General features: G+C 39.4%; 5 protein-coding genes across 6 annotated transcripts in view; 3 read left to right on the forward strand and 2 right to left on the reverse strand.

Annotated features, from left to right (window-relative positions):
• LOC146458369 (tetratricopeptide repeat protein 28-like) overlaps positions 1-526 on the forward strand; it is a 4,434-nt gene extending 3,908 nt beyond the window's left edge. The window contains exon 2 of the mRNA XM_085090788.1: positions 1-526. This exon is cut by the window's left edge and continues 276 nt beyond it. The gene's annotated coding sequence lies outside the window, so the exon portion shown is untranslated.
• A 5,270-nt stretch (positions 527-5,796) lies between these two features.
• LOC146458370 (polycystin-1-like protein 2) lies at positions 5,797-46,257 on the forward strand. The gene is made up of 27 exons (XM_085090787.1): positions 5,797-6,266; positions 6,408-6,447; positions 12,116-12,478; positions 13,101-13,424; positions 13,996-14,159; positions 15,453-15,669; positions 16,494-16,870; positions 17,558-17,732; positions 18,710-18,968; positions 20,667-21,749; positions 22,192-22,563; positions 24,313-24,607; positions 25,983-26,165; positions 28,885-29,010; positions 30,165-30,327; positions 31,366-31,445; positions 32,633-32,890; positions 33,768-34,358; positions 35,650-35,865; positions 36,364-36,735; positions 37,070-37,342; positions 38,476-38,818; positions 39,207-39,433; positions 40,358-40,717; positions 41,965-42,133; positions 42,569-42,791; positions 44,050-46,257. Exons 1-27 carry the CDS (start codon positions 6,213-6,215, stop codon positions 45,308-45,310), a joined length of 8,568 nt encoding a protein of 2,855 aa, XP_084946913.1. The 5' UTR covers positions 5,797-6,212; the 3' UTR covers positions 45,311-46,257.
• Positions 46,258-46,588: 331 nt separating this feature from the next.
• Positions 46,589-52,914, reverse strand: LOC146458371 (palmitoyltransferase ZDHHC4-like). The gene is made up of 5 exons (XM_085090790.1): positions 52,710-52,914; positions 52,516-52,610; positions 51,084-51,376; positions 48,224-48,468; positions 46,589-47,437 (listed from the first exon to the last, which is right to left on the reverse strand). The coding sequence occupies exons 1-5, from the start codon at positions 52,836-52,838 to the stop codon at positions 47,072-47,074; spliced, it is 1,128 nt and encodes a 375-aa protein (XP_084946916.1). The 5' UTR covers positions 52,839-52,914; the 3' UTR covers positions 46,589-47,071.
• Positions 52,915-53,034: 120 nt separating this feature from the next.
• Positions 53,035-55,860, forward strand: LOC146458372 (meiosis expressed gene 1 protein homolog). Its single transcript, XM_085090795.1, has 4 exons — positions 53,035-53,176; positions 53,525-53,632; positions 54,319-54,386; positions 55,299-55,860. The coding sequence occupies exons 2-4, from the start codon at positions 53,536-53,538 to the stop codon at positions 55,422-55,424; spliced, it is 291 nt and encodes a 96-aa protein (XP_084946921.1). The 5' UTR covers positions 53,035-53,176; positions 53,525-53,535; the 3' UTR covers positions 55,425-55,860.
• Positions 55,861-57,742: 1,882 nt separating this feature from the next.
• LOC146458373 (uncharacterized) lies at positions 57,743-60,384 on the reverse strand. 2 transcript variants are annotated; one of them, XM_085090782.1, is made up of 3 exons: positions 60,289-60,384; positions 58,639-58,719; positions 57,743-58,273 (listed from the first exon to the last, which is right to left on the reverse strand). In XM_085090782.1, exons 2-3 carry the CDS (start codon positions 58,706-58,708, stop codon positions 57,858-57,860), a joined length of 486 nt encoding a protein of 161 aa, XP_084946908.1. In that variant the 5' UTR covers positions 58,709-58,719; positions 60,289-60,384; the 3' UTR covers positions 57,743-57,857. The 2 variants fall into 2 exon arrangements, with proteins under 2 accessions (XP_084946908.1, XP_084946907.1); XM_085090781.1 differs by lacking the exon at positions 60,289-60,384 and adding an exon at positions 60,183-60,219.
• Between the last annotated feature and the right edge of the window lie 5,569 nt (positions 60,385-65,953).

Consider the following 65,953-nt stretch of genomic DNA (forward strand, 5'->3'; position numbering starts at 1 on the left):
TAAAAGGAAGAGGTGATATGGAACCATATTTACTCAACGGGAGATCCTGGACGTTTGGAAATAAACAGTTTACTGTTTCGGAAGAATGCCTCTTTTTTAACAAAGTTCTAAACTTACGAGGAGGTTACAACGAAAATGACAATACAGCTCAACGGAAAAATTAAATCCTTGCTCGAACTTAATTTTTCTGTAGTTTTGTTCAACTTTTCTTGAACAAAAAAATCTGTAACTTCATATAGTGCATTCGCTCTTGTAAGATTTAGCACGAATGATAAATACAACCATTTTATGACTTCAAATTTTTCCTAGGAATCACTTAAGTGCACTCATTATGCTGTAAAGTTTAAATTTCAACAGTTGCAAAGAAAGTCACATCCTTACCTTCCAGTCAAGTTGTAGGATAAAAATTCAAACATTGTTATTTTGCATCGGAAAGCACGCACTATCTGTAAATGAAACTGTACAAATGAAAGCTATCAAATTTGATGTTTTTGTGTTGGCTTAACTAGTGAATCAAGGGCATACAGGAGGAGTTTTACTCAGTTTACTGATTTTAAAGAACAGACTTCTTGTTCGGCATATTCGTTGTGGTCATAATGGATCTACATCACTGTTCTATAGAGAAGTCCAGTCTCTTCTACTGGTCGCCTGTAGCCAATCAATCACTTCATTTCTTTTTATGTTTATCCAACTATCCCCACGGTTGGGTTGTTCTGAGAGACGGATGCGTTTGCATATCCGTGGTGGCGGAAGTGTCCTAACAAAGTTTTTTTTTTCCACGCGTCAGCCAACGGATCGTATACCAACGTTCTATAGAATGCGTTCAATTTTTAGTAAATACATATATTACAATCTATCGTTGGGAAAGAAAACTGCACTATGGAACTAGCCAAAACTATGATATAAAACTCTGCGGTCGGCGCTTCGATGAAAAGTTTTAAAACTTTGGCCTGCTGACGAACATTACCACGTGCCCCTGTGCCAGTCACAGTAAATGAACCAATCACGGACCAGCATTTGAGGCGACATTACCGCTTCGTAACGAATGCGATCAAAAGATTCCCATTATATTTTCTGCGTCCTGATTCACTTGAGCACGATATCAATTAATGTGAGAATCGTATACTAAAAGTACAGACGGCCTGGGATTCAGTTTATTCCAAAACACCTTTATATCGGGGCAACCTGTGCCGTTTTCAACGTCTTACATGGTTGGTCGAGTAAACAAAACAACTGCAGGTTATCAGCGTCCAGTGAAAATAGGGCTTTTAAAGGGTGCAGATCTACTGCTTTATTCACCGTGATTTATACACTCATCCAATGACACCATTACAAACGGTTTCGGAAAAGATCCTAGCGTCTTATTTTTTATATTCAAAAATGTGAATTCCTTCCTTCTTGATAGCCATAAAATATATATCTTACCCGTTATTGCCTGCACTATTAACAACGAGCATTTGTTTAGACAAGAAAATTTGAAATTTAGCTGAATGTCGCTAAAATTTTCTCCACGAATATACAAATTTCATAGTCCTCGTCCCTGTGCGATCTCACCCTCACCCTCACTTTCATCCCAATACTATTGAGAAAATTCGCGTGCGTCCCACCTAGAATTAACACCTTCGGTTCCTACGCAGGGCGAACTTGAAACGACTTTCCTACGCATTACGTCTAAATCTACATTCGACTTCGAGCCAAACATTTTCCCTTCCGTATCTTAAACTCAATCAATAATGTAAATATTAAGGAGTTAGAACATTCTCGAAAAACCAATAACTGTTGGAAACGCAAAATACTTTTTGGCCTGTTATATTGTGTCTTTGCTCAACTTATCAGTTTAAAAGTTTTGAAATACGGTAACAAGTTTATGTTAATGTTTTTCCTGCGTCCGTGATGTTTGTAATTGTCGGCAAAACTTTGCCTTAATGAAATCTGTCAAAATATTGAGAAATGATTTCGTCAACATCACGTACGGCCGCGGGTGAAAAAACAATCGATCAGATCAAAAGCAGACCCTTTGAAAATTTCAGTTTTTTGATAGAAAAGTCTCCATCGTTGTTCCAACTTTTGAGAAGCATATGAAAATAAGTTCTTCCGCTGAACTTTGCTGTTATACATACTGTCATACTTTGCTGTCATTTTTCAAGTGTTCGCAAACTGAAAGTTTAGTAATGACGGCCGGCTCTTAACTGGTGCATATATATTCTTGACAGTAGGGAGTTTTAGCAACGACAACGGCGACGACAACGTGAACGTCAAAAAAGCAATGGGCTTAAAAACCAAAACAACAACTCTTCACGTGTATTACACTTTTGATACATTTCTTTGCCGTCACTGCACGACTAAGACATGAAATTTCCAGATTGGGCGTTTTATGGAGGACGTAAACACACACGACGACGAATTTATCTTTGTCTTTCTAAACTTGGGCGCGGTCTCCAAGAATTCATTTCCCGGAAATTCACCAACATTCGACATTTAAAGCGATTTGGAATAATAGCGACAAAGACAAGTTCATGGAACGTGTTGTCAGTTTTTTTCTCCAAAATTTTGTTTCGTTGCCCGCCTACGCAACAGTCGTACTAGAAGCAAACTGAGAAAAAAAATACAGAAACACCTGGTTCTTGGAATGAAATTTTGCTTCTAGAAAGACTATCGCTTGCTCGAAATATGAAAATAGTAAAATTTATGAACTTTTCCGCAACTATTACCTTAAATACTTTCACGTGTAGGCTAAAAATTGAAAAGGAAAATCCAAAAATTGATTTCCTGAAGTATTGAAAATAAATGAAAAAGGAACATAAAAAAGTTTGCTCAATAGCTTTCATCCTAATTCTAAATGAATTTAGGATTTCATCCAGCGACTTAATCCTTTAAGTCAGTACACTATCCCTGCTCCCCGGTATGTCAGTACTGATTATCGAAGGGCTCGTCCTTTTGCGACTATTCCGGGAAAAGACGGTATTCACAAGTTCTTCTGGGGCTCCTTGTGTTTGCGGAATGAATAGAGTAATATTCCGTTCATTCTACCCCTGATAACAGAATGAAGGGAACTGGCAGTTTACTTAGAATAGAGAGGTTTTTCAATTGAGTGTCGAAAGTAATTTCGCGTTTGCTTTGGTTTTGCATTACTACTATCTGTGATTGGTTAACAAAACTCGCGTTACTTTCTCAACCAATAGGAATCCAAGCCAAAACCAATCGTGTTTTCGCCGCACGCGTTTTCCCGCGCTTGGCGCCGGTTACACGTATTTGCTTCCAATTCTGATTGGCTCGTTGTGTTGTTTACATCTGTTGCGATTGGCCAGAGTAATTACTTCGGTTTTGGTTTTACGACACTCAATTGGAAACCGGTCTAAGCGGAATTGCCTTTTTTTGGGAAGGTTTACAGGTTAATAGGAATAGGTGAAATTGCGTTCTTCTGTGAACTGATTTTTTGTGTATTCTGTTATTTCATAACCAGAATAAAAATCGCCAGAATTACCCTAACAGAATACGCCCTGAGCCGTCATCAACCCTCGACGAGATGTTGATCAAACCGGTAACCACTAGTCAGTTTCCGGTCGGTCCAAAAATGGGCAAAGACCGCGGTTACGTAATGACTTAATGCCCTCATCACTCAACTACCTGTATAAAGTAAGGGCTCGTTTTCTCGGGACATCATATTCTTTGTATTCTGGAAAGGAATACGCTGAAGCATCTATGTTGTATCTGTTGCGCGGACCAGTAACGAAAAATATCCAACTGATTGGCGAAAGTAAAAGAATCGAATTCTCAGATAATGTTTTAGAAGGAGAATATTTAATTTTTCGAGTTATTCTGCCTTAAGGCCCGTTTAAACGGTTTCAATAATTGCACAACATTCGTTCAACAAAAGGTGAACGGATGTTGGAAAAATGTTGAATGAACGGAGTGTTCAAACGGTTTCAAGGCCATTCAACATTTTCAAGAACAAAGGAAATGTTGAATCGATGATAAATGAAAGTTTAAACCAACATAAATTTGATTCAAAACACTTTCAACAAGCTCAACATTTTCTTGCGGCTTTCAACTATGTTAAACGACCTATTCAAACGCCCCCGACATTTGGTTCAACAACTGTGTTGAACACATGTTACAGCAAATGTTGAAACAGTTTAAACGAGCCTTTACGACTACTGTTCGCTTTTAGGAAAATCTGGAATAGGCTAAAGTTATCGTGCAATTTCACACATGTTACTGTGATTGTTGAAAAGTTTGCCGTTAACGTATTGTGTGTTTTCAGAGCGCTCGGTTTTGAAAAAAATCGTGTTCTTTTATTTGGAGGATGACAGGTGATCGCAAGTCGTTTGACAAAAAGAAAACACTTGCCGTTTGTAGGTTGCATAAGGGGAAATGAGAGAAAAAAAATAAAGAAACATTAGCTTGTCATTGACAAATGTATGCATTACGTTATAAGCCCATTCATTACGATTTCCCCCATGTCTTCATTACCGACTAATTACCGTTAAACTTAACTGCTTTTATATTTGTTGGCTATTCAAAGGGCAAACTCAACTGCTCTCGATTAGTTTTTTTCTGAGACAGATAAAATGAAAAAGCGCTAACTAGCACTTTGACTTCCGCAATTAGTATTCGTCGGCGTTTTGACGGGTGAGAAAGTTAACCAATGAGAGAGGGCGAGGTAATATCAGTATTTATTCCACCGTGTTGTTTTGTCTTGTTTTATTCTTAGAGATGAGCCCGGGGCGAAAGTTATGCTTAGCTTGAAGACACGATTCGATTCCCTCGGTCAACGTAAATTTACTACCAGAACGTATCAGTACACATCGACATCCATTTGAGACAAAACGGATCCCAATTAAAATAAAAACTACATTTTCTCATCTTCAAAGCCATGTTACTTTGCGATTGTTTTTAACATCCACTTTGAAAGCAACTGTTTTCAGTGGTAATTTGAAATGACGTCATTTTGGTTGCTATAGTAGCACTAGGCTCGTGCAAACTTTACGATTTAATTACTGATAATACTGAAGTAATCTGATCTGGTTGAAACAAAAAAAGACATTTTGTCTCTGCCATAGGGCTTATTCGGGTTATCGTATAAAAGTTAGGAAAATGTCCTTATTCCCGAGTGATTTGTTATCTGCAAAAACGCATTGTCCTCTCCGCGTCAACGTGATATTGTAAATTGAACATGTACAATCAATATTGAAGCGAAAATTGATCGTAGTAGCGACTTTGTACTTAAACAAAAGACACATTTCGCAATGGAAAGAGCGGGCAAGTTTTCCTACCCTGCGAAAATAGAAATTTACATTTAAAAGAAGAGTCCTTTATAGTATACCAGCAATAACTTCATACAAACGAACAATGCCGAAAAACTTCGAAGCGTAAGATATAAGACTGAATGTAAATCCACTAAGATTTGACTTAAACTTAGAATTAAATGTTTTTCACAAACGCAAAATTCGATCGTTTTTGCAAGCGAGTAGTTGCTATTTGTGTGTCCATGCGAAGCTTGATCGAAAAACATTTCGAAGGTTTCTTCCTGTACTTTTTTTATTTCCCTCTCCGTGCTGTAGTCGTGACCGAGAGTCAAAATTGTTTGCGTTGGATAACATGAAGGTTTATATTTCGCTGTTGAATACACGGGTAAACAACAGACACCAAAAGGTTAAAATAGCGAAATACAATTGAAGACCCAAGATATTGCAATAATTTTTGGTTCGCGCGCGTTGTAAAGAAAAAAGAAAGAAAGAAAAAACAATAGAGATTCGAACTAACGGAAACTGAGAAAATGAGTGAGCTGTCAATGGCAAGGTAAAGTCAAAGCTCTGGCAGTAACTGTCGTTGTTAGAGAAAAAAATTAAGCACTGGAGCAGGAGTTGTCACCTTACACCATGGCAAAATTCGATCGGCCAATGAGGTGAGGATAATCTCAAGACGTTTCGACGGTTAATATACACATCCCCAGATAGGTGGCTCATTTTATGCAAATTCATTAAAATTATATTGTTTTCCTTTTATTGCAAACATCCAAACGTCAAAATGTCACCAAGACAGCTGGTGGAAGTGGTTGTTGTGTGTCGCATGTCAAAAGAGACGGAAGATCCTCAAATCCTTTGCATTATTTTGCCATGAGAATTAACCACCGGAATTGCTCCCAAAAACCGACCTATTTTCCAAGATTTAATCTTCCATGTCTGCAGCTGTAAATTAAAGGTCCTGGCATGGTTGGAACTATTTTCCACGAGCGCAAAATGCTGTGGTCCCTTTTGTTAACGGTAAGTGCAATTTGGTTTATCCGTGTTGAGATAAAAGCGAGAAACCGCACTTAAGCAGGACTTAAGGAAATGCCGTTTTTCGTTCATAATTTTCCCCTTATTTATGAAAAGACTGTTTTTGTGCTCTATTTCTTTTAACAGTTCTTTGTTCTGCTACTTGAAAGCCGCCAAGGAAATGCTGGTAAGTTCTTAACATTAATATTTTTATGTCGCGTTTGAAAATTGCTACAGACACATTTTACTCCGTTTAACAATTAGAATACGAATTTCTTCGCTCGTTTGTTGAGGGTGAATATTCGGTACTTTAAGGCTGCCCTTATTTCCTGCTATACTATCTTACTATGCACTGAAATGTACGGGCAAAATAGGAAAATTCGATGCGATACACTGGAAAAGAATTGCCTTGGTCGGTCCGTGATATTATTGACACAGCCGGCCTGTACCGATAGAAAAGTCTCTCGCACGATCAGATATAGTATTTCTCAGATGAAGTTTCTACCAAAAAGATAACAAAAGATTATTTTGAAATTTTAAGAGCCGAATAAGCAACGGTATTTTCGTGAAAAGGGAAATTTCCAGAGGAAAATGTTGGTTTTCTCCGGTGTTTACCGTTTGGTGCTTAATTTTTATCCTGCGATTAGTAATTTTCGCGGCAAAGGCTCATTCAGTTTTAAATGGAATTGTCCTTCCATAATCAGTCCCTCACAGTTTGTACGATTCACTTTGTTGTTCGCTATAAACATACCTACATAGATTGAAGCAATGGTGACTAATAAGACTAGCTTTTAGCAGCCTAACGGTGCAAAGTCTTAATTACCGTAGGCCACAAGTTAACCACGGTCCAATTTGCATCTTTTTCGAAGGCTGCGCGTCGCTCTCGAATAATTCTTGCTTAAAGTACACTATTTGAGATTCGTGAATTCAGAAAAGTACTTCAATTTTGACCTTAAAATTATCTGGCCGGATGTCCTTTAATCGATTTTAACGCAAGTTTCGAGAAATTTTGTCCTACAACGAACACAACAAACAATTCCCACATAGCGGCGGTTTTTGTCTCCCTCGGGCTAGCAGCTTTCAGAATTGGTTACTACTCTTGGAGAGAAGCCATTTATCACTCCAGCGAGTAATTTCTAATCAACACTACTGAGCTTTTATTTCTTTTTTAGTCATGCCGTTAACTAACTTTATAAATTTGTAATTCGCATTTCCATAATAAAAAGAACGAGACTCTGACAGCAAATTTCAATCGACCCGAGTAGTTTCCCGATCGACCTGCAGGTAGCCTTAGTCTGATTCAGAATCATTAATTTTTTAAGGTTCAACAAAATCGACGCCGTCGCCTACAAAGTACCCATAACGATTTTTTTTTATTTTTTCATATAAATGTTAACATGACCCAGGGAACTTCTGCGAAAAAATGTTGCGATTCGAACAAAACACGAATTTTTTTATGATTTTTTAAAAACTCCACATTTTCAGCCACTAATCTTTAAAAGAAGCGAAGTTTTCAGGGAATATAATGCACGAACCTTCTTCTATGCTATTTCGTGTTGGTTTTCATTAGCGCTGCTTTTATGATACAAGTTCATTTCTGATCCAGACTATTTCAGCTTGTAAAATCCGTCGCTTTCAATTATCAATGTTTCTACATCTACACTGGTCATTATCGCTTTTATTTTGTTATTTTCCGGATGAAGTCGTAACTACTATCTCCGTAAAATCGGAGAAAGAAACTCATTAAACTGGCTATACGCGTAACACCAACATAATATAAACTTTTTTTGAGATTGCCTGATAAAAGCGATATGTATCTATGTTATACATTGAATTTTTGACTTAAACGTACTGAACAAGTGTGTGGTGATATTAAGCTTCGGTAGTTTCCTCAACGTCTTTGATTCTGACAAGATTTTAATTTTTGCCGTTTTTGCGTGTGAATAAAACATCACATGGAAGCACGTAAAGTGTCTTTTCGTTGAAGAGTTCTGATGTAAAATCTGCCAATTTCGTGTCCGTCAGTTTTGTTATACTTTCCTGGCTATGTTGCCACGCACATTGTCAAATGTAATTAAAACGAATAATTTTTGGTTTCTTTGTAAAGTTACCAACTAAAAAAATATGCACTCCTTTAAACGCTCTGAATTATCAGCATCGCCAAAACGTACCAAACGCTTTGTTTTGTTGTGCGGGTTGAAATTAATATCGCCACCATCTTTTTGAAAGAACGTACTTTTAACTAACAAATTATCATTTGGCCATTTCCGTTTCAAAATCTGCTACTCTTTAATTGTGCGAAATTTGAACGAGCCAACAACAAATACACCGAGAATTTAACTCCATCAAGATCGGTGTCATAACGTCAGAGTAGTGCATTTAACTTGAAAAAAACGTCCGGGTGTAAAATAAAAGCTTCCTTGTTGCAAAAACGTCGTTGACTTCATTCGCTGGTTTTCTCGAGCGTCATTTTAATTAAGGTGAAAACAAGCAAGGAAACTTAAGTAAACACCATTGTAGACAACTTGTATTTTATGTAATTTATGTTCGTTGTTTATCTTTGTAACTCGATGACACATTTTGTACTGACAAACGACGCGATTGGCTGAAATAGAGTGACATGCATAATAGAATAATAGAACGTATATCTACGCGCATTGGCACGAGACTTTGGAAGAGCGTTGCGCCTACTTAATCGCAGAAGTAAGGAATCAACAATCAACACTCACTTCATTTTATCCGATTCTCCGTTTCGTCAGCATTTTTGGTTTCTGTTTCGCTCTAATTCTATATTTTCTATGTGACCTAAATGAATATGCTTCACAAAATTACCCCTTCCCCCCTCTCCCCCGCGCTCCTTCACGAAAAAAATAATTATAATAATACTAATGACAGCAACAAAACAGGTGAAAATAGGAAAGAAATAACAGCAGAAAATTACCTGGGGCAGCAAAATAATTTGCTGGTTTTGTTGTAAATTTTCGCAATCGAACTTCAGGTTCTCCCCATTTCTTCCCTCTTGCAGAAATCAGGTTTTGCCGACTTGCTATATCGATCGCGCATTGTCTCACCTTTTAATGCTAAAATTCCTATTTTATTCCAACTACGAAGAGAAAGTACAAGGTTTTTACCTACTTTGCGAACGTTTGAGTCTACAATACACCTCTATCTTTGTTTAGATTAGGGAAAAAACAGTGCGCTAAAATACGGCGACAAATGCCCTTATTCGAACAATCCTTACCGAATGTTCTCTGCTAGTTTTTCAAGTACGGTTTAATATCGACAGTTAATTGACAACAAAACTATTATTTCACGCCCTTTTTTATGTCGGAAAAAGGTTGTGTGAGCAGCTGGTTGGCGATTGGTTTAGGGTGCGGAATAAAACAGTTGTTTTATTTGGTAGAAAGTGGTTCGGGGTATGGTGGCTTCGACATGTGATTGGGCGAAATAAACAAGTGAATAAAAAAGGGAGATAAAAAAAAGAAAAATGGAAGGAAAGAAGAAAGGAAAGAAAGAAATAAAGAAAGAATGAAAGAGAAAATAACTTAAAAGGAAGGAAGGAAGGAAGGCACAAAGGAAGTGAAGGAAGGAAGGACGAAAGAACGAAAGGAGGAAAAAAACGACGAAAGAAAGAAGGAATGAAAGAGAGAAAGAGAAAATAACTTAAAAGGAAGGAAGGCAGAAATGAAGTTAAGGAAGGAAGGAAGGACGAAAGAACGAAAGAAGGAAAAAAATACGAAAGAAAGAAGGAAGGAAAGAGAGAAAGAGAAAAGAACTTAAAAGAAAGGAAGGAAGGAAGGCAGAAAGGAAGTAAAGGAAGGAAGGAAGGACGGAAGAACGAAAGAAGGAAGGAAAAAAAAAGGCGAAAGAAAGAAGAAAGGAAAGAAAGAGAGAAATTTTTACATAAATTAGTGGATCGCATTGACGGTTAAAACGGAACAACATGAGCAATGGTGCGCAGTTTTCACCCCCGCGCTCGCCTCCTGTTGGCCTCCGCTTGCCTGAAAACGTAAAAAAGTAACGCCTGTTCTTCATGCTATTTTATTTGAACCAACCATTGTAAATTGCGATCAGGCTATATTTTCGTTTTGTTTGGTAAACCATTTTGCGAGCGACCAAATAAAAGAAAGATTAGTTGATTGATTGGTTGTCTATTGACGGTTTGCCATTCGTTCTCTGCCGGTTGAGGAAGCTTGAGTGTGATAATTTGGAAGTGAAAAATGGATTTTATTCATTTGAAATACTGTCATAGATTTCCAAACATCCGTAGAGCCAGCAGGCAGGAATTCGTTTCGTTCGAAAAAAAATTAAATCACATATAATATTAATATTTTATCTGTAAGCCTTAGAAGTTCATGCAAAAATGATTAATGTATTTAATATCACAATTTGTGATGAATGTTTTCATTACAAAATCCGACAGCTCATGCAGACGTTCTTATGAATATGAAAAACATTATTATAGAAAGTGACAACCTTAAATTAAAATCCGACGCTATTGCAAATTTCCTTGTCACAAAAGCATCTGTCTAAACCAGGGGGAATCTAATATTTGTCTTAGCCTTTTGTTTGGAAAAAAAGGAACGAAAATAAAAATGTACGTGTCAATAGATTCATCATGTCCTTCATCTTGGAAAGTAGATCGCGTAGTCCCTTACCCCCTCCCCCATACCATCAACACCTGGCCTTTACGGGTGCAAAATTATTATTAATCATAAACTATACCCCTGAGAATTTGGCAATCCGACATTGTGGCGCTAAGTGAAGCAAGACTAATTTATGTTTATCTTGTTGGCTAGTGGTAAATAGAGCTACACAAAATTGTCGACGATCTAAAAGGGTTGTACTGTTTTAGCGGTGAGCGCGTCGAACTTCTTGATTCTTCAGACGGGAAACTTCTGCTTCTCGCTCTCCTCATAGGTGTAAAAACGTTAACCGCGATCAAACATTAAAAAAAATAAGAAACGTCCACGTTGAGTTAAAGATTACAGTTCTACTTTGAGAGCTCAAAGCTAATACGTTTTTTTGTGGATCTGAGTTTACAGAATCATTTTATGGCTTCCTAGACTGAAAAGTTTCAATTTTTTTTAAAGAAGTATATAAAGACTGATCGACACTGCGAGACTATGGTCACTATTTCAATGCGTGGTTTTGTTGTATTTAGGTCAAAATATTTAAGAATAAAAATCAACGATAAAAGTTTTGAATGACGTTTCGATGACTCCCTCATCATTTTCAAATTCTAAAAAGTCAGATTGTTTAAAGTTCTTCATATATTAAGAATGCGTGTGAAGTCTCATTGCAAAATAGCTCATATATTGCACGAAGAACCTTTTTTCTAACATGAAATTGTTGTTAAAACACTGCGGAGAAAATATTAAGGGATTCCTCCGAGAAAGAACAAACTCAGTATAATCAGTTTTTAGCGACTTCTCTAAAATACACAGGAAGAACTTGGTTGCAACCTATCTCCATCCTAACCATCTGCAGTCAATGATGACTGATACTAGGTTCTGTGCACTAGTAGGGTTATAGACCCATTCGGCTAACCCAATGTTGTACCCATTTCAGATCCCCCGGGGTTAAGATTCTTTGTTTATTGCATTTGCATTATAATGTAGCATTCACATTTAAATGATATGGAAATACTTAGAACAAAACAGTTTATTCCCAAAGGATTTGAATTGGGTACAACATTGCGTTAGCCGAATAGGTCTATTGTTAACAGAACTGAAACATTATTTTGACGATTCCATCATTTCAAATATATTTTTTGGCTTTTCAAAGTAACACAAAAATAGGTCGCTGCCCCATTTACAATGTTGTTTGATAAGGTAATTCATGTTTCATCGCAGGATGGTACCTCGGCTGCTTCAACGAAAACCGTGCGGAAAGATCATTCAACATTTCCGCAGGAGACTACATTGTGTCCGATACTTCCGCTCAGGAATGTACTTCCGCCTGTGCTTATTTGAACCAATCGTATGCAGCCACAGAGGGCGAGTTGTGCTTTTGTAGCAATGGCCCTTATGATAAATATGGCCCTGCCTCGAGTGATAGTCTTTGTGACTTAGTATGTTCGGATCCCGGTCCATGTAATGACACATCACACATCCGGGTATTTTCTACCCAGGATGCCATTGGCGGGCTAGAAATACAAGTTCCAAAGGTTGGCTGGTTATTAAGAGAAGTCAATTTTAGCGTTATTCTTGGAAAAGGTAAGGGAAAATTGCTCACAGATTTCGTTGCTGACTTTACTTTAGTTTTTCTTGCTTTCTTTACCTCGTTTCACTCGAACAAGTTCAACTTGTAAAGAATATCTTATCACCTTAATAAACTTGTTCACTCTGACAACAAATTAACGTTAAATTGTTGGAAATAATGTCTAAATTCTAAATTTTAGTTTGAAACATAGAAATATCATCAAGTGTGCTAAAAATTAGCCGATATTTATCGCCTATTTTTGCTTTTAAATTTCCTGCGCGCCGTCATCCTGGATTTTATGACGTCATACGGTTGCCAGTAAGCTGGAGTTTTTTTCTGTGAAACAATTGAGTACCGTATAACGTCACGAAATCCAACATGGTGGTGCTCGTGAAATTTAAAAGCGAAAATAGGCGATAATCAAATCCTCTCTTGTTCGAGACAAAAAAATTTTCACAGTCCATTTTTCCAACGAAATTTGAAATTAGATTGTATTTTTAACAATGTAACGCTAATTTAGTTCAAGAGTGGAGGTTTCCTTTAAGTTATGAAACAGAAAAGTTATAAAAAATGTATCTAGGAAAACTTGCTTGAGTGCTTCAGATCTAACTACGATTTTGAATTATTGAATTTCAGGAGATATCAACACTTCATACACATATGACTTTGGCGATAACTCTTACGCCCTCACCACGTGTTCAAATATCACGCACGTGTACACACGCGTGGGATACTTCCACGTGAAAGTGTCTGCGAGGAACAACATGTCTGGTCCAATAATGGCTTCCGTGTGGGTTTTCATTCAAAGCTCCACCGGTATGGTTACCCTGGATTATCCACAGGGGATTGTTGGAACTGAAAACGAGACGCAAATTCATTTGAGTGTTAGTCAGGGCACCTGGATGAAGGCAGCGTGGACGACATTTCCAGCTACTGAGAAGAAAGAATTTAACTTATCTGGTGAGTGACTGCCCCGTGTTACAAAATAGGAACCTTGAGGACGGTGCCTACTTTTGTAACTGCGCATATGTTCTTCGCATCTCGAGATACTCTGGTTTCCTATGGATGGGGAGACCAATACAGGGATATTTTTGCACGGTTTTAAACTATGCGGTGAATGCAGAGCTTAGCAAGTACTCTTGGTATTTAAAAAGAAAATTGGGGGTAACCATATTTTTCAGAGATAAGAAAGCTTCAATTTGGGTAAAAACGCAACACATTGCTTTGTATTTTATATCTTTTTAGAATAATTGTTGCTTAATTATCTCTAATAAATGCCCCGCTTCCCCCAATTCCAGTAGCCCATACTAAGATCTGCTTTTCCCGCATAGTCATAAACTGTGCAAAACTACTTCTGTATTAGAAGGCACCGTCCTTAAAGCAACCTCGACGGCAACAAGCCGATAAGATAGAAAACTCGTAAAAAGCAAGAGAGATTCTTGGCTACTCGAAACTTGTTGCTCATGTTTTCGTTCCCTCAAACTTCAAAACCATACCGTCCCGTGACTTTTTATTCGCGTTTTTCTTTCAGACGCCACAGTGCATGGCATAGGATCATCAGCTACACTTGCAAACATCACCAGCTCTCCGGAAACAGACGGAGCTTATGTGATTCCCACTGCCATGATAAGAAAAAATGGATACATTCTGGCTTGGGAATTCTTCGCTTCTAAAGTTGGCCCTATCCGCATACAGGTGAGATTGTCAGGCACAATTCATACAGCACACCTCGGTCTCCTCAACGTGATTCACGCTTCGTAAAATTGTTGAAATTCTGCCCAATAGCCCCACCAAGAAGTAATTCACTTTACTTTGAGAGCTCAATGGCCGACCTAGACGTCGAACAAGGCGCAAACTTGATTCTGATCTGTAAATTGATTGTGGTCTTTCGACGCGACGAAAACGTGCCGAATAAATTAGGCTTACGGAACAAAGGAGAACGAGAAAACACCCATCACTCTCCCTCCTTCCTAACCCTCCCCCCCCCCCCCTTCATCTCCCGGTCTGTTTATCTGTCTTATTCTGTGTCTCTTCTCCGTCTCTGTATGTCTCTCTCAATCAAGTTGAACCACCAGTTCTAATGCACTCTGATCGAATGCCATTTGTTCGTTCAACGTAAACTTTGAATCGCACAAATATTTCACCAGGCTGGTGGTACTCTGGCTCTTAATTCAATGTCGACTCGTGTGCATTGAATGTCTCTCAGTCATATACTCTGAATGACTGTCACGTTTTCAATAACTCTGATGTCGCACATTATCTCAAATGTGCCTTCAATAACTCTCGTGCCACTAACTCTCACTATACTGACCCCTATACTCTCTCACTGACTCTCATGCCCTCTCCTCAGCTCTCACTCGCTCCCCCCTCTTACTCTCATACACTCTGATTGGCTCCCATCACTCTTTCTCACTCCCATGTATTGAAGCTTATGTAAAACAAACGTAATTAAGGCAGTGTAGCACAGTAACTTAAAGGAACAGTGCCACCTATTTTTTGCGTCTCTTTGAATAGCCAAAAAACATATTTGTATGGATGTAAACGTCAAAATAATGGTTCAGATTTGTTAAAAATAACCCTGCTAGTGCACACAAACTAATATCACTCATCATTGCCTGCAGATGGCTGGGATGGAAATGGATTGCAACTTGAAAAAATTGGCCAGTTTTTGCAAGTTCCTCCTATGTATCTTCGAAAAATGGCTAAAAACATGTTATAGTTTATTTTTGCCCAGAGGATTCATTTGTATTCATATTTCCCCCCCCCCCCACTGCGGCTCAAAAAGCAATATTATTTCATGTTAGAGAAGAGGTTCTTAGTCAAATATTTGAGCAGTTTTAACAACACACAGCAAAATCTCCGTGACAATGCCCCTTTAAAATTTAACAACAAGAATAGTACAGTGTCAACGTAACGAAAACAACATTGAACTGCAATTTGATTTCTGATTGAATTATAAATCCTTCATCATTCACGTTTTTGTTTCAGGTTTACCGTCCCAGCTGCTCATCAGTGAACGATAAATTTTGTCCAAAAAATTACTCCTGTATACCGAAGGCTGATACTTGTTTCAGTCCCGGATTATTTACGTGTCCGAATAACGACATCTGTGTAGCATCTGGGCGCTGCTTGTCTACTTGTCAAAAGGAGAGCGTTTCATTCCCGTCAGGTTCTACTCCTTCAGCGGACTACACCATTGTTTCAGGTATGTGACATCATCATCATCATCATCATCATCATCATCATCATCATCATCATCATCATCATCATCATCATCATTATCACCATCATCATCATCATCATCTCTTATACACGAGTCGCATCGTTACTCCGAATGATCTTCTTAGAAGCAGTGTGTAAAAAAACATACACTAACCACAGATGAGACAACATTCAGGATAATAAGTGTAATTTCACACCATTCCTTTGACCATCTAGAAAACGAGATGGATTGGGAGGAGAGCCCTTCTTTAGGGCCTTAAAAGCTTCAAGCACTCGCAAAATTTAGCTTCTGGTTGAACTGCTTAACTGATATAGGAGATATTCGCCGTTCAATATAAAAAGTAGGGTTTGAGCTCTATGCCAGCCATTTTCCCGTCCAAAATATCTAGGGATATGCTCGAGGGGCATCAGAAAGACTCTGAGGCCCCAGGGACTTACAATATCCATCGTGGTATTTTGAGAACTTGAATATCTCGATGGCCTTTGGTGTTTTATTCGGGTCTTGCATCTGTCTGACAGAACTAGGTGGAATACCTCTGTGGACTGCAAATTATGATTTCAGCGATTATTTACAGGTAGACAAAGTCGGAAAAAGTTTCAGTTATATCCTCAACTCTTATAACCCCATTTCCGAGTTGCTTTGGACCTCATTGTGAAAGCGAGGCTTCGTGCTTAGTTTCATTATGAAAATTAGGTTTCATTCATATGCAAACAAAACTAATATTCACCTGAAAAGCTTTGTGCGAGGCTCAAAGCAACTCAGGAATGGCCTATTTAGGTAGCTAATTAGTGTTTTATTGTTTTCAGAAACTCTGATCAGCATCCCTACAGTTGGAAAAAACTTGATTCCTCTAAAACCCGAGAAAGCCATAGAAGTGGAATCCGGTGACGTCATAGGTTGGGTGGGCAACAGTTCTTCCGGAGAAATCGCGTTCGAACAAACGATGAACGAACCATCGTTCTTTTATCCGAGCTCAAATTACAGTATAACTATCGGAGCATCGCTACCTGCCTCAGGAGACGTCCGCCGGCAAGAGATCAAGCATGTGCTGAGGGCTCATGTGTCCCAGCCCTCCTTGGCAGCGGTGAATATCAATTTTACTAAAGCAGGACTTTACAAAGTGACAGCTACGGTCGTTAATGCAGCTGAATCTGAACTGAAGACTTGTGAAGTGTCCGTACAGGTATGAATTAAATGGGAAACGTCATGGGGTTTTTACCTCTTTGTTTAAGACCTTCGTATAGCTACAAAATAGTTCTAGAACGAGAGGAAAGAGATAAACTCAATTCTTGAAAGGAACAACTCGTGATCTGTTCTAGCGCATTTTGGAAACAAAAATGTGAGATCTTGGAAAACGTTAGCGTAACATTTTTCAAATTTCAATCCATTCCAACCTACACTGTCTCTGGTCAGAGGTACCAATCACCAATTTTACCGTACTGGGATGAAAATTTATAACAAAACTAGACAATATTTTGTTTTGTTTCTGTTGAAAGACAAACATTTTTGGGTTTTAAAATGACATCAAATTCGCGGGATACTTCCCCTTTAAAACCCCATTTCTCAGTCTGAATTAGAGTCCTGCGTAATGTTCTCAATTTGGGTGCGGACCAACCCATAATAGGCCCGCTTTACCGAGATCTCGGGCCATGCCTCTTTTCATGGTTGTTGTGTTTATATGGGCAGATGAACTGGCCCGTTTACCAAGGTGCCAGTGTCAACTGTTGGGAAGTCGGCAAGACGGACAATTCAAACGAACGATCTGAAAATGATCGTTGTGCGTATGCGAATTTCGCTGAACAAAAATTGTAAGATGACCAGCCCCAGCTAAGATGGCGGATTGATATTCCAATGATATATTATTTTTCAGGAAAGCATCGAAAATCTAACGATAACATCGCCATCAACGAACAATAGTTATCCGACAGGGGAGAAGATTCTGTTAGAGAGTTCAACAGACAAAGGCAGCAACATCAGCTACACATGGCAGGCAAATAACGTAACATACAACTTGGAAACTCCTGAAGTAGTCTTCAGCCACAGCGGTGAGAATACAACTAAAGCAATAAAATAGTACTAAACCTACGAGTTTTGGATCCTGGAGATATTGCCACAAAAATATGGAACGAGCTAACAAATGATATTAGAATTAAAGACAGCAGTAATGAAGCGAAGAACAAAATCCGATCGCTTACGATTTGACTATTATCGGAATTTTTTTTCATCCGCGTCTTAGTTCTTAGCTTTTACAGTTTTCATACCGTGAATTGTTGTTCATTGTTTAGTTTCTAATTTTTAGTATATACTTGGCAGAGGATTACCTGTAAACTAGCTGATATAGCTAAGGGTAAATCCCTCGTTAAATAAATAAAAGTATCGAAGACCACTGGGATTCTGTAATAGTGGGTTATGTAGAGAGGGGAAAAACAGAAAACTGGAAAAGTTCCTCTCAGGGATCATGCTAGGATGAGAGAGACCCAACCACAATCTCAATTCTGTCACATTCATTCAAGTATCCGTTGGTCAACATCATGCGCGACTATTCTTTTGGAATACGAATATTTAACGCGTACAAATTGGAAGAATTAGTAAAAATTGAACACTTAAAGGTATGATTTTATTTTTTTTATTCAAACTAACGAAATTATGGAGATTTACCGTTATTTGTTTGAATGTTTCATGAGACAGTATAGATAGCATTGTATAGCATAGCATATCATATCATATCATATCATATCATATCATAACGTAACGTTAAGTAATGTTACTTGATTTAACGTAACGTAACGTAACGTAACAATAAAAAATAATTTTCATGCTGCTTTAACATAACCTAAATTAACATAACGTAACGTAACGTGTCATGACGAAACGTAAAAGAAACATAACGAACCACATGTAGCATAACATAATAGAGAAAACAAAAGACAAAACTAAAAAATTGTATCGGTCTCAGACGAGGCTACGAAAATAATGTTGAAACAAAAACAACAAACAACGATAGTTGATATGTATCTTGCAGGTTTCCATCCCATTTCCGTTCGCGCCCGCAATAACATCAGTTCAGCAGATGCTTCTTCCAACATAAGGGTACTCCACCCAGTGTCACTAGCATGGCTAGAGGAACCGCCTGCCACAGTTGACGTAGGCGCTAAATGGAATTTCTCTGTCATTATTAACGGAACAAATGTGACTGTGAGCGCCTCCTTTGATGACGGATATATTGAGAAGACGCTTCACAATTGTGACCAAACCAATGCAGTGATAACTTTCGACCACACGTGAGTACTACTTTTGCCTTGTTTCCTCTGCACATTTAATGACAATTATTTCCAAAGGAAATGAATGGCTCTATGTTTAGTGTGACATGTTTGATCATTTATTTCACAACTTTCGGTTTGGGCAATCCTGCCATACGGGGCTTCATTTTTCTTTTATGACTTATACGAATGGGGCCGAGTCCATTTGCCTCACCTTTGCTTCCCCTTTCAACTTTTTTCCTCGGAGCAGTTGTTTGTCTTAAGACATCTTTCACATTATATTCATGAACATGTTGAGAACTGCAAAATAAGCTATAGTTTAGAGTTATACCTAATATACACAAGGAGTGAGACATTTTTGAACTTTTAAATTTTTACGTTTAAAGGCCATTTATCTCAAAGCCATAACTTTTCTCATTTATAATTATATCAGTTATGAAATACACTTACGAGTGGCTTTAAAATGGTATATCATACATGGACGTTGAGTTTGTAGTCCTGAATCTGGACAAAATGTCTTTTTGCGTCATGGCTTAAAGGGTTAAAAGTGATGCCAAAATCAACCATGACTTTCTTACACCCATTTTCTTGCTCTTGGCACCTACAATATATAATTTATTTGGGGTCTAATTGGCTCATGTCCAATCTCGTACCCAGAGTCTTCAGGCTTTTTGGTCAGCGGGGCAACGCCGGGAAGACTCTGGGGACATCGAAAAAATTCCATTTTTTTGATTGGCTGTTCCGAAACGGTTTCCATTGTTTTACCGCAGAAATCCTGCGGTAATAAAATTCGATGTCCCCAGAGTCTTCCCGGCGTTGCCCCGCTGACCAAAAAGCCTGAAGACTCTGGGTACGAGATTGGCTCATGTCATCACCTGCGTCTCAGTATTAATTGGTCAGAAAGATTCCTTTGCAAAACCAAAGATCGAAACTCAATTGAAAATCATTCTAAAGTAAAAAATATGTATATATATATATATATATATATATATATTGGGTTTTATAGCTGAAATCTGCCACAGGTGCTGTCTTTTACGAAAAAAAAGCGGAAAGATGAAAGCTCTGAACTGGGCGTTATCATATTTATTATTCTTCAAATATGTTTTAGTTCAAGATTTGCCAAACTCAGTCTTAAACGTAAAATCCAACTGACTTTGCTCAATTGTAAACCCTAGAGTTAATTATTTATAGTAGACTTGACTGTAACCGCCGTTGGAAGGTCCCTAATCCACAAGCCGGCAAAAAGTCTTGGTGGGACACCCAAGAAAACTCTGCACTTAGATCTCACTCTCTCTCCCCTCCCCTAATGCAATGTCGTGTTTCACGGCTGTCAAGCATTGTCAAGTCTTAGCTTTTACATAAAGATTTTATCTTGTTATTTTAAGCGACCATTCTTTAGCTTAATTTTTACTGTTTTTATATAAACCATTGCATCATTGTAACTTTTAGATTTACCATCGTTTTGACGTATAATGTTGTAAATTAATTATTCTTGTCACTGAAAAACCCCTTTTCAGGGAGTGTCATTAAAGTTTGTATTGTATTGTATTGTATGTCATGCGTGTCCCACAGCATTGTAGCTCCTATCAGTCATAACAGAGATTCCGAATTAATGAGGGGTCAGTCGGCACTGTAGGAGTTGACTATATCGCAAAAATTAACTTAACAGCACTCAGAAATCCTCGAGGCTGACCAATTTGTGTTTTTCTCTTTATATAGCTACTCCTGTGGCGGAAAAAAGCAACTTATTGTGGAAGCAAAGAACGACATTCCAGGGTCATCTACAGAAAAATTCGAGGTGACGGCTAAGAGCGAGATTGGCCCGATAGATATACGACTTCGCCCCGCAAGAACTGATAGTGGTGTACTGAAAGTAAGCACAAAACAAAACTTTGAAATCACTGTGTCGACTGTCAAAAAACAAAAAGTAACTTACACATTTAAGTTTAGCGATGACTTCACGTCAGAACCTAAGTGGGCTGCGGATGGCGACACAAAAATAACTTACAGCTATGAGAAGGCGACGGACTACAACGTTACCATTAATATTACTCTAAATGCCACAGGATATTCAGAAGAACATTTCGTGCGCGTTATCGCTATAACATGTGGGCCGGCAGCTTTGTTTTTCCCTGACAGCTATACCAAGACCGACCCTCAAGTCATAACGAGAGAGGGGACGTTTCGCTTAGACACAAACAGTGTGCGTGAAAAAGAGGGCTGCAGTCAGTGGGAACCTCGATATCAATGGAATATTTATCAAGGAAACCAGCGGATGCAATTGCTAGCTGTTTCAAAAGATCTCCCATCTCTTGTGATACAGCCCAGGCTTTTGGAGGCAGGAAACTACTCTGTGTCGCTTAACGTAACCTTTAATGACTCACAGGCTGAGGAACAATACCATTTTCAAACGTATCTTCGGGTGGAAAAGTCTCGTCTATTTGCAGTGTTAAGTGGAAACAGTTTCCGTGAAGTGGACTCTAAGAACTCGACGTCTCTTGAGCTGACTCTCAGTGCATCAGGATCTTACGATCCAGACGATCGCGACAACCAAAAACCGCTAAACTTCAGATGGGAGTGCAAATTTGATCAAAATTGGAAGGATGCAGTGGCTGATGAGGTTTGCAATTCGACAAGCTTTGTCGCACTTCATGATCCAAGGGATACCTTAAAGTACCCTTTTAACAAGTTCCGTGAAAATGTCACGTACACGTTTCGCGTGACGGTGAGCAAGGACACGCGATCTGCACAAGCCACACAAAGTGTGAAGTTGGTACCCAACATTCCATCGTTGAAAATAAGGTAAGAGAAAAGGGCACCTTTATCAGGGTTATACCAAATCACTAGCAAAGCTACCGCTAAGAACCCAGGGCTGGGTTGTTCGAAAGCCGATTAACGCCAATCCACGATTAAAAGTCTACCGAGGTTTTCGTCTCCCTCATTAAAAATGATTTTAAAGGCTCATTTTAAGCTAATGGTATAGAAAAGTCTAAGGTAAAACTTAGGGACAAAAATATTTTTGACGAATCCTTATGGATTAGTAAATATACTCGAATCAAAGTTCACGTTAACCCAGGATTAGCTTAATCGGGCCTTAAACAACTGGGCCCAGGAGTTAAAATAGTTGACCACCAAGATTTACAGGATGCTAGCACCAATCAACTGATGCTAATTTTCCATTTTATGGAGTTTTTTCACAACAATATTTTTCAATCCATTATTAAACCTTACTGACCTTGTGCAGGCCCTTGAAGCCCTGTGGTGAACCACCCCCTCCGAGTTGCCAAGACTGCCGAGACAAATTCAACCCACAGGAGCGGCTGACGCTGCTGGGAAGCTGTCTAAACTGCGAGGGGCCTGATAATCAACTGACACAACAAACCTGGAAATTACTCAACGAGAATGGAACGGAAGATGTGCATCTATCGGGAAACGACAGCGTGACAGATTCAGATCTGGGATGGAACAGCATTAACCTGGTTTTGAAAGATCGTGTGCTGAAGGAAGGTGCGACCTATTATGCGCAACTAACAGGCACGCGTGGAAACAGGCAGTCTACCGTACAGTTTCTCATAAGAACCAGAACGCCCCCACAGTCTGGAACCTGCAGAGTCCTGTAAGTACAAGAAAAGTAAAAGTATTTCTATTAATTCAGCGTTCTCTCCTTCGCTGTGATGTTACATCAAATCCGCAAACCTTAATTTTGGTTTTACAGGAACAAGTAAGAGCAACAACAGAAACAAAAATAACAACAACACTAGATTAGCGGCAACAACAATGAAAGCAACAGAAAAAACAACAAACATCTTTAACGGCAATAGTCATTACCAAAAGAAACATCAAAGCTGAACAGCGACAAAAACAACACTGGGACCAACTTTAACAGCGACAACTATCGATCATCATCATCATCATCATCATCATCAATCAATCAATCAATCAATATGTTTAATGTGGTCTGTACGCTCAGCTAAAAAAGCTAGTTTACAGGTACGCCACGGAAAAAAAAAAAGAAAAAAGAAATTATAAGAGCCTTTTGAAGGCATATAAATTTGAATAAATTAAGGTTAAGAACTAGCTAATATTAAAATATAAGAATTTAACAATGTTGTCACCAAGTAAAAATGGACAAAAAAAATGTGATCATTAAAAGCAGAAAACATCAGTCAAGGATAGATCCTACATCGCATTCAGAGTCCCGTGAGATCTAATGCTATTAAATTGTTTTTAAAAGTAGCGTATGTTTGTATCTGTCGAGACTCGTCCGGTATAGCGTCCCACAATTTCGATGCAGCGTATCTCCGATCTCATGCCGAAAGTTGTTGATTTTACTTTTGGAACATCCAGTATTGTGGTGCCCCTAAGGTTATAAATGAAGCACCTTACTGTGCTCATCATCATCATTATCGTCATCATCATAATTATCATAATCATCATCATTATCATCATCATCATCATCATCATTATCAATATCACTATAAACAACAGAAACAACATCAACAACAACAGCACGGCAACAAAATCCACAAGAACAACAGCCGAGTAACTTCTCAGGAAATTTTTTTCCTTCGTCACTGATTCGCGATTTCAAAACGGCAATGTTTTGTGACATTAAACGTTTGAAAAATTGGTTGATTTTTTGAAAGTTACTGATGAAAAATAAGGGACATTTAATTTTCGCATTCAAGCTAAAGTTGGACAGTGATATTTACCTTCATTTGTTGGTTGGCAGTTTACGATGTCATTGTGTTGTCAGAACATTTCAGTAGAGACGGAAAAGCATATGACGATGGTTGGCTTTCGCTTAAAGCCCCGGGTAAATGATTAAACATTTCTACCCAGCATCGTGTTGGACGATTATGATTAAACTGTTTAGTCACCTCTCTCAACATTGGATTTAAATAGTATTCCATGTTTGATATAGATCTAACATTTTCAACCAACATTTTGCGCCACAAACAAATGTTTTATCATTGAGCAGGCTCTGCCCAGCAAACGCCTCGCGAAGAAAGAAAAGCAACTAATTACAAACGAAATTTGTGTGACGTCACAACTACCAGAATTTCAGCGGTAAAGCGCAAAAAGAGTAATGTGGGCTCACTTTGTCCGAGTTTGCAGTTAAGCCAACGAACGTTTCGTGTGACAAACACGACGTTGGACAAAAGGTTTGATCGTTAAACCGGGGCTTAATAAAATCTTTTGCTTTCTGACAATAGCAGTAACCATGTTTTTATAAAGTAAATATCGCTCTTTCTAGATGTTGAAAGAAAATTAGAATTTAGTCATTTCCAACGATTTAGCGAAAATTTGTTGTAAGAGCAGAATTAACCTTTAACGTTTCTGTTTACCGTTTTTTCCTTTCCAGCCCCAGATCTGGTGTCGCTCTTGACACGTTCTTCGACATGAGGTGTAACGACTGGGTGACCGACAATCACCCCATCACCTACTCCTTTTTTTACAAAGTAAAAATCGACGATCTGGCGAAGATAAACACGCTCTCTACCGAGTCGGAGCCCAGTCAGATGTGGTATTATGGCCAAAGACAAACTTCATCCAGCAGGTTTCCCCTGGGAGACAAAGAGAATGGCTTTGTTCTCCGTCTCTCTGTTCAAATTTGTGACAAGTGCAATTGCTGTACCGAGTTTCCTCTAAACGCCACGGTAAAGTGAAAATCAAGTCAGTTGTTCTTTTAATTATTTACTGTTAGAATATTTGAAAGGTCACGGGGACGCAACGGTTTGTTTCGGTAAAATATCTGCTCATATCTACCCGGAACGACATCACCAGCCTCCGACATTCGGATAAAATTCACTTACGGAAGATGGCGACTGGTACATATACCCATAATTCATAGCGTACGTGAACCCAAAAACGTTCATATAAACGCACAGAAAAGTTCTAAAAACTTCAAACCTGGCATTCACAACGTTGTCAGTACAGGGACGAATTTCGCGAAAATATGGCTTTCTACGTGTCTACTGGCTACAAGGTATTGTGGTAAAATGTACATCCACCATCTTTTACCGTGCGGTGGATAGTGACGAGTGTTTTCTTTAGTGAAAGGTAACCTCAAACTTTACCAACGCTGAAAAACTAATTCCTTTCGGTTTCGGAGGAACAAATGCGTCGTAAGGAGATAAAAAAGGCAGCTAGCATTTTCGAAAAGCTACCAGCAGTTCGAAAATTCTATGAATAAAATTCCGTTGTGCAAAGGAAATAGAAAACGTGTCTTTGCGGTTCGATAGAAGTAATGTGAACACACGAAGAAATTCCTTACAACTGTAAACTACAGTGTGGACACACGACTATGGATCCTGATTCCGGTAGGGCACATACTTATAGATCTTGCATAGGGTAGCAACCCTCCCCCGTGATTTCTGGACAAAACGATTACTTCTAAAACATACTTTTCCCAGTTTTAGCCGTTGATAAAACAATTAGCCGTTGATAGAACAACTCTCAACTGACTGTTCAATTTGGTTGAGGTTCTTTGTTTAAAAAGACAATATTCTCTTGTTGCATCAACCACACGATATAAATAACAGAATTTTGTCTACTATTAACTGTTATTATACCTGAAATATTCTAATGTAACGTAGATTAGGTTAGTTCAGTAAGTAAACACGCGACCCCACAAGCTAACAGCTTTGAATACCATCGTGTTTAAATAAAGATTATGAATGTATGTATGTATGTATGTATGTATGTATGTATGTATGTATGTATGTATGTATGTATGTATGTATGCATGTATGTATGTTGATAGGTTGATATATTCTCACAACCTGCCTTGTAACCTAACTTATTTTAAGTGCCTTCTAACTTAATTTAATTTTTTCTTTCTCTTGTTCTGTAAATATTGCTTGTAACCACTGTCCGCCTCGATTAACTCTTGCTAACTGCAGGCAGGGCACATTTCTCGTAAGATTTATGTCAAGAATCAATAAACTGAACTGATTTGAACTAATGACAATGATTTAACCCTGTTGGGAGAAATTAGTTGTAAAATCATTCTTGTCATCTCTTCATTCTCAGGTGAAGCCTAGAAATTTGACTTCAGCCAACTATAATGAACTCCAGAAAAACATCACTGAAGAATTAAACAACGTAGACATCAGTTCAAATCCAAACAAGATTCCTCGTCTCGCGATTTCTGTGGCATCGAGCTTAAACAATGAAGACAAAACCGATCCTAACACACTGGAAAGCCGGAAAGAGGTAAGAGAACATACGAAATAACAACTGACAACAAAAACAACAACAATAACAATACTCGTAATCATGGTCAAGATCACGATGATGATGATGATGATGATGACAGAAACAGCAATAATAATAATAATAATAGTGACAATAATAATAACAATGACAACAATAATCATAATTATGGTCAAGATCACGATGATGATGATGACGATGATGATGATGATGATGATGATGGTGATGATGATGATGATGATGATGACGATGATGATGACGATGATGATGATGATGATGATGATGATGATGATGATAACAGCAACGACGAAGACGTCAGCAACAATAACTATAAAAAGCAATTATTATAATCATGGTCAAGATCACGATGATGATAATAATTAAACAACACAACAACAATAACATCAGAGCAACAGCAACACCGTCATTGTATTTCAAATTGTTTACGAGCAAAGATTTCCAGAAAACAAATAAGGGAGCTGGTTTCCAAGGAAACTGTGGTGGTGCGTCGGTGGGGAGTGAAAACAAGATTAAATTTTATATCTTAAGTTGAACATGTAATTTGGCAACCGTGAAGAGATCTGAGGGCTGAATCTCAGTTGATTAACGCAAATATTCGTTTCCAGAAAATAGCTTGATTCTCCACTGTGAGAAATAGCTTTCCTTTTTAACTCGTGAATGCGCGCATGCGCAATGAACGAGTTATAGCGATAGCTGACTCTCGACTTGGTCGATCAGTCGATCGGTCGATCAGTCGATCAGTCGGTTTTGTCGTTAACTTTCGGGCGTGCGCAGTGAATGAGTTTTAAATTCAATTAGTGGAAAAAAACACGCGAACATTTGTTGCTCATGGCGCATCAGGAAATTCTTATTCAATATGTAGAGAATAATTTGACGATCATTTAGTGCAAGAATGGCGATTTTTCGTTCAATCTGAGGAAAGTTTCAAGTTTTTTCAGTTTTTCAGAAAGTCCGGGGTCGTAAACTCAATTAGTTAAAAAAAAAGAAAAAACGTGAAAATTTGTTTCACGACGCGTCAGAATTCTCTCATTCATTCTGTAGAGAATAATTTGACAATCATTTTAGTGTAAGAATGGGGATTTTTCGTTGAATCTGAGCAAAGTTATAGGATTTTTTCGTTTTTTTCTACGAAGTGCGGTTTCTTTCAAGAATTAAAAATAATTTAATTTAGAAATAATTTAATTAAAAAATAATTTAATTTGTCAGTTTTCACGCGAAAGCGGAACGTGCCATGTCACGCATCATTGACGTGGTAAACAAAATTATGCAAATTTCTGGTGAAATGAACACTTTAAGATCTTGTCAGCTTTCATAGAGGTTTCACAGGGAAAAAATGTTTCATTTTCGAAATTTACAACTGGAAATTTATGGGAAAGCAAAAGGACGCGGTCGATAAATAATTCTTATTTAGCAAGAGCTTGTCATAGTTCATTATTTTTACTTGAGGATTGCGTGGACTGAACTCCAAAGGAAAAATTTCACGCATTTATGTCGGGCATGAAATGTAATGCGATACTTTGTTGAACATATTTCCCTTTGTGAGATCGGCTTGCCCTACAGTAATTTTGTAATTTTAATTCCCAAAAAAACTTCACTTGCCCATCGGGCAAGTGATGGGTAGAATCCACTAGCCCGATGTAGCCCCGGACTATCGGGGACACGAATTTGCATGACGTAGCTACACATGGCGTGCTCCTATGAACTTTGAATAAAAAAAACACATGATTTTTTTTAATCGGCGCATCAGAATAATCGGCTTATTTAATCTGTACAGAATAATTTGACAACCATTTTAATAGTACAAGAATGGTCATTTTTCGTTACATAATCGGGCAAAGATATAATTTCTTTTAGCTTTTGAGGAAGTTTCCGTAGCCGTCTAAATTTCAATTACTATGTGTCATCTGCATTCACGAGTTGGCTCACAGGAGCCTTTGATTCAAGAAGAAACCCCTTGCTGCGCAGTGTTTTGAAAATTCTTCCATAGTGTGGAATACCATTGGCGCAAAAAAACCGGCAAAATAATCAGTCCGAAAATGGTACGCGCTATTTTGAAGAAGTTCCAAGGACCAGGATGAAAGTTATCCTTCAAATGACTACCATCCGTTTATGTTGCGGTGAAGAGGATTTCATAGACCACACCTTCATTAACTTTCAATTCACATAGTCCTTCAGGGAAAGTGTATTCAGGTGATTGAACTCTATGAAAAACTCCAACTGTCTCCCTTCACTGAAAGAATCTTTATTTGGTTTTTCTGAAAATTCATCTAACAACAGCTGTAACAACATCCACCTTGCTCGTTTACGAACCGAACGATCTGGCCGGAAAGTTCTGACAAATGTAAGAAAAGCGCCCTATGACACACGGAAGATTTAGGGATCGTAAAATTGTTTTTGGCTTAGATATCTTTTTACTTGCGAATTTACTCTTGTCTACTTAACAAGAAAGAAAACAGAAAACCAAAAAGCAATTTTGCGGTCTCTATTTCCCGGGCATGGTATAATGGCTCATATACCATGGTCGCTAAGCCAATCGAATCCTTGGAACAATGATACAGTTTTTAATGATGTTGTCTAGCCAGATGTCACATCATATTTTTTAAGATTACCAACGTTCATTGCACTACATATCCTATATATCATTTACGATTACTTTACTATACCATTTTAAAATACTTTTGCGCCTTCTCTCTTTCAGATCCGCTCAGAATTGATCAATAATCTGGCTAAAATCAGTATAGCTAATAACAAACAGGGACAGCTTATGATGAGCGCCTTAATAGAAGTCACCAAAGACGAGAAAGAAGTTACGCCGCAGTCTCAAGTACGTGTTATCCGTTTATTTTTTCAGGGAGCGCAAGATTTCAACAAACAAAATCCATTTTGCAAAACTTCTCTCGCAGCAAACAACACCGTAATGGAAGTACGTTTCAGCAGCATTCACCTGAACGGCCACTTGTCGTCCCTTAGTATAACCACCTTGTACAGCATAATAAACAGTACCATGGGATAAGTCACATCTTAGGGCGGAGACTAAAACATAAGAACCACTTGATACAGTTTAATGAAATAGTACCACAGAAAAATACTACCACTGCTGCTAAAATCTTTTGTTGATAGGTCATTGCAGTCATGGCATCCTACATTGTGGAATGCCCTCCCGGTCACAAAACGTAAATCTGGAACCCTTGAACATTTTAAATCGTATCATTTTAAATTATCTTTTTAAATTAGCTTTTAATGTACAAAATTTTTACTGAAAATTTTAAATGATTTTACTTGTCGTGTTTACACTGTAGTGCGCTTTTGATCATTTTGTGTTAAAAGCGTAATTTGTATGGTCAAACCTTAAAGATAGAATCATCAATTGTAGTGTAGCACGAGAAGTAGCCACAACAACAAAGAACTGAGTACTTGTCAATCAGCTTCCACTTTACCTGGTCACTGGTCACACTTTAGAATTTTGTCAACAGACTGAAAAGTTTCCAAACGAACATGCAACACCTGCCCCAGCCCACCCGGCCTAGAGACAACTCTGTACATAACGTAACAAATTAAATCTGTGAATTCAATGGAAGGCTTTTTTTTCGCCAAAGCTGCCCATGTTGCGGCATGTCAGCATTAGCGAGCTTTAAGTCACCACAATGGCAACCCCAACGAAAATGGCTCTCAGAAATACACGTTCACATACAATAATTATCACGCAACAGCCTTCATGCATGTGTGCCCATGTGCCCACGTTGCCTTGCATCGGACTTGACAAAAATGTAAAAGAAATTTGACGCACGTGCAGAGCCGTTGATTTGCTCGTTAAATCTTTTTTTTTTGTTATTGACGTTCTCGTTGTCGACAGCTTCGCGTTTGCGTGAGGTCTCTAATGTACGAATTAACAGGGAGGGGTAGGTGGGGGGGGATAAACGTATACACTGTGACGTAGGCCACAACCATTATATGCTAACTTTGCCTTTTTGTATTCAGAGTAACGCCGCAAGTCTAATCATTGATGCCAGTTCTCTACTAAACAATGACGCTGAAAACTTTGGACCCGTAAAAGTAGAGGAGGATTCCAGAACAATTTATACTGCAGCCTCAAACGTAGTACAAGCCTGTAAAGTAACTTCCCTCCCTTTCGTCGAAGAAGGTAATTTGATGTGAGCTTGTAACTTTTCGGGTGTATCAGTACAGAAATTCGTGGTCGAAAAAGTGTATTCAGTTGTACTTGGAGTTTCAATCCCCCTTTGGCCTTCTATTTTAGGGTGGGGACGTAGTCCCCGGTGTGGTGGTCTATCTCTATCTTCCCTCTCATCTGTCTTTAACATTCATGCGTGGGTTGGGTGTGTGAGTGAGATCAGAACATGGACTGATAGCGGCTGCCAGTGGCGCCTTTACATGCTGACGTCCGATCTCATCCCACAGAAGAATTATAACCCACCATGAGACTATGTGGTATGTGCCGTATATAAATAAATTACCCCTACCAGATTACACGAGTTCTAAGACATTGACAGCATTGCAGACGCGATGTTTTACAAGCACCACGTGATTCTGTGTGTTTTCACCCCAACTGTGTTAACTTTTTGTCGGCGTAAAAACAACACTTGTCTCCCAGTAAAAGGTTTAATCAGAAAATCGTTAATTACAAATAACTTCCATTTTACTGGTCCCAATATATCAATAAAAAGTGATCGATGTACGTCTGCCTCCACCGCCTAGTGGGTAGGTCTTTACACTAAAAGGACGGGCGAGTGATCGTCTTACGTGTACCTTTAAGGGGGGTTAAAATACGTAGATATGTAGCATGTTGATGTTCGAAAGACATCCACTATATTATTGTGGTATGTTTTTGGTTTTTACGCTGGAAAAAGTATGACAGAGGCTACGAATGGTCTTTTACAACTGGCGGATCTGTGACCATCAGATTTCGTACCAAATTGAAGTCTAAAAATCCAGGTTTTCAGAAGGAACGAAAACCGGACTGTTACGAGATAAGTATAGGATTCAAAGGACGTAACTGAACAACAAACTTTATGCATCTGCATTGTCGAGTCAGGGAATCAAACCCGAGCCACACCGCTGGCTCCCCGCTCCCTTCAACAGGATTTTTTTCTTTCTTTCTTTATGATTGATTATTGATCTCAAATGACCTAGCACAAATGTATCTTATTTTATCTTTTTTCAGCTTTTAATAACAGCATCCCCACCAACGCGCCTCCGTCACGTGACTGGGAGCGTCGTAACAACTTCTTAAAAAGAGAACAGGTATTCTTCTAAGTTTAGGGCGCATGCGTTGTCATTTTTACTACGTGACTGGGAGAGTAAACCCCACAGAAAAGACCTCAGTTTTTAACAAAATTAATAAATAAACACATTTAAATTTATTGCGCTGCCTACATGCGACTTTTAAGATGTTGCGCAAATTTAAAGTAAATTTTCAAACAAGGGTTTGAAAGCAGAATAGGAACGATTATCGCAATACGAGTGCAATAAGCGTTTTTGTTCAAGATGTACAGATGACTCTAAGAATATTCAAAACTTTATATACATACGGTTGAGAGCTGTAAAATGTACTATTTTCTTAAAACCACACTGTTATTTGAACCATCGATTGCCTTCCATCGTGACCATGTTTCGAGTAAGACGCCCAAATTTGTTAAAAAGCATAAACATATTGTTCATAGAACATTTTAAGTTTTCCAGTTAGCGAACTTGGGTATTTGAATAATTTGATCGGTTGTTACCAAGTTAGGTCATGTCGTTTTTCCTGACGTGACCACGCGTGACTACTACTACCATAGCCGCTAAGCCAATGAAATCCCTGGAATTGCATTATACAATGTAGTTTTAATAAATGTATTTAACAGTTATTCCACTAGCGCGCGTTGGATATGAGATGATAGATAGCCAACGAGGCGTGCAGCGCCGAGTTAGCTATAATCATCAAACACGAGGAAGGTGTTTGGAAATAGGAGGAAACACTCTTTCGAGTGTTTGATATAGCTTCTCAAACTATTGATAATTCTTGGAGAAATTCGAAGCAAAAATTCACAAAATTTTATGATAATTAAGATCACATTTCCAAACCCCCTTTACGGTAGTGATTTGCTTTGTTTTCTCTTCATGAATTATTAATGAGTTTGAGAAATATTAACTTTCATATCCAACAAGCGCGTGTGGAATAGTTGTTTTTTTAAAAACAAGTCAGAAATATCGCTAGATCTTCCTGATTTCGCTTTGCAAGAACAACCAGAAGATAATTTAATAATTGTTTCACTTGGACATATAATGGCTCATATACCATACCTGCTGAACCAATCAAACCGCTGAAATAACATTAAACCATGATGAAGATTTTAATAAATATATATATATAGTGATATGAAGTTACCGGAAAGCTAAGGAATGCTAATATTATTATTAAGAGTAATATGTTTCATGTCTACTTCTAGGATGCTCAAGAGTCAAATAAAGTGGTAGATACAATCATATTTACAGCAATTGAAACAGTCAGCAAAGCAATTCAAAGCAAAAGGGTGGTTGGAGAAGGAGAAACCAAGGTCGTGACTCCTGCGTTCTTGATGAAAGTGAAACGCTCTAGCATAACCAGCATAAACACTACAGTTGTGGAAGGTTCTAATGTTCGTGTTGAAATACCGGATCTATCGACTACCCTTAAAGGATACGGCAATGAGTCTGTCGACATTCAGGTTTATAACGTTTTGTTGATGTATAACTCGCTCTTTGATTGATCTGCTGGCGTGCCATTTTTTGTCGGTGTCTATAGCATCCCGTTCAGGGAAGTGTGGTAAAAGAGTAGGTGGAGTAGTAAGAGTAGAGTGGAGAGAGTAGGAGAGTAGTAAGAGTTGGAAGATGAGGGAGAATTGGGGAAGTAGGGAGAATTGGGGGAGTAGGGAAAGTTGGGGGAGTAGAGAGAGTAGGGAGACTTGGAGGAGTAGAGAGACTTGGGGGAGTAGGGAGAGAAGGGAAAGTTGGAGGAGTAGGGACACTTAGGGTGGTAGGGAGAGTTGGGGAGTAGAGACAGAAAAGAAAGTTGGGGGAGTAGGGAGACTTGGGAGAGTTGGGGGAGTAGGGAAACTTGGGAAAGTAGGGAGAGTTGGGGGAGTATGGAGACTTAGGAGAGTAGGGAGAGTTAGGAGAGTCGTGGGAGTAGGGAGACTTGGGGGAGTAGGGAGAGTTAGGAGAGTCGTGGGAGTAGGGAGAGTTAGGAGAGTCGTGGGAGTAGGGAGACTTGGGGGAGTAGGGAGAGTTAGGAGAGTCGTGGGAGTAGGGAGACTTGGGGGAGTAGGGAGAGTTAGGAGAGTCGTGGGAGTAGGGAGACTTGGGGGAGTAGGGAGAGTTGGGAGAGTCGTGGGAGTAGGGAGACTTGGGGGAGTAGGGAGAAAGGGGAGGCTTGATGAGTAGAGAGAGAAGAGAGAGTTGGGGAGTAGGGAGACTTAGGAAAGTAGGGGGAGGAGGGAGACTTGGGGGAGTAGGGGGAGTAGGGAGACTTGGGGGAGTAGGGGGAGAAGAGAGACTTGGGGGAGTATAATTTCGTATAATTTCTTTATGTATCTTTGTGTTTAGTACATATCAATGAACAACGCGTTTCTTGCGGATCCAAAATGGTCCCCACACATAAACAAGGAGATACAAGGATTCTCAATCAGAAAGAACAACAAAGAGGTCAGACTTCGAAACCTCGAAAAGGACCTTGAAATATACATTCCCGTTGATTCATCCCACGTATCTGAACGTCACAGTATGTATTTCACGCCTCACACCATTAAAAGGCATCGTTTTCAGATGACTACAGACATGCCCTGCAAGACAATATTACTTGGAGTGGAACCTGAAAATGGCGAAGCATTAAAAGTTAATTTTAGTATCAGGTTTGACGCGAGCTCTTCTACCTATAAGCTGAGGTTCCCAGTACCGCTTAATGAAAATGAGATACCAGTTCCATTTCGTAAGGCCGACAATTACTCGTACGTGTTTCGTGAACTCCCCTCAAGACCCACTTACTTCGATTTATACGTCACGATAGACGAACCAGCTGCGAGCCAAGAGGGGTCTGGGAACACTTCACATGCTGTGAATTATACCGTGACGTTATATTGTGTGGAGTGTAGGTACTGGGACAGGAACATGTATGAATGGCGTAAAACAGGCTGCAAGGTGAGGAAATGATTTAACTTAATTAAATTATGAACTAAGTGTTTTATAAATGACTGTCGTAATTCCAGAATTAGTGAGCGTATTCCCTTGCAATCGGGGGGTAAAACGCTAACCAGATTCAAATGAAAACACTCATAAAACGATTACTAGATACGAATGTATTATGGTTACAGGCAGGTGGCATCTCTTTAGCACCTCTAATTGCGTTGGGCCTGTATATCAAGCAGCTCTATTATTCAGGGCTAAGGTGCAATGTGTTTGTTGTTTCAACCAAACTTATGAGTCGTTCTGCTGAGCTGCGAAGTTAGGAAAACATACAAGCACTGAAAAATGCACAAATTATACCAAACACGTGAAATACATGCAACTGGGCCAAAGGGCGCGAAAAATTACGAAACGTTTTAAATGAAACACTCAAACTCCAGCTAAAAGCATGACATCACTAGTTGTCAAGCGTGGGAACTGATCACGTGAGGCACGACATGAGTACACCCCTATGTAGCAGACCTGTTGAGGCCTGGACGGTCGACAGGATTTTCACGAAAACTCTACCTGCAGATGAACGCCCACCAGGCTGTTTCAATTTTCGAGCAGGGAGAATGATATGAAAAGTAACTTGTTTGAATATGTGTATTCGTTCTGTTTGTCACGAGTAACATGCTATATCTATAACAACATCAACTGCACATTTTAATGTCTAGAAAACGCGTAATATTCAACATATAAACTTTCATACACCCCGTTTTGGGCCACTTTTAAGGTTTCGAGCCTATCATTTGAGATTGCGCACTAGAAAAGGCGTGAGTTAATTTTTTCTTTTGAGCTGTCTTCTAGGGTATCTGAGGGCATGCTCCGTTATTATTTTTATTGGCTCGGGAATCCCCTTTTCTGCTTCTAGCAAGTGGGAAGTCAACGTCAACGTCAAGCACACAACGTTATTCCACAGAATCCTCGTTTATGCAGAGCGCTAAAATTCGAGTTCATTTCAAGTTACACTAGTCTTGCAAAGGGAGAGAAAGAAAGAACGGGATATGTATGTGGAATTCTATGGGCACCAGGAAGGAATAAAATCGACCAGGGATATTTTTGAATCCACCAGTTCCCAGGGAGGATAGAGTTTCACAAGGGAAACTGACAAAAAAACCCATCAGCTCGGGTTGCATCAGGTCTGTTACAGAGCCACCGTGCATGATTGGATTCGGTTGCGGACAACCAATTAACATCAGTGCAAACTTTTCCATACATTCTTTTCTTGTAGGAGACTTGAACTCAAATTATTTTTCTTCTTCAGGTTGGTGACAACATCACAAGGGAATTCACCCAGTGCGATTGTGATCACGCCACGTTTTTTGGCTCCCTTAATGTGAAGCCTAACCCCATCGATCCTCCGACATTTGCAAAGTTGAAAGAGGGATACGCCATGCTGATATTCGTGTGCGTCATCTTCTTGTTGTACTTCATCGCACTTCTTTGGGCAAGAAGAGCAGACAGGGCTGACATCATCAAGGTAGCAGAGTTAGGCTATTTAACAATTCTCAAAAAGCCAGCGGCGAAGCTATTTGCCCAAATTGACTTTAAATTCCCGTATATTACACGAATTACTTAGTTCCTGTAAAACTTTCTGTCAGGCCTTCTCGTTTGTCTTTTTCTGAAGTTAAGGAAATGGCTTTCAATCTCAAAATTAAAATAAAATTAAATTGTTTAACTGAACAGAGGAGGTTTCAAGGACTTCTGAAACAGGGGGGGGGGGGGGGGGGGGGCGCCATGGAGACCACAGCCAAGTCGGATGGGGGAATGCAACCTTCTGAAACTTAAAGCATCTGGATTGACTGGAATACCATTTCCCGCATTGAAAACTAAAGTTCTTGCTATAAAGAATAATGATGAAAGTAATGAAAACAATAAAAGTTCTGATTTAATTTAATTGCTAAAAAAGACAAAAGCCAAAGAATATGCTGTTTATGTGAGGCCTGCTAACCCACCCTGTGTTTTCCTTTATCCTCAGGTTGGTGTTTGCCCATTGCGGGACAATGACCCGGCAGACCCGTACCGTTACGAGATAACCCTGTGGACGGGCATGCGCCGTAACGCCGGCACCAAGTCTAAAGTCAGTATTATCGTGTACGGTGACGAGCACGACAGCGAGGCCCGAGCACTAGAGGATCGTGACAGGAGTCCGTTTCAGCGCGGAAGTCAGGATTCGTTTCTTTTGACCACACCCTTTGATATGGGTACTATTCAGTATATCCGTATTTGGCACGATAACACCGGTGGGTCGTGGTTTTTGAGTAGGATTATGGTGATAGATCTGCAGACTGACGAAAGATACTACTTTATCTGCAATCGATGGCTGGCTGTGGATGAAGAAGACGGCCAGGTCAGTGAATGCAGCTGTAACAGTATACTCCATGTCTATGTTTTAGTCAGGATGTCGGCTGCAGTAGCTGGTTTTACGTAAAATACAGGCATACACAAGAGAAGAGCGTCGACTATCAATCATGCACTGTTTTAAACCAGTTGCAATGCTTCTAACAATTCTCTCGTACAACTCTCAACATGATGTTGAAAGAATCTGTGATACATGCTAGGCGAGCCTCTATAAACCTTAGAGAGTTCAAAAAGTCTACAATTCTACCAAAGACAAGCTTTCTATTTGATTCTGATGATGACGTCGTCTTCTTTCATAAATGGTTTGTTGATGTTTCTTGCAGGTTGAACGTCTTGTACCGTTGGCCAGCAAAGAGGAGCTCACGGAATTCGGTCATCTGTTCGTCGCTAGGACACGCCGTAATCTGAGCGACAGTCATTTGTGGTTCTCAGTCCTTGCTCGGCCCCCCAACAGTCGATTCACGCGAGTGCAGCGGTTGTCATGTTGTTTGTGCCTGTTACTTATGTCGTTGATGGCCAGCGGTATGTACTATGACAGGCAGAACGATCCTGCTGACCTGCAGCATGTGGGCACATTTGTTTTCACATGGCAACAGGTAAGATGCTAAATACACTTTTGTTAACTGATCTTAAAAGGGTCTGATCTCACCCATTAGTTAAAAGTCAAAATCGCGATATGTTATACGTTCTTCAGTCACGACAGAGATTAAGCACCACTTTTACGGCAAACGGCAAGCGTGAAATTCGCATTTATGTTTTCTTGAAAAAATGAGTACATAGATGAAAAAAGTACAAGATAATTCTGGCCTTTGATGCTAACGCAAAGCTACTCAATTTTTCTGAGAAACTGAAAAAAAAAACAGCGAGTGGTAAATGTTGTGTAAACATGGTCAAGTGATCATTTCTGCCGTTTGCCGTTTGCCACAAACGTAGTGCTTAATCTCTCTATTAATGTTTGCTTATTTATTTACCTACTCACTGGCTGACTGACTCACTCACTCCTTTATTGTAACTAGACCAATACCTCTCTTTGGAGAGTAAGGCGCAATCAAGATAAAATGTGACTGTTACTCACTCAGTTACACACTTGGCCGGTGCCCACAGACCATAACATACCGAATGCAAGCCTCGAGCTTCTGTTAGTTTCCGGAAAAATGTCTTTCAGTGGGTTGAGTTGGAGACTCCTTATTATTAGAAAGTATTACAAATCATAGGCAAGGCGGTTTTTTGTTTGTTTGTTTGTTTGTTTTTTGCTTTACGATTGAAAACAATTAGGAAGATGGCATACCACAAATCTGTCTTTCGACTAAGACCAGTGTGGAACTGCTTATAGTCACTAGTTTTACTGGTCAAACAGTATCCAGAATGAACTAAATAGGCACCATTAGATTTGAGTACGAGAACCAGACAGAGTTCGAGTACGACTTTTAAATTTCAAAACGTCTCAAAAACTCTCGCTGCTTCCCGTTGTTTACCAGCAGATAAAGAGACTCTAGAAACAAGACTAATGTGACAAGTGATTGTCTAAGACAAGCGAACTAGACTCGTACTCAAGTCTAAGGGTCCCTAATATGACGTAGATCGCAAGGAATTTTCTTGTAGTAGGGGTGATAACAAACATCCGATCGCAGAGCGGAAGATCGGGGACTCAAGACCTTATCATCCCATTCTTGTAGCAATGTTACGTGCAGTCAACGTATTTTTTCTTGTTTCATTGTTAATTCCGCAGGTACTGATAGGCATAATTTCTAGCCTTATCGTCTTTCCAATCAACCTCATTGTGGTGCAAATCTTTCGTAACTGTCGCCCAAAGCCTAAAGTAAAACCCAAGAAACCGCCACCGCAGCCACCAACCCTGTCCTTCACAAAAGAGAACCTAGAGAACTACAATCATCTTAAAGATTCGTCCGATGAATCTACCAAAGGTTCAAACAACAGTTTGGATTCCTCGCGGGAAAGGAACAACAGGACGCGGCTGTCAATCAATGATGTGCATACCGACGTGGATCGCGCAAGCTTTACTGACAGTCCACTGCTTATCGATCGCAGGCTTAGCACAACGTACGAGATAGGTAGGTATCTAATACTGTGTTCCTACTGACGAACCTTAAGGGTTAAGATCGTGCACACGAGCTACTGGATTGAATATGAAAATCAATTCCAAATTTTAAATTTGCAGACCTCGAAAACTAAGCAAACCCTCTTTGCTTTGTTAAGTCATTTTGCAAAAAAACCTGTTGAGTAAGTTATTATTCTCGAAGCCTGGATTTTCTATTATTCTTTAGTCTTTAGTGTCTTTAGTTTCTGCTTGCGCCGTGCGTATAAACCAACCTTGAATGAACACTGTTTAAGAAGGGTTTAAAAATATCATTGCTAGCCAGATAAAAAAAAGGTTAATGTATCATTAATTCTTTATTTTGTGTTGTTTCAAAAAAGTAATAACACTACTTTCTCTTGCAGCTCCTACATCTCGTTTCCGACGCTTTATATTGTTTTTCAAAAGGAAGAATACGTTGCCGTATTACTTCGTGTACGTGGCCTGGGCTCTAGTGTTTATTTTGTCCACTGGCTCTGCCACGGTCGTGGTGCTTTATGGGATGCAGTTCAAAAACGTCAAGTCTCTTCAATGGCTGGTTTCCTCATGTGTTTCGTTAGTGCAGGACGTCCTTATCACCCAGCCTCTTAAGGTACTAGTTATTATTGAACTTAGGCGACGGCACTCTGTCTGGCTAGGAGAAACAATCACTCTGCACGCGCGTTATACAATTTACAACTAGAAATTAGCAAAGGTTCGATGATCTCGATCCCAGGCTCTCTCGCCTTTTCCAAGTTTCCATGTTTCATTCTTTTTTTTAACTTGAACACCGCCCGTTCCTACCACTTTATAATTAATTCTTGGACAGTTCACCCTCTTTGCACGCGCGCAAGTTGAACGAGCTGGAATAATCGTAACGTAGCTCGAATAACGTCAATTTATATTGTCAAGTAAAGTTTTCGTTAGCGTTGCCGTCGCGGTTGCTTAAGATCCCAATTAACCGGGTAAATCTTGCCGGAGAAGGACGATCAGCTTCGAGTTATGCACTATTATTCTATCGGAAAAGGGTGGGGCGGGGGGGGGGGGGGGGAGGAAGGGAGATAGGTGCATGTTGAAAATAAGAGGGGTGGATTATAGGGGGTGAAATATTGAATGTAATAAGGAATAGGGGAAACGAAGAAGGTTGTTCAATAACAGAGGTGAGGGAATGGCAGAAAGAGGAAAAAAAGGACGAGAGAAAAGGGGGATGGAGGTCAAGGACGCAGGTTGAGAGATACGGGGAAATGCGGAATATAACAACGGATAGGAGAGACCAAGAGGATCTGAGCGGAAAGTGGAGATGAAAGATAGAGGGCAATACAAGGAAATGAAGAAGATAATAACGGATAGGGTATTCATTTTGGGGACAGAGGAAGGAGGTGGAAAGCAGTGGGTATATGCGGTATTCAAAGGAATCAAAGGAGCCTTGGCTTAAGCTGAGAGGAAGAATAATCTTGTCAGCTTCCGGCATCAATTTTGCTTGCGATATTTGTTTTGAAACGTAACATGAAAATTTTGACCTTTTGTTATGCTCTAGGTACTCGGTTTGGCAGTGTTCTTTGCCCTCGTCGTCAAGAAACCCGACAAGGGCGAGTTCGAAATCACAGAGGAGACTCTTAAACTTGCCGACGACGAAGAATTTCTTCAGCAATCTGGCTTAAACCAAGACGGACAGGGAAGCAAGAAAACGAAACTTTTGCCGCCCGATCAGGCAAAGCTAATCGCCATGAGAGCAGCGAGGATGAAGGAACTTAAGATGTATTCCGTGATTCGTGAGCTCGTGACATACTATGTGTTCCTTGCGTTACTTCTAACGATAGCGTACACTCACCGCGATCCTACAGCGTATCTTCAAACCAGAAACTTAGTGAACACGATGGGAGAAAACTTTACCAAGGTGAGCTATTAGTCTGGGCCTTAAATACAACGAAGATTCAGCTCAAATCTCGGGAAAAATAAATAAGTGTTTTCTCGAGAAGACCAGATTATTATCCTTGAGAGGAAATGTTGGTTTAGGGAGGTTGGATAGCTATGGACGGACGAAACAACGCTTTCTAAAAACGCAGACATCACAGGCAATATGCGCATGGTCCACCTGGTACTTACCGTTTCCGGGGGACCAATTTCAAATTTATCCGGATAAGTGCAGATGGCTAAATGACACGAAAACGATAGCGGCAATACAAATGATTTGATGCCATTTAGGAGTGAAAATGCCATCCAAATTGATCGGTATTAGTATGGACGGGTCCTTAATATCATTGTTTTCCAATTGCAATAATTCAATAATAATTAAAGGGGCAGTATCACCTATTTAGTGCTGCTTTGAATGGCGACACAACACGGCTTCAATCTATGGAATCCTTAAAATAATGGTTCAGTTTTGCTAAGTTTGTTAACAACAACCATAGCAGTGTACAGAAACTAGTATTAGTTATGTTTGCCTGGGGCTGCTTAGGATGGAAGTGTATTGTAACTTGAAAAAATTCGCCAATTTTTTCAAGTTCTTCTGTGTAGTTTAGAGAAGTCGGTAAAAATTAATTATAGTTAGTTGTTCCATAAAGAAATCCCTTACTAAAGTTTCCCGGTGCTCTAAGAACAATTTCGTGTTAGCAAAAAGGTTTTTCGTCAAACGTTCGAGCAGTTTTGACCAAAACACGCTGTACCTGCAGCAAAATTGCCGTAACAGTGCCCCTTTAATTGTCTTGTCGACTCACGCTAGTGTAGCTTGGGTGTTGATTGCGTTGTTTGGACGGCTATATCGCTGGTCTTCATCAGGCGATGGTGTCAACTGGCTGTGTATCAATATCAGTAGCACCATGGTTGATGGTGATTGATGCAGAAAAAGAAAAATTTATATGCTGTTTTCTGTTTTTCCGTATGGTTTTGGGCCTTGACGAATAATTGGACAAGCTGACACAGATCGATTTGCTCGGCTTTTTTAAGGTGAAAATTCAAGTCAGAGAAATCTCACGAATGAAATTCTAATCTCCGAATTTCAAGGGTACTTTTAGGTTTTACAAACTGATACTCACCGAAAATAACCGTGACTGTTCGCTCATGCAAAATTCTGACTCGTAATCTGATTGTTGGAATTAAATGTTGTGTAGCTAAGGGCATATTTGTGTCTTGTTCCCTGAACAGATAACAAATCAAAAAGAGTTCTGGAACTGGTCTCGTCATGAACTGTTAGATGGTCTGTTCCCTACAAAATGGTACAACGGCAACCCAAGAAAAAGAGACGGCTTCATGGCAGATGGCTCCAGCCAGATGGTGGGAGGGGCGAGGATGAGGCTCATCAGGATTAAGAGTGGTAAGTTTTTACAACTAGACAACGCAATATTGAACACTGTTGTATTAAAGAGATGTTTAGCCCTGGGTTTCATTAGCGGCGCAGACACAATGCGAGCATAACTGAGCACAGCGCAAAACCCATCTTGTGAAAACCAAAACAACCCCAAAGTCTCTAAACAATTAAAAAAATTAAAAATTAAGGGTTTGAGAGCATGAAGCTTAAGAAACGTTTTGGCCAAATCTGGCCAATGGCTTTCTCAGCATGGTCTCTCATATGTTCCACTTCAACGGCGCTTTTGTTTGAGAGTAAGTTAAAATTGGGCTTTAAACTTAAGAGCCACTCGTGCGGCATACGGCGAACTACGACAATGAAAGAAAATATCGCTATCCAAATCCGATCTCAGTTATTCCTTCAATGACCGCGGCTGATTGATGACATTCGGTGATCTTGCAGATTCGTGCAGAGTTCCAACCCAAGTGTACGGCATCACCAGAGAGTGTTTCGAGGAATACTTCATTAACAAGGACGACAAGAACGATTACATTGAGGGATGGCGGAACGTTACTACATATCACACCAGGATAACATGGGACGACATGATGTGGCGATACCAGAACGGATCCCAGCTAGATGGATACCCCTTCTGGGCCCAGCTTGCCACATACAGTGGGGGAGGGTATGTGATTCAAATCTTGTGTCTGTCATTATCATGTTTTAACCTTTTGTTTTTAGACGTTCTCGTTGCCGCCGTCGCCGTCACGTTTTCGTAATAGCGAGTTTACGCAACAGGACGGCTGATGTGGTGGGACGGCAAATTGTGCTTGTGTGACCAACGTGACGGCCAAGTTTTCATGACGCTAGATTGCGACATTCCTACCACTCGTGGTTTTCACGTTGTCACAGATGAGATAACACCAGTTTAAGTCGTAAATCGCTTAAAAATGTGAAGGTACTAAGCTGTCATGTTGGTCACACAACGGTACTTCACCGTCCCCTTCCCTCAGCTGTCCTGTTACGTAAGCTCACTAATGTCGGTGTCCTCGACAGTTGTCACCAATCCGATTGGTTTCCTAGTCAAGGCTCATGACGTGATTTGCCTTACTACCTTATTACTAAAGTCCTAATTTCTAAAAGAACTTGGAAAATTACGCTTTTTTCATTTATTTTCCTTTTGTCGGTGTCTGATATAGCATTCAGCAATCTCGTCGAAATAAGCACATACCAACGCAGCGCTGAATTTACAAATTCTAAGAAAAGAAATGACTTTTCAATAGATCATCGTAGGCAAACCTTTAATGGAAGCAGTTTCTGAGAAACCTTAGCTCTATGCTTAGTTTTTTAAATTAAACCTTCTCCATCTTTGAGGGAGGACCCCGGATATAAGCTATTTCGGTATGTGTGTCGCCAAAGGGTATGGTTTTTGAGCCATTTTGGTCTGAAGTAGGGCACAGAATTTAACCATTTTGGTTTGAACTTCCGAAAATGGGTATGGAGTACGGAAACTACAGTAGGTCTGAAGTAGAGTATGAATTTTAGAGGCCAGGTCTGAAAAAAGGTACCGGAAAATTCCATATTTTGATCTGAAATAGGGTGACGTCAGGGTTTAGAGGACCGAGCCGCATACTTCCACCAAAAATTCTGAGTCCTCCCCCCCCCCCCCCCCCCTCCCCCCTACCCCGGGCTTACATGCAAGACGTTTTGAACAAGATCTGCCTTGGAAAAGGACATGCCAAAAACGTGTCAACACTTTGCTCCTATGAATGACCCCAAAAAAACTTCCAAAATAAAGGAAACGTTGGTGCAGAGGATGAGCATAAAAGGTCGTTTGAGTCCTCGTAAGGTAATTTCCTCGACAGGTATTAGGAGCTGAAATGGTTAAATCATTTCTACTTCGCCAATAAATTTTCACTTACAACAATTGCTTTTTTTCCCAGATATGTAATCGTTCTGGAACCAGGAATGGACAACCGCAACCGACTCAAAAACCTTGAGCAAAACCTCTGGATTGAACGTCACACTCGCGCCGTGTTGACCGAGTTCACCATCTACAACGCGCAGACCAACTTATTCTGTGTGGTCACGCTTGTAGCAGAGTTTCCTGCCATTGGCGCCGTTATTCCACACGCTAGCATCATGACAACACGCCTTTACGACTTCACAGATTCCTATATGTTCTTCGTGCTCACAATCAATGTCGTGTTCGTGTCGTTCATCCTGTTTTTCACGTATCGTGAGATCAAGAACATTTATAAATCCGGTATTCAAGCTTACCTTAAAGAGTTTTGGAACTGCGTGGAATCTGGCATTGTCGTGTTTACCTTCGCAGCCATAGCGTTGTACGTTTACCGCGCGCTCACGGTTCGTAATGTTCTGGACTTGGTCCGCCACGATCCTTTCAATTTCAAGAGCTTTCAGTTCGCCGCCTACTGGGATGAGACTTACACCTTCATCTTGGCTTTCATAGTGCTCCTGGCGAACATTAAACTGAACAAACTACTGCGATTTAACAAGCGCTTCTCGCTTCTTTCGTCCACGCTGAAGTACGCTTACTACCCGCTGTTGATGTTCAGTATTATCTGGGGAATCATCTTCACCGCATTCACTATGGTCGCGGCGCTGGTGTTCGGCCCCAACCTGTCAAGCTACCGTAACATCATGACTTCGCTCACGTCCCTCTTGAGCCTTATGCTGGGCAGGACGGCCTTCTTTGAGATGCGTGACACCAACCGAATCCTTGGCCCTTTGTTCTTCTTCGGTTTTATGTTCATGATGTCGTTCGTCCTCATCAACATGTTCTTGTCGATCGTGGTGGATTCCTTCCGGGTTGTCAAACACGACAACGACAAACAGTCGAACGAGTACGAGATTGTTGACTTCATCATCGAGCGTTTTAAGCTGTGGTCGGGCATCGGCAAAACTCGGAGGCCGCACAGTCGGAGACGAGTGCTGTGGGACACGGCTGCGTGTCGAGTTAAGGCCATCAACGCTTTCAAGGACAGACCACACTCAGTCACGATCGCGGGCTTGCGTGTTGACACAGTCTCCGAGCTCGAGAACCGACTAGAAAAACTTGTCTGTCGAACTGATGTTTTGTATGACGAACTTTTCCCTGAGAAGCGGAAATTCCGGATTGGAGGAAAACAAATGCCTGTTTCCAAAGGGGATCTCCTTGAGGGACATACGGGATCTAAGTAAGAGGCTGTGAGAAGGTGTTCAAACTATAGGCACAAACCAACGTTCCGAGAGACTTTTTTTAAACTAAAAACAATCTTTTAAGAAAATCTTTCTGTGACAAAGCATCAAGCCACCGTTTGTTTATATTTAATTGCACTGCAAACTTTTCAGCGACAAAAGCCAAAGAGGTTACAAGGTCCTTGGAGCCTTGAAGGTGGCTGGCGCCGGTTTTCAGCAACTTCCGGCTCTTATACTTTTACGGATTAATACTACCACTCTGTAAGTTGATACAATAATGGCATCAAGATATGATCGTTTTTTCGACATAATAGGTTACCATAGCAACAGTTTAACCTGTTAAAAGCGCCCCTAATTTTAGCTTTTACTAGTTATAACTCAAATATTAATATTATTAAAGCAGAGCTCGGTCACCCCGGTTTTCATTATGGAAATGTGATCAGCATGTTCAGATACAACTTTTTGTAAAGTTCGTTGGAAGGGGCCACCTTAAAGCTTAAGTATAAATGCAGGAAACCAGTCTCAGCCACCTTAATTTATACGCAGTTGCCAAGTAAACACTAGGCACCGTCTCTCGTCTACATTACGCATTCAGCCAAACAGCTCAATCTCAGCTAACATTGATACATTCAGCCGGAATTTCTTGAACTCAGCTCTCAGTTAAAGCTTCCAATTTAACAACATTGAACCTTCTCAATGCCCAGAGGATATGCTCATGTAAGATATCAGTTTGTATAAAACAAGTTTGTAACATTTACTTCTTATCAGGAGCTCATAAATGTTTGTTAGACAATAGATTATGTTGTTGCTGATAAAAGAGCATGTTTGTAACTGATTTTTTAAAGTGATTAGCAGATAAAATATATTGACACCTCATAAATTGAGTTCATAAATAATGATGAATAAAGTTAACGTTCTTGAAATTTAACTGAATAAATTTGGAAGAATAAGCATTTGCAGTAGATTTATAGACCTTCGGGGAAACCATGAGGGTCAGTTCAGATTAAAAGACAGTTTAGACGGTGTTTAACAAAACCACGTTCTAAGCCATTTTCAATTTTGCCAACAGTCATATCGGCAAACATTATTGTCTGCTGCTGACGGTAACAAGAAGGCTTGCATCCCAGACTAGAAAACTATTTATCTACTTAAAATAAAACACTTTTAAACATATTTGGTGGCCCACTGATTGCCTTAAGCCGCGGCCTAAGTTAGACTTTGTTTAAATAACTGGCCCTGAAGGTTCAAAATTCACAGTAATTTAAAATTGTTGTCGCTGGCGAGCGTCTGTCTTGGGAGACAGTGGTCTGAACGCCATGGGTTGATTGCTCTTAAAGGAGCTACATGGCGTCTACTGTGGCCGTGCGGCACAAGTCAATACTGTTACTTGGTTTTTCAGCGGCTATCACGAAACTGAGACCTTAGTAATCAGATTTGGACAATAACAACGTTGCGTTTATCGCACGTTTTCTGGAGTGTCCTTGTGCTTCTCGTTGCATTCACGTTAATGCTTCTTCTGTAGAGCAGTTTTCAACTGACTGTCCTGGTGCCAAAACCGAAGTAACTACTTCGGCCAATCACAACAGATGCAAGCAACGCAATGAACCAATCAGAATTCGAAGCAAATACATGAAAGCAGCGGCAAGTGCGGGAAAACGCGTGCGGGCAAGTCACGATTGGTTTTGGTTCTGTTTCTTATTCTCATTACTTTCGACACTTTATAATTGAAAACCACTCTATCTGCAAACCAGCCCTAATGCATGATTAACCTCGGATAACTTCCACAATGTTTCTCCACACACCGTTGTTGTATGGCGTACTTTTCAGCCGTGGAACATCCACTTTTTCTGCGACTTTAGCCAACGTTCTCGAAGAGACATTTTTATTCTTACCAGGCCTGCGTTTGGACGCTTTAATGGCAGTCGCTTCGTTGCGTGACGCGTTCATTCTTGGCAGACCAGCTACCTTGGCGCGGTATTTTCCGGGGAAAAAACGTTTGTAGAATTCGTTCGTGGTCTGATTTGTAAGCACGAGGTAACCGTGAAATAACGAGAATCCCATCATTGCCAAACCAAATAATAAAACCGTGAGGAAGAGAATTGCTAGCAGAGGATAGTGAACCAACAAATACTGCAAAGAAGAGAAGAGGGAAACTTCATGTACGGTAACGAGACGGGTCTTGTTTAACTGAACGAAATCATGTGTAGGACATTTTCATGCACGCAAAAGAAGCAAGAATTAAAGACGGGAATCTTCCGAATTGTCATTTACTCGTGGTACCCAGGCACAAAAGGAGAATTGCGTGTTGTAACTGGGAAGATTTGCTATGAATACTTAAAACCGTAGGAGGCGCTAAAACAAGGTGCACCTTAAGGACCTGCCGTGACATAACATGTACTTTTTCTTGCATGAGACTACAAACAACGAACTCAACTATTTATTTATTTTTTTTTTTTTGTACCCTGAAGAAGACAGTAATGCCAAAACGTCGGGTTTTTTTCACGTTCTAGCGCTTTTAATAATGAAAGAGCTCGTCTCGTACCACCCCAAAGATGAAGTGACACTCACATGGATGCTTGGTCACATGACCCGCACAAGATTCCTAGAGTGTATCAGCTGTAATATAAAAAAAATCCCTCCCCCAAGTCCCAGGACTCCGCAGTTATAATCGCCATTCAATAGGTGGTTTGCATTGCCACCATGTTGGTGTACAAAACAAAAGAAAATTTGGCCACATAGTTTGCATAAAAATGAAAGTTATCTCCCAGAGGAAAAGAATGTCATTGTTCCTGTCCACCAACATGGCCGCCATGACGTCACATGCCAACCATCAGTAGGAGAAAAAGGCGTAAAAATTTTATTTGCAGGCAAATATTTCCCATTTTATCTAAATAGTCTAAATAGAAAAGTCTGTACCTGAGTTAGAATCCTAATGCCCACTGAATGCTCTTTTCCATCATCGCCCACATATTTCATGGTTGATAAACCGTCTGACATCACAATGTAAGCGAACACGACCAGGACCACAAATATTGTGTAGGAACAGAGTAAAGCTGTGCTTGAGATGAATCCCAAAAAGAACTTGTAGTTTTTCTTGCCAATACAGTTGTTTACCCACGAACAGTGATGGTCAAAGCGGCTGACACATACATCGCAAATTGCTGTAAAATATGATCAAAATTAAATTCATGTTGGAAGTGATTTCTTTCCTTTATGTTCAAATAGGAAGCAGTTTGTACAGGCATTTATCTTATGTTATTAAGCTAGAAACCCGTTGCAGATTCTGCGGTATACAAATTTTTCCCGCCGAAAGATCGATTGAAGAGCCTGCGACAGGTCAGAATTTTCATTGAGAAAAAATTAAAACAACTAAAAACATGGAAGAAGAATACCCCAGTTTTGGCCTTAATTGTGAATTCCTGGAACCAGACGCCCAATAGGAAAGTTAATTCAATGAGTGGCATGGGATAAATTAGTTATGCAGTGCCGGGCTTTCTCGTGACTTGATTTTTCCTTAATTGCACACTCGCCTAAGGGCTTGTGTGTATACTAAGAAAAATTAACTCACTCATGGGATATTACACGGTATATCGCTCGAAAGCACTCAGCATAAGTAGTATGTACAAACACTACATTTTGAACCTCCCATAAGCAGACACCTCTCTTAAGCGGACAATTGGTCATGTTCTCAGCTACATACAAACACTACAATTTGAACCTCCCATACCCCAATATCTCTCGTGAGCGGACACTTGGTCATGTTCTCAGCTACATACAAACACTACAATTTGAACCTTCCATAGGTGGACACCTCTCGTGAGTGGACACTTGGTCATGTTCTCAGCTACATACAAACACTACATCATGAGCGGCCACTTGGTCATGTTCTCAGCTACATACAAACACTACAATTTGAACCTTCCATAGGCGGACATCTCTCGTGAGCGGGCACTTGGTCATGTTCTCAGCTACATACAAACACTACAATTTGAACCTCCCATACCCCAACATCCCTCGTGAGCGGACACTTGGTCATGTTCTCAGCTACATACAAACACTACAATTTAAACCTTCCATAGGCGGACACCTCTCGTGAGTGGACACTTGGTCATGTTCTCAGCTACATACAAACACTACATCATGAGCGGCCACTTGGTCATGTTCTCAGCTACATACAAACACTACAATTTGAACCTCCCATACCCCAACATCTCTCGTGAGCGGACACTTGGTCATGTTCTCAGCTACATACAAACACTACAATTTGAACCTTCCATAGGGAAGACATCTCTTGTGAGCGGACACTTGGTCATGTTCTCAGCTACATACAAACACTACATTTTGAACCTCCCATAGGCGGACACCTCTCATGAGCGGCGACTTGGTCATGTTCTCTGCTACATACAAACACTACATTTTGAACCTCCCATAGGCGGACACCTCTAATGAGCAGCCACTTGGTCATGTTCTCAGCTACATACAAACACTACAATTTGAACCTTCCATAGGCGGACACCTCTCGTGAGTGGACACTTGGTCATGTTCTCAGCTACATACAAACACTACATAATGAGCGGCCACTTGGTCATGTTCTCAGCTACATACAAACACTACAATTTGAACCTTCCATAGGCGGACATCTCTCGTGAGCGGGCACTTGGTCATGTTCTCAGCTACATACAAACACTACAATTTGAACCTTCCATAGGCGGACACCTCTCGTGAGCAGACACTTGGTCATGTTCTCAGCTACATACAAATACTACATTTTGAACCTCCCATAGGCGGACACCTCTCATGAGCGGCCACTTGGTCATGTTCTCAGCTACATACAAACACTACAATTTGAACCTTCCATAGGCGGACACCTCTCTTAAGGAGACACTTGGTCATGTTCTCAGCTACATACAAACACTACATTTTTAACCTCCCATTAGCGGACACCTCTTGTAAGTGGACACTCAGGCAGGTTCTTAGTCTCTGCCATTCTGTGTGAAGGGCATTGCATGACGAGACATAGAACGGCTGCGAGGTAGACTAGAACATTCTCAGCTACATACAAACACTACATTTTCATCCTCCTATAAGCAGCCACATGTCTTAAGTGGACACCTTGTCACGTTCTCATCTACATACAAACACTGTATTTTTAACCTTCCAAAAGTGGACACATCTCATAAGTAGTCATTTGGTCAGGTTCTCAGCTACATACCAACACTAAATTTTTGAACTCCCAAAAGTGGACACCTCTCGTAAGCAGACGCTTGATCATCATTCTGAGCAACATACAAACACTACATTTTATGTAGTATATGAATTATTTCATATACTTTACATCGTTTCACTCCTCTCACGGGAAAATGGGAACCTACAATTGACCTTGCTCCCAATGTGTGGCTTCATAGCTCAGTTGGTAGAGCATCGCACCGGTAACGCGGAGGTCACGGGTTCGAATCCCGTTGAAGCCTGAATTTTTTTCAGGCTTCCAATTTCCAATTGCATAAATTGGAAAATTCACTGCGATGATCACTTCTCACTTTCATCTATATCCGCAGTTCATATATGAATTATTTCATATACTTTACATCACTACATTTTTAACCTCTCATAAGCGGACACCTCTTGTAAGTGGACACTTGCAGGCTCGTGTTCAACCTAACCTTAACCCTAGTTACTGTATTAAGCTGTAGGGGAGGGGAGGGAGAGGGGAGGCTATGCATTCCTTTGTACCTAAATGGCAATTGAATATTTAACTACTACTTATTAGCATACTTACAACAGTGTTTAGATCTTGCTGGCCTTACAAGCTTGCATGTGTAACATTCTTGTGCTGTGTAATACATGCCATCAGGTTCATAGTCATTCATGTATTGAGGATGAAGTGATGCCGATATGACACCTGGGTCCCTTGTAGAACAAACCCAGAACAGTGCCACATTGATGGCTATCAAAATGTACTCAATGATGCAAAATGCATTGATTTTATCAAAATAGGGTATAACTTTAAATGTGTATATAGCTGTCCCTCCAGTGAGAATGAAACCATACAACAACTGCATACAGGGATTTCTGAAAGGAAACGAAATAAAAATTTAGATAACTTTCTAATCAAAATTATTGCTGATAGGGATATTGTTCAGTCAGTCAGTCAGTACATACCTTGTACTTAAAAGAGGAAATCTGAGTTCTCCAAACAGGAGTCCAACCTAATACCACTAAGCTACAGGCCATAAAAATAGGTTCATGTGACAAGCATCCTGCATTTTAACCAGATTAGACTAGACAGACATTCAAATCCATGGTAGTTACATGAACCAAGTTTAATGGTCTGTGACTCAGTGGTAAAGCATCCAAACTAGTAATCAGAAGGTCATAGGTTTGACTATTGTTGGGAGAACTCGCATAATTTTTCCTTTTCCATGTACGCCTGTGACACTGACTGAACAAACATCTCTAATCTATCATTATTTTATTCACTAGCTTATTTCTGTTTGTTCATGCATTAGCACGGCACATGAGAGGGATTATGTGTGAACTCAGAGTCTAAGTTTACCTGTTTCCCCAGGCACCCACCAATTGTCTAAAATTTTGTGCCAAATCAAAACAATTTGTCTGAATGAAAGTTTGATATGCTGGCTCTCACTACACTGTTGTGTCTCAGTCAACAACTGTTAATGAAACCTACTAGAAACATAATGCTCATGCAGGTAATGTATCAGTCAATTCCAGCAGTGCACATGCCCCCCCCCCCCCCCCCCCCACCTCAATGCTCATGCAGGTAATGCATCAGTCAAATTTCCAGCAGTGTCCATCCCTCCCCCCCCCCCCCCCCCCACGCCACAATGCTCATGCAGGTAATGCATCAGTCAATTCCAGCAGTGCACATCCCCCCCCCTCCCCCCATGGCACTGTCATGGGCATTTTTCCACATTGTCCATCCTGGGGGTCAGCCATTAGTTTACTCTGTGGCATTTGATGGGCTTGTGATTTTCACCTCACAGCATTGTCACTTCCTTTCAATGATAAGTTCATTGGCAAAGACAATAACTTTGTGATAAGCTACATCAATGGGGGACAAAAAAGAGATGGTACATGTAGATCCACAAAACAAACAGCCACTGGAACAATAATATGAAATAAGAAATATCTGAGACCTAGCTTGCTCTGAATTAAGCCTTAATGAGACTTTACCTATTCAAGTCTCTTACCTTGTAAATAGGATGTACTTTGTGGTATTGGCTATTCTGCGTGTTATGGCTACCGGAATGCATTTTTCAAACACAGATCCCGCAAACTGGACTACCTGAAAATTTTAAAGATTCAAGAAGCCAACGATTAAATCTATACGGTATCCATCTAATAACACTAATAAGCTGACAGCTTAACATTGGTCGTGGCTTACTGAAAATAAGTTTCGCCGCAGCAGTCCGATGCAGCCAGTCCGATGATATTCATATTTTCCAGCAATAATAATATATGATATTATTACGAAACAAAGAGTATAAATGAAGGCCATCAATAGAAAATCCATAGTTCTGTATATAAATAATTATCTCCCTAGTTTCCGTCCACTCCCCATAGCACTGCTGTAGTCCCTGTTTGAGGGAATATGTGTCACCATGTTTTTTCATCGCAAAAATTAATTTACATGACGTATCAACTTCTTGAAAGAACAGCTGGCCAGAGCGCTGGCTCATAGTTGAACGTCCTTGTTATTACCGTTGTCATGGTGACTAAGTGTAAGCCAATCAGCTGACAGGAAGACATCTGTTGCATAGCGCGAGCAAAACAATAATTTCAAACAGACAAATAGTTTATCATTGAAAATTTTGTCGTTCGAGTATCATTCCTAAAAGAGAAGACATTGAGGTAGGTTTCACCCCGTTCTTGTCAACAAATTTGCCACTTTGATGTGCAGAAAGAAAGGCACTTTCGCAAATTGTGAAAGACTTAACGGTGGGATTCTACGCGTGTTTCATGTTAGCTTTCGATTTTCGTGACTGTACATGTTTCTGAATGGGAAAGCTACGTAGAAGTGGAGTTAGGGTTTCCTTCGGGCGCCGATAATTTTTTGAAAGGTGCAGTCGTTTCGCGTTCACTGTATTCGTCAGTGAAATAAGCCGTTTGTACGCCACGTATGCCGCAGTAGTAGGAATATAGAGAGAAACGAAAAGCCTTCCTTACTTCTGTTTGAGTTTTGCTCACTTGTGTTTTCAGATTAAAGCGGTATGGCATCTGTTCAGTCAATTGTCTCGCCAATTCCTCAACCTTCAAGACCTAAGTCAGTGTCAAGACCAAAGCGATGGAGCGAAGAAGTCGAAGAAGGTATTATGTGTTTTCAAAACCGTGTTTCAAAGGCCTTATATGCCGTTTACATCTTATTGTTAATGAACAAATCCCATAGCATACAATTTATTTGTAACTATTATGCGCCTGAAAATGGTGATCGTTGATTTTTACTTGTTTATGTCAGTTACAAATTTATATATAAAAAAAACAAGCCAGAAGCACAAAATTAGAGGAGAAAGACAAAAACCTTTGGATGGCTATTGAAGGATGGATTATGCAGGATGAGAAGTCTCTCAGTTCATGTGTCTGAAGGAGTACTTGCCTTTATTACATCCAGGCATTTCACCATACACCTGTATTTTTAATTTTCCGTGCACATATCCTTCATTTGAAAAGTGGATTTAAATAAAGCATTTTAAATCGTGAAATCAACATTACATTGATAAATTCCAAAATTAATTGATTTTTGGTTGGAAACAATTTGGAAAATTACACACGGCCCACAATTTTCACAGATGTCTGTTTCAAGAACTGTAATGTGATCGTTTTGTTTGTAGATTTTTTTTTTTGGAGGGGGGGGGGGGGGGGTAAAAATTTTCCAGCCAGTTTTGAGTTTTATTAAATCCTTTATCCAGATTATAGTGTTAATCCTTTTCAAACCAAAACCAAATTTAAACAATCTATGATGTGTTCACGTAATGTCTTGTGCTCATTTTTTATAGCATACAGATTTCAAATTGCTGGGTACAGAGATGTACATGAGTATCGTGATGTCAAGCAAAAAGAACCAGTAAGTTGCTCATTCTGTTTCCATTCTGACCATATGATGGAACTGGGAGGGGGGGGGGGGGATCATAAAACATCATCCTGATGACAGAAATGAAAAAATTATGTAACATTTGTGTGTCTGAAACACTTGCTGCAGCAGATATATTTATCGTTTTTGCAGTGTCAAATGATTTATATTTCCTACATATTTGTACTCTTCGAAAATTTTGCTGTTAAAAAATTAATATAGCCTGTTCAACAAATTGATGGCAGTTTTCTCTGGACTATACTCTTCTAGACCATACAATGATGTCATAAAATATTGAAAGGACAACCAGCAAGTGGTTTTAAACGTTTTATGACATCATTTTATGGTCTAGAAGGGTATAGCCCATAAAAAACTGCTGTCGATTTGTTAATTACGATAAAAATCATGACAGCAGTTTTTTGCAATGTGATTGGACTCACTTATGTTTCTTACATGGTACTCTTAACAAATTGCAATGGCAGTTTTCTCTGGTCTATATTCTTCTAGACCATAAAATGATGTCAAAATGTTGAAAATTCAACCATCGAGTGGTTTTGAACATTTTGTGACGTCAGTTTATGGTCTATAAGAGTTTATAATCCATCAAATATTTTCGCTCGCGCGCGATTGGTCTAAATGCCTCACGTGACCGAATATACCCCAGCTAAAACTGGATTAACGATGGTCAAGGGTAGGTAACTTCAAGTTTAAATGTTTTGTTCAGAATTGACACTAAAAACCAGAGATAGTTTTTGATTGTGTAATGTACTCTGTTCAGCATTTTCATTTGTAGTCCACATTGTTTTCTTTCCTCGTTTTCTTATAATGGTCAGTAATTTAATCCTCTGCAGGTAATTATCTTTTTGTTTCAGTAATTTTTACAAACATCTTTAACTTTTTTCCTAGGATCGTTGGCCACATAATGGTTATGTGAAGAAGCTTCAGCGGAAAGATGGCTACTTTATCTACTTTGATAGGACCAGAGAATGTGCTGACAAAGACGTCTACAAGTGCAAGCTATATGGATATTGAGCAATTAAGAAGTTCATAAACTGGCAAATAGTATGAAGGGCTGAGAATTATGGAGATCATCATCCACTATTTATGGGACAAAAGGCAGTGGAACTTAGAAATAAATGAATTTTGATTTCTTTTGTTATAAGTTGTCATGTGTATAGTCAAATTATATAACAACAAATTGTTAAAAAAAATAACAAATTGTTCATTAACAGATTGCCATGTCAATATTTTAGAAACTGTATATAATATATTTTATGTGTACAGTGTGTTTGTGTTTGTTTGTTTTTTTTTCTATTGGCTAGGACATCTTAATGCATTATTGTACCGAAAATGTATGATTTTAAGTCTGCGAGAGATTTTTACACTGTTATCTGAGTTTTATGTAAAAAGGTTTTGTTTTTAATCTTTTTGATTGCTCACGATAAATAAAAGTTTAATAAGTTGTAAATGTTTGTCATCGTTTCTGGTGCAATATTAGCTAATTTTTTTTTTTTAACCAGGTGAATATTTTATGGAATGTTCTTTGTAGATAATTCAGGGAGGGGGGGGGGGGGGTGGGAGTGGCAAAACGGAATTCCCTTAAAGCCCACAGAGGAAACATTTCCCGGTGAAATTAGTCTGTGGACGGAAGGGGATACAGTAGACCTGTACCCTTCAAATTTCTATTTTCACTCAACCCTGATAACCTGCAACTGCATGGTTGTTTAGGGCTGGGAGCATTGTTCTGTTGTTCGTTCTTTTGTTCTCTCGACCCTAGTAGAGATCTCATTTTCATCTCGTTGAATTTGTAATATTGCAGAAAGGGAAGCGCGGGGAGGATAAACTGGTTAAATAATGGCATACAGTAATACCTCCCCACACAGTGTTAGGTCAACACAGCACTGTTGCTCACAAGTGTTTTAGCACTGCATACGAAGCATTCTCTGACCGTTACGAATCAGTTTTCTTTTTCTTAGTTTTGACGCGACATACTCAATGCTGCTCTTCATTTTACTATCCATACTTTCTTCACAGTCCTTTTGTTGTTATTGTTGTTGTTTACTTTTGTTCCGTTTGCCCATACGGGCAATAAGATTTTGTTCCGTACTCTAAACTTTTTGGGACTCAATATAGCTACAATACTCAATATAGCTACAGATTCCGGCCTTTTGGATCAGGTTAAACAGGTATATTTCGCAGTAAGATCAACATGATCTGAGAACAAACAGGGACAGTAAACAGTTCGTTTATCTTCAGAAAGACATTACCCGCCTCAGAAATTCCATCCCCGGAAACTCAGGGGCACCCAACGGATCGTTTCGGTAAATTATCTGTTCGGAAGGTGACCTTAATCCCTACAATTTTTTTAAGGGAATTTTCACCTCGAAAGTTCGTGATATGGGAAATGCCCTAGTAATTTCGAAAAGACTCAAGTTCCCCTAGAATGACCGAACAGATAAAAATATTATAGGACGGCCTCAAATGAACCTACAGAGCTTTAAAGGCACTCCAGATAGCCTAAAATTTCGTATCAAAGGATTTGAGAGAAAACTGCCGTTGGGTGCCCCTGACTAGTCGGTTGGAAGGGATTTTTTTTCCACGGTCAGCTGGTAGAAATTCAGATTACACTGACAAGTCACCTTAAACTTTTAAAAAGCTGAAAACCTGATCCCTATTCTTTTCCAAGGAGCAAAAACGTCCTTAAATTTGAGAAAAAAGACCCGAGGAAAGCATTCAGTTTGGAAAGCCAACAGTAGCTCGTAAATTCTCATGAAAGAATGCAAACAGATCAAAAAAAGTGTTTACTTATATTATTATTATTATTATTATTATTATTATTATTATTATTAATATTATTATTATTATTATTATTATTGTTATTGTTATTGTTATTGTTATTGTTATTGTTATTATTATTATTATTATTATTATTATTATTATTATTATTATTATTATTATATAAGATGTAGCAGTGTAATTGCGAGTGATTTTCTCTCTCAACATCCGACTCCAACCCACGGACTTAAGGAGACAAAAAGGGTTTTTACTTGATGGAGAGCACCCGCCTAATAAGGTGGGCTGTAGAAAGAAGAGTTATTTTCTGGAGTTCGTGAATGTTGATGTTGCCAGGGATTTTGTTGGTGTAGTTTTCTATCTCCTTTTGATGGTGCCACGGGCTCCCAAAACCACTGGGACTGTTGTTGTTTTGAGCCCCCACAATTGCTTTATTATTATTATTATTATTATTATTATTATTATTATTATTATTATTATTATTATTATTATTATTATTATTATTATTATTATTATTATTATTATTATTATCTGGACATTTAAGTAGTCAAGACACTATGTTCTCACCTTTTATTTACCCTCTTTAACAACTAACCCTTACAAGTTGAGCTGAAACTCGTCGGTGTAACAACCTTGAGTGATCTAAACCTCCGAGTTACATTTTTGCTCTTTCTACTTGAACTGAAACTGAAGCTTGAATTTGCAATACACATCAATGCTGCTCTTAGCTGCCTCGATGTTGTTTCGGCCACCGCGATAAATTCGACTCAGATACTTTCCGTTATCTGCCTTCAGAACGACGGTGCCATCAGCCTGATTGTAGACTTGAAACCTGGAGAAGACATCTGGACTCGATTTGGCAGCCTCAATGAAATCAACAGAGCCACGACGGATTCTGGAGAGGTATTTTCCGTTGTCTGCCTGCAGTGTGAGCTTTCCATCAGGACACGCTTTTGCAAGGAACTTTGTGGTGGGATCTGGGGCCGATACCGACTTTACCGCCTCAATATTATTTTGCCCATTTTGGGTGTAGTAGATACGGCTGAGAAACTTGCCGTTATCAGCCTTCAAACTCACATAAACGGAGCCTGAAAATATATGAGATGTAGCGATCCGTTACGTTTGTTTCGAACGAGAAATTAAAATTACAATTGTTTTAAAGGTCAATAAAATTGAATAACGATAAGCAGATTCTACTTTGATACTTGTTTAAGCCTCACATCAGAACGATATTTTATTTGTTTTATAGGTTAATGAAAAACATTGGCAAAATATTAAGTGATGAACGAATGAGCTATTGACTACAACACTCTTTGTAGCACGAAGTATATTTTTATTATGTCGCCCAAAATGAACTGAATAACGAAGCACAACCCTTCCGCAGAAAGAATGGATCATACATAGACGAAGATGGAATCTTGTGGATTTATTCTGTGTTATTTCAATATCTTACCGTCACAGCAATCGCCGTAAGCCCCATCGATGGCAAATACGAGCATCACGCAGAGGAAAATCAACTTCATGGTGAAAGATTCTGAAAAAGAAAAAAGCCTGACCGATTAAATATTTTTAAATATCCGTTTATACAAAACAAAATCAGACTTTAAAACAATGAATTCTCTGAATATTTCATGCGTATTGAAGAAACAACTGAATTCTGTAAATAGTGAGTGATCATGCGGCTTTCGGCAAAATTAAAAAATCCACTGCTCTGCGGTTGTTTAAACAACATACCCTTCTTTTACCATTAATGAGCTGATTTCAATTTTATCTATGGCTGGATGGCCATAATCTTAATCTTTAAAACGTTTCCATCAATTGAGCAAAATAGTAAAACTCTAAGACGTAACATAACCGATCGTGATTAACCGATTATTAAAAAACTAGGCAAAAATTATCATCATGATTCTCCACTTTGGATTTGGGGTTCTATTTTCCAATCCAAGTACTTAGATCGAGTTAACAGATATATTAATCGTAGTTTCCGATTTAGTTATGCTTCAATTAAGGCCCCAGCGAATCAACTGAAAAACAAAGACGGAGATAGGAACAGCAGATATCACTGAACTGCCCACATTAACAATTTATTAGAAAGCAAGGGCAATTATCGTTGACAATTTCAGGCATGTGAAAGAAGTCTAGCGGAATTCAGTAACTAAGATAGGTATCTTTCTATTGGAAACTACAATTTCTTTGTCATTCTGTTAGTATTTCAACACTCTTTTCAACAAAATTCAGGCAATGTTCTCAAATGCAAACAATAGTTAATCCAAATAAGACTTTAATTTGACCGTTAAGAATTTTATGCTGCTTATTTATCCCTACTAATAATTAGCACTGCTAGCGGATCAGTCAAACATGCATTTCATAAGTGAAAAAAGGACACGGAGATGATCACCCGTGTAGAGATTGCATGTATTCAAATTGAAACAAATTCTCTAGATCTGTAATAGAAGCATATAAAATATTACATAGCACATGTATTATTTTATCCGTATTTAAACTGTTCAGTTGAAAACCATTTGGTCGAGATAAAAATGTTCTTAACTGACTTTCAGCCTGGGTAATGTTCTTAAATTTTAGTTAATCTCAGCCTCAATGTTCTTATAAGAAGGTGGTTACATAGAAAAAAAGAGTGTGTTGATGCTGGGGTAAAGGTTTGACCGATCGACGTTTCAGGTGTGTCACGGAATATAGTGATGAAAACAAAATGGGAATTAGAAAAAGCGGACTGTGTTCAACGGGCGATGGCAGCTTAATAAACTAGGTGAAGCGGCTGGTAAATTCCACATTTGGGGAGACACTAGAGACTGTTAGTCGTAAGATCTTTCTCCCAGAATTTCAGGTCTTTGAGAATTCCCTATAGACTGCAAAAAGTCAGTGTTCCAGACTTCAAGCCGCTTTGTAAAAGAAGGGAGAAGCCGAGATGAGGAGACTCCCTCTAAACGCAAGAGTGTGGAATCGAGAAAACTGATTCGGACTATCTTGGTTACTTACTGCTATACTGTGACTTAACCATCAGAATAGCTTATCCAAATTAAGATTGTTGCTCTTAATACTACTGAGGATAAATTGAGGAAACGTTTTCCGTTGTAGCACTCACCTTCAGTCAGCACAGCTAGCTCTTAAACACGAACTGATATTTCACTATAGTCCAAAGTGAATTTATGTTGCTGATCAACGACGGAATTCAATTAACATTGGAGAAGACCGCGTTTACAATCACTCAAGTTCAAATTATTGCGTTTTAGCTTTAGTTGCCTGTAGCAATCACTCTTTTCCGAGCCGCATGATCACGCTGCGATATTTTCAAATATTGATTAAAATAACAAAAGGAGTTTTAAGACTAGATTAGACAAGTTTTCAAAATTATTGGTATACATTTCAAAGATCTTTTTTTTAATTCTCTCCGAAGCAACATTAAAATGAAATGTCAATGGACTTGTGTGCTTAATCAGCCCCTGTAGTCGCCTTCGCCTGCAAGTTTGGCTGTATTTCCAAGATACCAATTAAGGCTGATAAGAATGAATGTAAATTTTAAAGTACTTGGGTGGATTGTTTTGCAGGCGATTGTAAACATACAGGTTTTACCAAAGAAAAATATTTTCCAATCGAGTTACCACAAAATATAATTCTCTCCTAAAATCACATGCTTCCCTACTATCCTTAACTTAAGAAATGGTTCATGTCCTTAACTTGCGTACTTGAGCTATGGATGCATATGCACGTGGGAAGTTTGACGGAGAGCACGAGGGAAGCCAGAGTTCCTCGAGGCGTATCCAAGAGCAACTCTAGCTTCTCCCGTCCTCTCCGCCGAACTTCGCGCGTGCATTCATAACTTGAGTACGCACGCTAACGGAATAAACCAATCGTTAAGTTGTTTTACTAAAGAAAGTTTTTTTCATTCTAGTGACCAATTGATCTAGATATAATTCTCTTATAAAATCACATGTTGTTGCGCATACGTTCTGTGCATCTCGAGATAGTCGGGTTTTCTGTGGGTGATGTCTACTAATTAATACCGAGATATTTTTGTACGGTTTAAAATATGCAGAGAAAGCAGAACTTAGCAAGTGATCTTGGTATCGAAAAAAGAAATTGGGGGTAACCATGCATTTTTTTCTCAGAAAAAAGATAGCTTCAATTTGGGAAAAAAAAACGCCATGCATTTAGAAAGCTTTAGAATAAGTAACGCCATCAGTACACGAGCAAAAAGATCGGCACGGCACCCCAAAATTTCGGTACCGTGCCGTCAACTTTTTTGGCACGGCACTCCTGACTGATTTTAAACGTGTAAACATAGCGTGCCCAAAAATAATACGGCACCTGTGCCCGAAATTTTAGGGGTGCCGAGACCACCTCGGAAGGTGCCATTATTCGAAATTTTGGGGTGCCGTGCGCTACCCGCAATATTCTTTTAGAATTTCAGTAGCCCATACTAAGATCTTCTTTTCCCGCATAGCCATTAACTGTACAAAAATACTTCTGTATCTGGAGGCACCGTCCTGAAGAAATTGGTTCATGATCATGCTTAGCGTACGTACTCGAGTAATGGATGCACGCGCCGGCTAAGTTTGGTGGAGAGCACGAAAGAGGGCAGAGTTGCTCGAGGCGTATCCAAGAGCAACTCGTAGCTTCTCCCGTCCTTTCCGCCGAACTTTGCACGTGCATCCATAACTCAAGTACGCACGCTAGCTTCTTGAGTGCTCTCTAAACTTCCCGCGTGCATCCAGAACCTAACAGCTTAAACCAGTTATCTTTTATCGGATAGTGACAACAAAGTAGTATGCGGAAAACAGGTTATATTGGTGACTGATTACAAAATTCTTTAAATGCGCTGTACTGAGAAAAACAAAGGCTCTTATTGGCTGTTTACAAACACGCCACAATGAACGAGAACATTTGCTTTGAAAATGTCAACGAAAATTTGCTTCTTTGAATTAGTTTAAAGTCAACGAAAATGTAGACAAACGAGTTTGCAAGCTCACAGAATGTTTAAGTACTCAAATGTTCAAGTGAAAGATAAGGGCAGGAACTGGGGTTTCGATTCACCACGATGCACGGTACGCTTGGAGAAGACTGATTCTTCACTATTTTCGTCCACTAAGAAGGGAGACTTTGTAAAAACTAAGTTATGGAAACCCGAGTTTGTCTTATTTTTACACGTTTATTTATGTATGCCGGCCGTGGGTCAGTTTAAATGTACCATGAAAACCAATTGGAATAGGATAGGAAGCACGGGCGCCATGTTAAAGAGAGCTGTACATGTCCTACTATACTTCTTGGTCAAGAAATGCCACTGATGACACCAGCTAATTATTAATGGCGTACTGCGTGTCATTGACGCTATTTTCTTCTCGTTTAATTTCTTTAGATCATTTCTTTCGTCTTTGCTTATCACTCCTAAGGGGTAACTGGAAAGAGTTGGTGTGATATTGCGCCCCATTCTTGTGTCATGAATATCATTATTTTCACTCCAGAGCCAGCTAGCTGTAGATAATTACCATGATATTGATCCCCGTTTGTGCGGAAGAATAACGCAGTAACAACGAAACATCGCTTAAACTGCTTGTCTAGGCTTATTCAGCCAAAGAGAGGTTTTGCCCTTTTGAAAACAAAGGGAATTAATATTCGGTTCCCATCTTACGGATCCTCAGCTGAGTTACACCAAAGAAGAGGCCAGTTTTTCTTGATAATTTAATCTGAATTTCTAAGTTGACTAATGCCTTAAAACAGTGAGATATTCCAGTGAAAAGAAAGTCGGGTGCCTTTGAAGATTATAAAAAAAAAATTTCTTTTCCATCACACGAAAACAGCGCAATATTTGGGCGAATTAAATCAAATTATCGATGAATACATTGCAATTAGATAATTGTACTCCAATGAATGTTTCAACAGTTTCATACATTCATATATAACAGAATTTGAACATTTAGAGGTCCTGAATGATTAGGTACGTTTCAATGAAGAGATAAATGTATTGAGTCACAAACGACCTCATTTCAGTCTTCTAGCTATAGTCAATGGTCGGTACATGTCAGTAGTAATAATGAATTCATGCACATATCGCTAGATAAAATTTTGTAAAATATCAGTTTACTAACAGAGTAAGTAAGATACATGTATTTAGGAACGACACTTGGTGAACACGAAATAATAATTATAATACAAAAAAAAAATCTTTACTCCCTTAAAAAAAGTTCGGGGATACAGAATCGTTGGAAGCATCTGCTCAACCGCAGGGGGCTATTCATTTGCGAGATGAATATTTAGGAAAAATTATTTCCTTTTCAGGACCGTCACCGTGCCGTCAGATCCGATATCTCATGCTCTCTTGACATTTTCTCGTGTTCTTTTCATGCCTTCTGCTTAAACATCAAATAGCCTTCGCTCAGTTCTAAAAATCTCCACTCCTTGATGACACAAGGGACTCTACATAATGGTTTCTGATCACGCCCTTTTACGCACCCATTTACTCAGGAGCACAGCCTTTTAAAATGCATCCGTTTGACCAGAGCTTTGTTAGATATAGTTACTGACTGTTTTGGTAAACTGAGACTAACTTTGCAGTTTGCAGTGTTCTATGACGGGTGGAACCAAACAAGAAAAGAGAACCCAAGACGAAGGGCGTCCCGCGGGAAAACAAGCTTGCCTGCGGAAACCGTCAAGTTTGGATAAAATTGTTAAGATCTTTGTTTCTTGAAAGACCATGCATTTGTACTCTTCAGAACAGCAGATACAAATTAAGATTGTTGCTCTTATAACCAGAGCTTTTCGTTTTTGGCGACGAAGCGACAGCTTCTCCCACTTGAGTTTATTCAGAAGAAGGTTCGAGCGGTAATTTCGTTATCACTCTGGCTGCGCGATTTTGTAATTTTTGCAACCACTCAAACCGTCCCAGACAGAACTGCAATAATCAAACTGAGGTAAAATTTAGGCGTTATAGATTTGTATAGCAGTATTTGTAGAAATGAAGGGTTGTATGCGTTTAAGGCCCCTATACACTGCCTATAGCTGAAGAGACTTTCCTAGATATTTCGTCAACGTGTTTCGATCAAGAGCGGTCGGTCATCTATGGTGATTTCCAGGGATATTTTAATAGTATGACCAACTCTCCTGATCATTCCGCCATCTATTTTTATATCAATCTTGTCACATTGAGCATTTAATCTCTGTCTTGGCCCTATTATCGTTACTTTAGTCCTAGCCATGAAATATCAATGGACTGAGCAGGACTGGTGTGTTTTAATCACCCCGGGTGGTCGCCTAAGCCTGCAAGTTTGGCTGTATTTCAGGAGTGATAACAATTAATGTAAATTTTCAGTTGGGTGGATGGTTTGTTTTGCACGCGAATGTAAACATACATATTTTACAAAACAAAGTTATTTATTCTCAGAAAAAAATGCATGGTTACGCCCGATTTTCTTTTTGGATACCAAGATCACTTGCTAAGTTCTGCTTTCTCCGCATATTCTTAAACCGTACAAAAATATCCCTGTATTAATTAGTAGACACCACCCATAGAAAACCCGACTATCTCAAGATCCGCAGACGTGATTTTTTAAGAGAATTATATTTAGATCAATTGGTCACTAGAATGAAAAAATTAACAATTAGTTTATTCCGTTCGCGTGAGCACTCAAGCTATGGATTTACACGCAAAGTTCGGCGGAGAGGACGGGAGAAGCTAGAGTTGCTCTTGGATACGCCTCGAGCAACTCTGGCTTCTCTCGTGCTCTCCGCCAAACTTCCCGCGTGCATCACTAACTCAAATACGCAATTTAACGACATGAACCATTTCTTAAGTTAAGGATAGTAGGGATACATGTAATTTTAGAAGAGAATTATATTTTGAACGTGCAATTGGTGACTGGATTGGAAAATAACTATCTTTGGTAAAACCTGTATGTTTACATTCGCCTGCAAAACAATCCACCCAAGTACGTTAAAATTTACATTCATTCTTATCAGCCTTCACTGGTATCTTGGAAATACAGCCAAACTTGCAGGCGAAGGAGACTACACGGGCTGATTAAGCACACAAGTCCATTGACATTTCATTTTAATGTTGCTTCGGCGAGAATTAAGAAAAAATCTTTGAAATTTTTACCTTTAATTTTGAAAACTTGTCCAGTCTAGTCTTAAACTTCTTTTGTTATTTTAATCAATATTTGAAAATATTATCACAGCGTGATCACGCGGCTCGAAAAAGAGTGATTGCTTCAGGCAACTAAAGCTAAAACGCAATAATTTGAACTTGAGTGATTGTAAACGCGGTCTTGTCCAATGTCGATTGTATTTCGTCGTTGATCAACAACATAAATTCACTTCGGACTATAGTGAAATATCAGTTCGTGTTTAAGAGCTAACTGTGCTGACTGAAGGTGAGTGCTATAACGGGAAGGGTTCCCTCAATTTATCCTCAATTTATCCTTTTTTTGTTTTTCAAAATTGAAGCTTTCTTATTTCTAAAAAAAGCATGGCTACCTTCAATTTTTTTTTCGATACCAAGATCACTTGCTAAGTTCTGCTTTCTCCGCATATTCTTTAACCGCACAAAAATATCCCTGCATTAATTATAATTAGTTGACAACACCCATAGACAACCCGACTATCTCGAGATGCGCAGAACGTATGCGCAGTAACGTGATTTTATAAGAGAATTATATTTAGATCAATTGGTCACTAGATTAAAAAAATAATTTTTTTTGGTAAAACAACTTTACAATTGGTTTATTCCGTTAGTGTGCGTACTCGAATCATGGATG

This window comes from Pavona decussata, unplaced genomic scaffold (assembly GCF_977016875.1).
Source record: "Pavona decussata unplaced genomic scaffold, jaPavDecu1.1 SCAFFOLD_233, whole genome shotgun sequence".
Lineage (NCBI taxonomy): Eukaryota > Metazoa > Cnidaria > Anthozoa > Scleractinia > Agariciidae > Pavona > Pavona decussata.

Bases quoted from the DNA above. Each gene is read 5' to 3' on its own strand.
- LOC146458370 (XM_085090787.1), top strand. From the start codon at position 6,213: ATGGTTGGAACTATTTTCCACGAGCGCAAAATGCTGTGGTCCCTTTTG. The intron at 24,608-25,982 runs GTAAAGTGAAAA...CTTCATTCTCAG, and splicing joins AGTTTCCTCTAAACGCCACG to GTGAAGCCTAGAAATTTGAC. The intron at 32,891-33,767 runs GTTTATAACGTT...CTTTGTGTTTAG, and splicing joins ATGAGTCTGTCGACATTCAG to TACATATCAATGAACAACGC.
- LOC146458371 (XM_085090790.1), bottom strand. From the start codon at position 52,838: ATGGATTTTCTATTGATGGCCTTCATTTATACTCTTTGTTTCGTAATA. The intron at 51,377-52,515 runs GTAAGAGACTTG...GTTTCCTTTCAG, and splicing joins AAGTACATCCTATTTACAAG to AAATCCCTGTATGCAGTTGT. The intron at 47,438-48,223 runs GTACAGACTTTT...TCTTCTTTGCAG, and splicing joins GCATTAGGATTCTAACTCAG to TATTTGTTGGTTCACTATCC.
- LOC146458372 (XM_085090795.1), top strand. From the start codon at position 53,536: ATGGCATCTGTTCAGTCAATTGTCTCGCCAATTCCTCAACCTTCAAGA. The intron at 53,633-54,318 runs GTATTATGTGTT...CATTTTTTATAG, and splicing joins GAGCGAAGAAGTCGAAGAAG to CATACAGATTTCAAATTGCT. The intron at 54,387-55,298 runs GTAAGTTGCTCA...CTTTTTTCCTAG, and splicing joins ATGTCAAGCAAAAAGAACCA to GATCGTTGGCCACATAATGG.
- LOC146458373 (XM_085090781.1), bottom strand. From the start codon at position 60,204: ATGGTTAAGTCACAGTATAGCA. The intron at 58,720-60,182 runs GTAAGTAACCAA...TTTCTTTTTCAG, and splicing joins GGTTAAGTCACAGTATAGCA to AATCTTTCACCATGAAGTTG. The intron at 58,274-58,638 runs GTAAGATATTGA...ATATATTTTCAG, and splicing joins TTACGGCGATTGCTGTGACG to GCTCCGTTTATGTGAGTTTG.